Source organism: Hippopotamus amphibius, chromosome 12, assembly GCF_030028045.1.
Source record: "Hippopotamus amphibius kiboko isolate mHipAmp2 chromosome 12, mHipAmp2.hap2, whole genome shotgun sequence".
In the NCBI taxonomy this organism is placed as follows: domain Eukaryota; kingdom Metazoa; phylum Chordata; class Mammalia; order Artiodactyla; family Hippopotamidae; genus Hippopotamus; species Hippopotamus amphibius.
The window spans coordinates 84,636,719-84,697,666 of NC_080197.1; the positions used below are offsets into that span (position 1 = coordinate 84,636,719).

The 60,948-nt window shown below is 52.6% G+C and overlaps 3 protein-coding genes across 8 annotated transcripts in view; all 3 read left to right on the plus strand.

Moving 5' to 3' along the window:
- Positions 1 to 2,690, plus strand: part of KRT8 (keratin 8) — a 7,148-nt gene extending 4,458 nt beyond the window's left edge. The window contains exons 5-9 of the mRNA XM_057701694.1: positions 452 to 616; positions 894 to 1,019; positions 1,586 to 1,806; positions 1,945 to 2,003; positions 2,300 to 2,690. Of these exons, the coding sequence (XP_057557677.1) occupies positions 452 to 616; positions 894 to 1,019; positions 1,586 to 1,806; positions 1,945 to 2,003; positions 2,300 to 2,487 (759 nt within the window). The 3' untranslated portion in view covers positions 2,488 to 2,690. The remainder of the gene's footprint in view (positions 1 to 451; positions 617 to 893; positions 1,020 to 1,585; positions 1,807 to 1,944; positions 2,004 to 2,299) is intronic.
- Positions 2,691 to 35,831: 33,141 nt separating this feature from the next.
- Positions 35,832 to 44,269, plus strand: KRT78 (keratin 78). Of its 4 annotated transcripts, XM_057703357.1 has the most exons (10): positions 35,832 to 36,767; positions 37,125 to 37,339; positions 38,387 to 38,447; positions 38,940 to 39,035; positions 39,888 to 40,052; positions 40,412 to 40,537; positions 42,889 to 43,109; positions 43,371 to 43,405; positions 43,485 to 43,776; positions 44,062 to 44,269. In XM_057703357.1, the coding sequence occupies exons 1-9, from the start codon at positions 36,402 to 36,404 to the stop codon at positions 43,763 to 43,765; spliced, it is 1,566 nt and encodes a 521-aa protein (XP_057559340.1). In that variant the 5' UTR covers positions 35,832 to 36,401; the 3' UTR covers positions 43,766 to 43,776; positions 44,062 to 44,269. The 4 variants fall into 4 exon arrangements, with proteins under 4 accessions (XP_057559340.1, XP_057559339.1, XP_057559341.1 ...); XM_057703356.1 differs by having other exon boundaries at positions 43,485 to 44,269; XM_057703358.1 differs by lacking the exon at positions 43,485 to 43,776.
- A 4,489-nt stretch (positions 44,270 to 48,758) lies between these two features.
- Positions 48,759 to 58,708, plus strand: KRT79 (keratin 79). Of its 3 annotated transcripts, none has more exons than XM_057702803.1 (9): positions 48,759 to 49,355; positions 51,660 to 51,880; positions 52,945 to 53,005; positions 53,130 to 53,225; positions 55,697 to 55,861; positions 56,073 to 56,198; positions 56,840 to 57,060; positions 57,763 to 57,797; positions 57,956 to 58,708. In XM_057702803.1, exons 1-9 carry the CDS (start codon positions 48,879 to 48,881, stop codon positions 58,144 to 58,146), a joined length of 1,593 nt encoding a protein of 530 aa, XP_057558786.1. In that variant the 5' UTR covers positions 48,759 to 48,878; the 3' UTR covers positions 58,147 to 58,708. The 3 variants fall into 3 exon arrangements, with proteins under 3 accessions (XP_057558786.1, XP_057558785.1, XP_057558784.1); XM_057702802.1 differs by having other exon boundaries at positions 58,029 to 58,708; XM_057702801.1 differs by having other exon boundaries at positions 48,761 to 49,355; positions 58,026 to 58,708.
- The last annotated feature ends 2,240 nt before the right edge of the window (positions 58,709 to 60,948 follow it).

Consider the following 60,948-nt stretch of genomic DNA (forward strand, 5'->3'; position numbering starts at 1 on the left):
TTCTATGTGTTCTGTCCCCCTGCATGAGGGAGGGTTCATTACCCCATTTCACAGATGAGAAAATGGGCTCGGGGAACTGAAATAGCCTGTCCAAGATCATCATACACAAAGTGCCCCAGCTGCAGTTCAGGCCTGCTCTGCCCCCAGGGCCTTGGTTAGACTCTTTGGGCCATAGGGGAGCCCTCTGTGGGCACCATACTGTAGCTGAGAGCTTGGAAGGGCTCTGCCCCTCTGGTTCCTCACTCAAAGCCAGATTTCCTTTTATCCTGGCCTCGGTACGTCTTTATTTCTCTCCAAGTTCCAGATCTTTGACCCATTTTCCTTCTTTAGGAAATCTGCCTTCTCGCCAGCCCTAATTCCCGCTGTCTTATCCCCCATGGAAAGCCCTTCTGCAAAAGGGGACCCCTTGTGTGCAGGGCCAGGTCCTCACCACCTCTCCTTCCCATCACAGGAGATCCGCGAGATGCAGTCGCAGATTTCGGACACCTCCGTGGTCCTGTCCATGGACAACAGCCGCTCTCTGGACCTGGATGGCATCATCGCTGAGGTCAAGGCCCAGTATGAGGAGATTGCCAACCGCAGCCGGGCTGAGGCTGAGACCATGTACCAGATCAAGGTGAAGAGCAGGGTCACTAGGCTGGTGCCCCCTTGCTGGCCAGCTCTGTGCCCTAGTCCTTGAGGAGGGAGCAGGATTTCAAACTCAACTGCCTGTTGTGAGCTGGGCTGCCAAGTAGTGCTGGGGGACAGGGATGTCCCTGCGCCCAGGGGTATGTGTGGGAGGTGGAGGGGGGGCGAGATAACCTGGGTTCTGGTGACTTGGCTGAGAGGGCACTTTCCCTGGGAGGGACCAGGGGGGTCTCCTCTCAGCCTCACTCCTTGTCTCACATCTGCAGTACGACGAGCTGCAGACATTGGCTGGGAAGCACGGGGATGACCTCCGTCGCACGAAGACCGAGATTTCTGAGATGAACCGGAACATCAGCCGACTCCAGGCTGAGATCGAGGGCCTCAAAGGCCAGGTGTGGGCTGGGCTGAGTGTGGGAGAGGGTCTTGGGACACTTCCGGGTGAGAGGAGGTATTGCAGAAGGAGTGAGGGGTCTGGGGGTTGGGGAAGGAATCCTAGACCAGAGTCAGGAGTTGGAGGGGCAGACTGCTCCTGGGAGGCTGAGGGTGCTGAGGAGGCCCCCAGGGGGTGGCTGGGCAGGTCGGTTGGGGGCCCAGGATGGGCCCCCCAAGCCTGCTTTATTATATCTGTCTCATATATCAGGGTAAGGTTGGGCTCTGATGCTTTAAGGAAGTTTAGAAAGCAGAGATCTAGTCCAGTTGGGGGTGGGGATAATACCGTACAGCATCCCAGGTGAGAAGTTTGTGTGGGGAGGTGCCTGGAAGCTGCTCATACTTCCCCATTCCGCTTCCCGAGTCTCACCCTCCTGTAGCATTTTCTTGGATCGAGCTGGGTGAAGTCGGTTAGTCCAGGTCAGGGAGAGAGGGGTTCCCTAAAGGAGGGGAAAGGGAGAGAGTGGGTGCAGGGGGAGGAGGTAACCAGATTCTGCTCTCACTGCTTACCGGTCCCCTCACTCCGCAGAGGGCTTCCCTGGAGGCCGCCATCGCCGATGCTGAGCAGCGTGGGGAGCTGGCCGTCAAGGATGCTCAGGCCAAGCTGGCCGAGCTGGAGGCCGCCCTGAGAACCGCCAAGCAGGACATGGCGCGGCAGCTGCGTGAGTACCAGGAGCTGATGAACGTCAAGCTGGCCCTGGATGTGGAGATCGCCACCTACCGCAAGCTGCTGGAGGGCGAGGAGAGCAGGTGGGTGTGGGGGTTCTCTGATCAGCACTGGTGCCCCGTCCTTGGGACCTGGGGTGAGGAGGGGTGGGACTTGGGTCCACTTGTCCAGGGATAGGGCCAGGGGTTGGTCCTGACATTCCATGTGTCCTCTGGGTGCAGGCTGGAGTCTGGGTTGCAGAACATGAGTATCCACACCAAGACCACCAGCGGGTACTCAGGTGAGTGTCCTGGTCCTGGGCGGCAGGGCAGGAGGAGGGCGGCTCCTATACAGTTCCCTCTGGAACAGCTGAAGAAGCTGGGGCCCATGTAAACGTCTTGTCCAGGGTCACACAGCTGACAGCAAAGTTCTGTCCTGCCCTGCTCTTGGTTTTCCTCAGTCGTCTTGGAGGAGTGAACCAGGGCAGCTCCCCAGCCATGGGGACCACGTCCAGAGTGGCAGGGAGAGGGGGGCATGGCACTTGATCTGTGCACGGGCTCCTGTGCTCACGTGGCTTCTGCCTCTATTCCCAACCAGGTGGGCTGACCTCAGCCTATGGGACCCCTGGCTTCAACTACGGCCTGAGCTCCTACCAGTCCAGCTTGGGCTCTGGCGGGAGCCCTGGCTCCTTCAGCCGCACCAGTTCCAAGGCTGTGGTTGTGAAGAAGATTGAGACCCGTGATGGGAAGCTGGTGTCTGAGTCCTCTGACATCCTGCCCAAGTGAAAGGCTCCCGCGATCCCTCCCAGCCTCCCCGCTCCTGCAGAAGGAGGAAGAATCTGAGGCTCAGCCCCACCCTTCGCCCACCGCTGGGGGGCAGTCAACTGCCTGCCTTGCCCATGCCCCCAACTAAAAGCCAATTCAAGTGTCTTTTTCAGAATAAATGCAATTGTGTTTTTTTCAGAATAAAGTTTCAGCTGGCTCTGCCAACCCACTTTGCTGTGTGCAGCCCTTGTCTGTCGATGGGGTGGGCGAGAGGTCAGGAGGCCTTTCTCTGGGATCAAAAGCTGGGGTGGTGGTGGGGAGCATGTGGAGGAAAGTCTGGCCTCCTCCAGGCCGTTCCCGGAGAGGTTTCTTTGCTGAAAAAGCCCTGGTCTCAAATACCCCGTTTCATTTTATCTGTGCAACAAATCCTGTTGGAGAGCAGAGCAGATTTCAGAAGGGAATGTCAGGAGGTTTCCTTTCCTGGAGACCTCATAGGAGGTTGGCATCAGGACCAGGTCCAGAGAGACCAAGTCAGTAGTCTACCTAAAAAGTGGCTGATCCGGGATTCGAACCCAGGACCATCCAATTCCCAAGCCTGTCCTCCTCAGCGAGGCACAGATAGATGTCTTTATACCATCTTCATTCCTTAGCAGCTGGGGACAGGAATCCTGGATTTCCCATCTCTTCTGAGGCCCAGAGTCCATTCTCAGCAGCTGGGTGTGTCATATCCACAGTTTCTAAAAGTCAAGATAGCATAGGATTTGGCATTGACACAGGGCCCCCTCGTGCTCTCCTCACAGCCTCGCCCACCCCGCATGGCTCTTCACAATGCCTTTCCACCCATCCACCCATTTACATGCAGTGTTTATATCATATACAGCTGGGTATGTAAAGGGTGTGTGTTTGCACATGGAGGGTGTGCTGTGTGTGTATACAGGTGTGGCTGGGTTCTGTGAACCGTGTAAAGGGATTTTGCTTATCTTGTTGGAACACTGGTCTCCAGGGTTTAGGGCAGGAGCAGGGCTGGGTGGAGCAGTGCATCCCTGGCACTCAGCTCCGCTGCCACCACCCATGGAGTTCCAGGCAGACACACTGGCCCTTACTGCTGGACTAAGCGTGGACGTGCGCTTACTTAGCACGGCTGAGATGGGGGCATTTTCAGACTTTCCCAAACACCAAAGGAGAATGAATAAACCTTTGCAGAGGGTCCACGAGTGGGGACAGCCTGGCGCAGGAAGCTCAGGTTCTGGTCCTGCTCGGAGGTCTCCCAGGGCTCCTGTCCCTGGGCACTAGGCTTCCCAGCCCCTGCGTTCCCACGCGGGGGCCTGTCTCACTACCTCCCTAGCTGCCCACCTCAATGGAGCTGCTTCCAGACCGGGCCCAGGCATTCTACCTCCTCTGCCCCCTCCACTCAGTCCTGGGACCAAGGCCAGGCTTCTGAACTCTGTCACAATAAAGGACTTCGCTCTTTGATGATAAAACTTAATGGCATCATTATCTAGAGCAATGACTAACTTTTGTGACAGCAGCTCTCAGGACGAAATTCGTTTTCATCGCGATCTGCAAACGTTTATATCTATATAACCGAAAAATTTCATAAAATAATACCAACCTTCTGCCTTCGGTTCACATGTGACTGGCCATCTTATTGTGTCCCTGGAGCCCGGAGGGTGATGTTAGAGTTCAGAGCAGGTAGAGCACCCAATGAGAGAGATCTTTTGCCCACTGAGGCCCCGAGTCAATATTTTCGACTGTGCCCCACTCGATCCTCCTGGAAGCCAGCCACCTGTCTTATTGGGCCCTGTCCCTGGGAGGTGGGCACACGTTGGAGGGGGGCGGGTAGGCAGCCACAGCCTCCACCACTGTTCTCCCCGAGTTTCCACACCCCCTGCTCGCCGTTTGCTTAGGCAAAGGCAGGAAAGCTCCAGGGAGAGTTCCCTCTCCGCTCCACTCACTTCCTCTCCTGGTTTTTGTATATCTGCCATGTGATCAAGGACACTCTTAGGAGACCCATCTCATCTACCTTTCAGTATTTACTCACATAAAGGAGCTGGACCTCCAGTTCTCATTTAGATGAGACACTGAGGAAGGATGAACGCTCACATTTCTTTAATACGTCTTTGGTGATAGGTCTTGTGCTTCAGTACATTTTAACCCTCCAAGGATCCTGTGAGGCAGGTATTAAAATTCCCCTTCTTCCAGGAGCTGTTTTTCCAGCTCCAGTCCCATGGTTCTGGTAGGCCCGCCCCTCACAGCATCTCTTCTCTGAGGCCACAAGGGTGGAGGGGAGTCAGGCTTGGCTAGTCACAGGCCCCTTTGTTATTTTTTACTAAATGCAATAAAGTGCAGAAACTGCTTAATGGATTTCTATGTACATTCACACTGTAATATAGAACATTTCCTGTGTCACAGAAGATTCCCTTGGGCCCCTTGCGAGGGTGCACTTTTTTTTCTTTTTTTAAAATGGAAGTATAGTTGACTTACAATGCTGTGTTAGTTTCTGGTGTACTGCAAAGTGATTCAGATAATATTATATATGTATATTATATATTTCCTTCTCTAGATTCTTTTCCGTTATAGGTTACTGCAAGATATTAAATATGGTAGACTGTGCTATACAGGTGGAACCTATTGTTTATCTATTTTATATATAGTAGTGTATATTTGTTAATCCCAAGCTCCTAATTTATCCCTGCTCCACACCCCCCCTTTCCCCTTTGGTTACCATAAATTTGTTTTCTATGTCTGCAGGGTGCACTTTTATTTTTTTTAAATTTTTTTATTTTTCCATTTTATTTATTTATTAATTATTTTTTTTGAGGTACACCAAGTTCAATCATCTGTATTTATACACATATCCCCGTATTCCCTCCCTCCCTCGACTCCCCCCCACCCTCCCTGTCCCAGTCCTCTAAGGCATCATCCATCCTCGAGTTGAACTCCCTTTGTTATACAGCAACTTCCCACTGGCTATCTGTTTCACAGTTGGTAGTATATATATGTCTATGCTACTCTCTCAGCTTCTCCTTCACCCCCCGCCCCCCCAAACCTCGAGTTCCCCAGCCCATTCTCTGCATCTGCGTCCTGCACTTTTAAAAATGCAAATAAAAATAAAATGCAGATCGGATTCAGTTACTTGCCTACTTACCGCCCCCCCCCAAAACATTGAAGCCCAGGAAAAAGCCCCTAGCCCTGCCTTGGCCCACAGCCTGGGCCTGCTCAGTGCCCCGCCCCCTCCCGTGCTCTCTCTCACTGAGTGGTGTGGCTTTGCAGCGCTCACACCACGTTCCTTCCACTCACGGCTGTTGCACATACTGTTTTCTCCTTGGAACACGATGGCTTTTCCCGGCGGGCTTAGGAGCTCCCCAGGCATTCTGCAGAGGGCCGCTCAAACGCAGCTTCTGCAGGAAAGCCTCTGGACTCCACAGGCAGGGGCGGGTATTTCTAGAATAAGTTCTCACAGCATTTCTCTTTGTAGATTGCAGTCATTTATTCATCTGCAGTGGTATTTTACTAATGTCAGCCTTACCTGATAGACTGTAAGCACCATGGGGGCAAGGACCGCTTCATCTATGCCTGGCTCTCTGCTGATTCTGTTTTTTTTTTTCAATTGAAGTATGGTTAATTTATGTTTCATTAATTTCTGCTATACAGCAAAGCGACTCAGTTATATATATATATGTATATATATATAAAGAATATATGTATATATTCTTTTCAAACATCCTTTTCCATTATGGTTAGTCACAGGATATTGAATATAGTTCCCTGTGCTCTACAGTAGGTCCTTGTTGTTTATCTATCCACTGATTTTTGAGTACCTAGCAGAGAATCGGGTGCCTAGTAGGTGATCAATAAAAAATTATTAAATAAAAGACTGAAGGAACTGGGAATTCGCTGGTGGTCCTGTGGTTAGGACTCCACACTTTTGTTGCTGAGGGCCCAGGTTTGATCCTTGGTTGGGGAACTAAAAATCCCACAAGCCATGCTGTGCAGCCAGGGATTAGGACACAGGTGTATCTTTAGTCCACTACACAACCCCAAATCCATCAACTAGTGAACGGAAAAACAAATTATGATACATCCATACAGTGCAATATCACACGGCCATAAGAAAGAACCAACTACAGATAAATGCAACAACATGCATGCATTTCAAAAGCACTTTGCTAAGTGAAAGAAGTCAAATTCAAAAGGCTACAAACTGCACGTTTCCATGTGTATGATATATCCAAAAAGGTAACACTGTAGAGAGGGAAACCTTAACAGTGGTGTCCAAGGACTGGAGGTAGAAGAAGGGGTTTGACTTCAAAGGGACATAAGGGAATTGTAGGGGTTAAGGAAATGTTACATCCATTGATTATGGTGTTGGTTACATGACTATACACATTTCAAAACTCATCAAGCTGCACATTTAAAATTGGTGAATTTTATTTTATATAAAGTATACCTCAATAAACCCACTTTAAAACAAACAAAACAACCAAACAAAAAAAACGAAGGGACCCATTTCCAGATTGACAGTCATCTATTATTTATTTATTTTATGCCATTTAAATCTGTTTAAACTCCTTCCTCTTGGGGAAGATAGATCCATTTGCTCAGGCCTAGTTGAGGAACAGATGATGTGTATTGGTCTTTTAAAGCATCTCCCTGCCAAGCGGACTTAGCCCCATTTTAGCAATAGACAGCCCTCTGTAAGGGCCTGGGAGGGAGTGGAAAGAGCACAGTTAGGGCCGGGCTTGGCCTAAATGTGCCTAGCAGTGTGCCTGGTACCTGGAGCGTGGGAAGGAGGATGGCAGGGGTGAATGCAAAAGAGCTAAGATAGGGTCCTCGATCTCAAACTACTTCCAGCTTACCTGGGAAAACAATACACATCCCAGAAACATCCAAGCAGTCTGTTCAGTCATGCGGACATTCATTGGTCATCTGGGCTGAACCGGACACTGGAAAAAGGTCTAGATGCGCAGCACATGGCAAGGTGAGGAGCTGATGTGCATGGTGGACTCAGCAGTGATTTAGCGTGGCATTGACTGCTGGTTGTCTACCAATCCCTGTTCCCCTTCTTTTCCTCAGTAGGTAGAACCTGCTTTTTAGTTGGGCATGTGGCTATCTGGAAAAAAGATAACATTTTTCTGCCTTCTTTGCAGTTAGTTGTGGCCACATGAGAAAGGGATAGATGTGGAAGTGGAGGGTGCAACTTATGGGAAGTGTTCTTAAAGGGAGAGAACGTGAGCTGTTTCTTTCAGCTCACCTTTCTGCTGGTGGGAATGCATATGTGATGGCTGCAGTTCAGCAGCTATCTTGGACCATGAGGTGACCTGGGGGTGGAAGCTACCCTCAGCAGAGCAAAGGAGGGATGGGACCTGGATCCATGGCACTGTGAAATGCCATACTAGCCTTGGACAAATTATTTCTATATGTCTGGAAGATTGAGAGAGAAATAAGCTTCTGTCTGGATTGAGCCACCGTTTTTTTGGGTTTTTCTGTTACTCCCAGCTGAGCTAATTCTTTTTTTTTTTTTTTTTAGTAAATTTATCTATTGGCTGCATTGGGTCTTCATTGCTGCACACAGGCTTTCTCTAGTTGCAGAGAGTGGGGGCTTCTCTTGTTGCAGAGCATGGGCTCTAGGTGCATGGGCTTCAGTAGTTGTGGCACACAGGCTCAATAGTTGTGGCTCACGGGCTTAGTTGCTCTGCAGCATGTGGGATCTTCCTGGAGCAGGGCTCGAACCTGTGTCCCCTGCATTGGCAAGTGAATTCTTAACCACTGCGCCACCTAGCAAGTCCCTGAGCTAATTCTAATATAGTGAGCATATCAATCTGTCTCAGGGGTATAGCCGCCAAGAGGAGCCCAGAGGATGAGCACTGACTGGGGTAAGAAAACTGGCTTCCCACCCCGGCCTGCATCCTGCCCTTGAGTTGCTCTGGGATGTTTGGGAAACCACTCCCCTCTTTGGGCCTCAGTCCCCTCTTCTTGGACAAAGAGGGCTGGACTCCAGGGTCGCTATGATATCTTCTACCTCTGCCATTTTATCTTCTGGACATTATGGTGAGTCACGGAGGCCTGGAATGCCGAGCTGTGAAATTTGTACTTGATCTCAGAAGTGGTGGTATCACTGAAGATTTTTTTTGATGGTGGGCAAGGAAATGAATTGATGGAGGCAGTGCTGTAGGAAGATGAACCTGGTAGCTCCTGACAGGGACACGTGACTGAAGTGGGGCAGGCACCGGGTGAGGGTCAGGAGACCTGGATGGACAATCACAGCATCTGTGATGTTAAGCATGCTGCTTCCCCTCTCTGAATCTCAGTTTGTTTGCTGCCAGTGACTTGGGGGCAATCAACACTGCCCAGGGTGGTTGTGAGACTGGAACCGGTTCGCATGTGAAGGTGTCCTGCGAAATGTGAATGGAGACGCTTGCTCTTTCCCTCAGATGCCTCTCAGGATGAATACTCTCCGCCTTCCCTTCTGTGTCTCTCACACACCCTGCTGTGCCACACTCACTCCCCAGAAGACCAGGGAGCCTCAAGAAGCAGCCTGCGGCTGGGAAGAAGGCAGAGAGGCCTGAAGGCTTCTGCCTGCTCCCTGTCCCCCTCCCCACCTCTCTTAGTTTTTTCTCCTTGCTTCTGTGTGTATTGGGCTTTGCAATTTTCAAAGTGCTTACAAAGCTTCCCTGCGTTTGGTTCTCTCTCTCTTTTCTGTGAGGAAGGTTCACGTCTCATTTTATTTTTAATTTTTTTTAAACTACAAATCAAATTTTTTGATTACAAAAAGTAATTACAAAAAGTTACATGAAGTAATACCTTCAACTCACTGTAATAGAGCTGCATTGTGAAGGATGCTTCTTTTATTTAGTACAATAGTAAGTCTGTAAACTCAGTCTCCTCCTACCTTGGAATGTTGTCAAGTCTCATTTTATAGGTGAAGGACAAGGCCAAGACCAGGGAGGGGAAGTCTCTTGCTCAGGGTTGCCTAGCTATTTGGTGGCAGAGCTTGGATCAGAACAAGGGCCTCAACCTGAGCTTTTTCCAGATTATTTTACTTGCCCAGACTGTTTTAACCTAGGAGAAAGTTACTGGATTACAGGAGAGGACCAAGGAGTGGACCGCACTGCTGGGCGAACCTGGGGTGGGGGAGAGGAGGGCAGTCCTTCACATTGGTGCCCGTGGGTCACTTTACTCAGGCTTCTGGCGCTCTCTGGAGGGCGATTTGGGAAGTGCAGCCAAACACCTTCCCCACTGTAGCTTGCTCCTGGCTTCCGCATGTTCCCTCCACACCCCCTTTCCTTATGGCTATTGGTCTGTTTGCCGGGCTTATTGGAACAGAGAATGTAAGTGACTTGGAGATTTTTCTTTTGCTTTAGGAGGTCAAAATACAAATGCCCAGAAGGATCAGAGTACTAATGTAAAAGAGGAAAGTGGGTCTGGGGTAAGAAATTGTGGATAGACACATGCTGTTTGCACATGAAAAATGCTGGAATATTCTTCTGCTATCAAAGAATTGCGTTTTCCATTGTCTTTTTTGAAACTTGCTGGCCTTTCATTCTCTCACTGTAGATTGAAAGATGGGCACAGGGATAGTTTAATTTTCTGTCATAAGACGGTCCAAGTGTAGAAAAGGCATCTGACATGCAGCTTCATTGTTGGGACAGTAAAAGAGAACGGTGAGGACTATGGCCAACTAGAATTACTGATAATCCTGGGGCCAGAGGCACCCCTGCCTTGAGGCTCTTGTTTTAGCAGGCCCTGCTCTGTTACCCTCTGGCTATGACTCTCGACCCTTGGTGAGGAGTTCAAGAGGCCAAGGAGGTGTCCACCTAGACAGAGCTGTGTCTCCCTGTCCTTGTCCAGATTGTCCTGAGCTCACTTCTGGGAACTGCTGGGCCTTTTCCCTGGGCCCTTCTCCTGAGAAGATCTAGTTCTGACAGTGGCTGCAGGATGGCTGATTTGGGGGTGGAGGGGTATCCAGAGCTGGCCCATCCCATCAGGCAGCCACCTGCCACATGTGACGATGGAGGACTTGAACTGTGGCCAGGATGAACTGGGATGTGCTGTAAGTATAAAATACCAGCACATCTTGAAGACAGTGAGAAAAAAATAAATATAAAATATTAATAATTTGAAATATTGGTTACATGTTGAAATAATATTTTGGATATATTGGGTTAACTATATGTACTATTAAAATGAATTCCGCCTATTCCTTTTTAGTTTATGAATGTAGCTACTAGAAAATTTCATATTCCATTTGTGGCTGGCATTTGTAGCTCCCATTGTATTTCTGTTGGGCTGGTACAGAGGGTCTTTGGAAGAGTTGTTAGGGTGTCCATTGGCCTATGCATGAGGGCCCTTCAAATGTGGGATGAGATTCAGGATGGGTCAGAAGAGCAAGGGGTTGTTGGCCTCCCTCTACATCCCACCCTGGCTCCCCAAATGCGGGGGTCAGGCCCAGGGCCGTCTCTTTCCTCAGCCCCTGCCTGCTGTAGACACGCAGGAATTTCAGAACTTTCAACTCTGCAATGGAAATTGGAAATCTGGATTTTTACAGGAAATCTCTTGATTTAGAAATGTTGGCAACTCATTCAAATATTTGGAAAAAACATTGTCCTGGCCAAGATCACGCAAGCCACAGAAAACATATTTTTGGGCTCTGGTTCAAAGCAGGGAGACTGAGGTCAGAGAGACAAAGCTTAACTTGGTTCTCATATCATAGGAGCCCGAACCACCATAGAAGGACTATGGGGAGAGGAAGCAGATGAAAGGGGCTGCAAAATCTCCATCAACAGCTCCTGTCTCAGTCCAACATCGGTATTAGGGGGAAGTGAAGTGGTGGGGACCCAAGGGACACAGAGAGACTTGGATTTTTCTCTTTCCCTGCAGCCTGCTGGTCAGCTGGTCTGGACCTCTGAAGGATGGGCAGTAAGACTGGGCTGCGCTCAGAGGGAAGGAGGTTGGATTTGCGCAAATGGGAGGTTCATCAGGTGTCCACTGGGGGGCAGCAGAGGAGCAGGGAAGAAGCAGCTCTACAGGCGCCTTAGAACAGAGCTGGCCGGCCTGTTTGCCTCCTCCCCATTCCAGGAGACAGGCCTGGGAGGTGGGTTGCAGGCCACCACAAGTCCACAGGGAGCTTTCATGCAACTCAAAGGCAGCTCCCATCCTCCGGGGGGTTGCAGCCCTGGGTCAGGGTCTGGCTTGATACGTGGAGCTTGGGGTAAATTTTAGTCCCCATTCACGTATGCCCTCACGCCTGACAACCCAAGGGCCATTGTGGTGGTTGTGGTGGTGGAGGATCTGGGGGCTGAGGGCACTGAGGTCTGGAGTGGGGAAGCCCCGTTCCTGCAGGTGCATGCGGTTTGCTGCTTGGGAGCTTTGAGTTCCAGGTGAGAGGTGGCAGGGGTTCCCCAGAGGGCGCCACACTGCCAGGTGCCAGTTGCTGGCTCCCGCCTTTCCAGCAGATGGCAGGCTCCAGGCTCCACTGGCAGAGCCGGATGAGGCTGGGGTGGGAGGGCTTTGCTGTGGAATGGCCCGGGGCTGGCAGATGAAGCTGGGGAGAGGGTGAGGTTGGCAGGAACCAGGAGGACGGGCAGCTGGCACCTAGGTCAGCAGCACAGAGGCTGGCGCCCTGTTCTGGAGGCTCAGAGAGGCAAGTCACTGTGCGTCTGGGCAGAGCCAGGGCCCTTGCTCCCAGTCCGTGCTCCTGCCCCCAAAGCACTCCTTTGGGCCGGTTCTGATCATGTCACACCCCAGCCCAAATCCCTTCTTTGGAGTCACCCAAGCCCCAGAGCTTGGGCCTCCAGGCCCTGCCTGCCCTGGCTGAAGACTGCCTCTGCAGCCACAGCCCCACCATCTCCCCCATCAAAAGCACCCCCCCCCCCCCCCCCCCCCCCGCAGCAGCTCAGCTCCTTGTAGCTTCCTGGAGGAAGCCACACGCCCTCACACGCCTCACTCTTTGTGTGTGCTTCCCCTGCCTGCAATGCCTGTTCCCTCTGCCTCATCTTAAGTCCTCCTGACCCTTCTGAATCCTGATCCTTCTGAGGCTGGGCCCCCGGCTCCCCTGTACTCCAACCCATGGCTCTTTTCTCTGCCTTGCGTTCCCCCATTCCCTGCTCCCACCGCCCACCCCCCGCAACCTTACTCCAGCAGATAGTAAGCTTGGTGAGTCTGCCTGGAATGCAGCCTATATCTCTGTGCCTGGAGGGAAGGCCTGACTACATCCCGCCCCCCCCCCCACCCCTCCCCAGCTACAGCCTTGCCATCACAGAAGACCGGCGGGGAGCCGGGTGTGTGCACGCATGTGTGTGCATGTGTGTGCATGTGTACTCATAGGTATCGTGGTAAGTGCACCTACAGAGGGCCTCAGGCAGCAGAGACGGCTAATTCACGTGGGAGGTAATGTGTGCGCAGGTGCAGACAGGCGCAGAGAGAACGTTCACAGCAACCTGGAAAGACAACTCCGTATGCAGTGTGGGAGAAAAAAAAACAACTTTCATTGAAGGGCATGTAACATACAGAGAAGGATTCACCTCAAAAGTATGCAGCTTGAGGAGTTTTCACAAACTGAACACATCACGCTACCCGCGCTCAGATCAAGAAAGCATAGGGCCAGACCCACAGCCCACAGCAGGGGCTTTTTAAAGGCCTGTTCCTTGACTCTGAAGCTGGAGGGTGATGAGAGGGGTGCGGGGTGAAAGAGTCTGGGGGGCTTCAGACCTCCGCCTGTCTCCCCTCCAGGGTCTGGGCTGCTCTAGGGGATATACTGCGTTTGAACCCAGGCGCTCTCCCTGATGTGTCCATTTTGCCATGCTCCTCCTCCTCCAGCACCCTGGCTGCCAGGCCCTGGCATGGCCCCCTCCTTGGACAGCAGGCTCAGGGCCTGCTCCTTTTCCCAGTCCACCTCAGGGCCGTAGCGCCACTCTGGCCCTGTGCTCAAATCAGCTGACGGCCAATGTGTGCTTTTCCCCCACGCCCAAGGGGCCAGACTGTAGGAGTGCATGCCTTCTGGGGTGATATCTGCCCAGCCAGGCTTGCCATAGCTCCAGAATACGGACAGAACAGGGATAAATGAAGCCCACCCCAATGTCCTAGAACTGCAAACACAAGGAGGGTACAGAGATCTGCCCCCTAAAACCAGCACTCCCAGGATGGAGCGGGCTTGGCTGTGTCTGGGACGATTATAAACTCCCAGTGATACTGTGCAGGTCTGAGTGACTGAACACACACAGGCACACTGGTTTTGACTAGTTTTGACTGTGCGCATTTTACGGAGGCTGCACGGAACCCCGTGTGTGGCGGGGGTCTGGCGTGTCTGCTGGTGCCGGGAGTGGATGACTGGGTGGTAGTGTGTGCGGGGCTGCGTGTGTGGGCTGTGAGAAGGGCTGGTTGTGTCTGCGTCCTTGGCAGCTCGTGTGTGTGCACAGCTGTCTGCGGGTGAGGGTACAGTGCGGGGAGAGTGGTAGCTCTGGGCGTGTTTGCTCACTGCCATCAGGAGGTCACCTGTTCCTGTGGGGACCCAATGCTGGTGAGGAGTGGTCAATCTGGAGAAGGAGAAGGAGCAAGAGGGTGGTGGTGGGAGGCTGTGGATAGGCTGTCCCTTCCTCTGAGGGTCTTGCCAGTGGCCCCCGCCTCTTGGGTCTCAGCTCTGGGGCTCAGTAACCCTGCCCAGCACCTGCAGGAGTGGGCTAGGTGGGGACTTCCCTGGTGGCCCAGTGGGTAAGACTCTGTGCTCCCAGTGCAGGGGGCCCGGGCACGGTCCCTGGTTGGGGAACTAGATCCTGCATGCATGCCACCACTAAGAAGTCTGCATGCTGCAACTAAGAGCTCCCATGCCACAACTAAAAAAAAAAAAAAAAGATCCCACATGCCACGCAACTAAAGATCCCACATGCTGCAACTAAGACCCGGCACGGCCAAAATAAATAAATAAATAAATATTAAAAAAAAACCCCAAACTCTTAAACAAGAAAGAAAGAAAGAAAGAAAGAAAGAAAGAAAGAAAGAAAGAAAGAAAGAAAGAAAGAAAGAAAGAAAGAAAGAAAAGAAGAAAGACAGAAATGGGCTGGGTGGAGCCCAGGCTGAGGCCCAGATGCTGAGGTGGCAGGCAGGCCTGCGAGGAGGGGGTGGGGCCGGCGACAAGCCGGAGCGGCGGGCAGCCGCATGGGGCACCCTGCCCTGTGCTGAGCTGGCAGCTGGCGCTGGGAGCGGGCAGAGCCCCACCCAAGCAGGCCAGGGCAGGCAGGGCAGGGTCTGTCTTGGACCAGGGAGGGGATGGAGTTGACGGGGCCAGCCTGGGCCTTGTCTGGCCAAGGTGGACGGTTGAGGGGCAGCTGGGGGGATTCCTTTGGTGACGGGGGCGGTGTGTCTGTGCCGCTGACTCTTAGGACTGCATGTGGGACGCGTCTGCTTGTGCATCTGTATGTCTCTCTTGTTGTAAACATGGATCCATGGGCCTGCGTGAGGGCCACGGTGGTTCTGTGTGTGTGAGACTGGCACCCAGGCGTGTTTGTGTGAGCGTCTTGCACGATGTGTTTGTGGGAAGGCTGTGTGCTCGCGTGACGGCTGTGTGTGCACCTCGTCGGAAAGACCCACGTGACATCCGTATGTCACGTTTGTGGCAGACATCTATGTGAGTCAGTGCAGCCTTTCTCCAAGGCCTGTGTGTGTGTGTGTGTGTGTGTGTGTGTGTAATGAGCCACAAACCGTTGTGACCCCTCATGTAACCATTCCACTGATGCCTTACAATGTGTTTGTGTTTATAGCAATCCTAAAGACCACGTGTGCACTGTGTGAAACATGCATGTGTAAGTGTGACACACACTCCTGTATGTGTGTCTGTGTTTCTGTGTGTGATGACCCCACAGGCCTCTGGGTATGTGCCTTGGTGTGTAGGTCCCACAATCACTGTGCACGTATGTGCATTGAGCTGACCTTGTCCCTCCTCAGCCCTGGGGACCTGGCACATACATCCTGCTGCCTCCTCCAAAGCCCACATGTGCTGACACTCAGCTTCTTTCTGCTCCCCACCCCACCCCTTCTCACAGCCCTCAGGGATCCTCCCAGGAGATGGGAAACCCTGGGCGGTGAAGTTGAGAACTGGGCCTCCTGCAGAGTCGGCGTTTCCCTGCCCAGTCTGCCAGGCGGAGGCCGCACCAGCTAGGGGTTCAGGGGGCGGCCATAGACAGTAGAAAGAGCACGTGTTGAGAGCCAGGCAGAACTGGCTTCAAATTCAGACTCTCACATACCACATCTGCATGACCTTGGACAGGTCACACCCTGTGCCTCAGTTTCTCCTGTTTATTTCTGGAGTTGCTATGAGAAGCAACTGGTGAACGTAATGCTCCCAGCAGCAGGTGAATAGGTGCAGCCATCTCTGGACACATGGAGGGTCCTTTTCTGTCTAAGGGGTCACTTTGAGAACACTTAATGAACACTGTGAGATCTTGCAGGAAAGGGCCACAGGGGTTGGAGGGGGCGTCTGAAGCCTGATCTCAGGGGAGCATCTGGTCTCTGACCTGCAGGGGCCCTGCAGTGTAGAGCTGCGCAAAGCCAGAGCTGCAGAGCTCTCCAAATGTGTAGCACCTGCCAGGCCCGACCTGGCCTCGCGCTGGCCCAGAGAGCCTCAGGCCTTGCGCCCCTCTGGGAGAGAGGCATAGAGGGGGGCACCCAGGCTGTGCGTGTGTGTGTGGGGGCTACAGAGGTGATATTGAAATGGTGGTCATGGAGTGACACCCCAAAAAAGTCAACATGCAGACTCCAAAAGGCCACGGTCCATCAGCTGAACACACAAAGATCCAGAAGAGGAAGACATAGAGCCACCCTCAAAAAGGCACACAGCCTCCCATTTCAGAGGGACAGAAGTCCCCACCACCCCAAGGACGACCCCGAAAAACAGACACCAGATGCCTCTCCCCTCCAGAGGGCCCGATTATCCCAGAGGGATGGACACGCATCCCTCCCCACCCTCGCCCCTGGGGAGGACGCGCAGAGGGCGGCAGGCAGGCCCCCGCACCCCCTGCTGAGTCAGGCTGTCCCGGCTTAGCCAGCGGGTGCTGGGTGGAAGCGGCTGGGCGCCGGTCCAGCTCCAGGGGTGGAGCGGAGGGTGAGTCACCGAGCTGCGGGCGGGAGCCACCCCGGGCCCCCCCGGAGGCCGTGGGAGCGGGAGGGCCCAGCCAATCGGCGGCCGCCAGCCGGCCGAGCTCTCTGGCCCCGCCCCCGCAGCGCGCCGCCAGCTTCTCGGTTCCCAGGGCCCCCCTCGCAGGCAGCCCGATCCACACCTGCTGTGGCACTGGGCCAGATGGAGCCCGTGGTCGCTGCCTGGGGAGGGAGGTGCAGGAGACGGAGCACGGGGCTCCCAGGGAACAGAGCTCCTAGGAACTGTCACCTCCTCCCCCGGGATCCCCCTGTCTGCCACTCCCACCTGCTGGTTAGGGGCAGAGGCGACCTTGCCGGTGACAGTGATGGGGTGTGGGGTGTGGGAATTGCCTCCTTCTTGCTGCCCTTTGAGCTTTTCCTAGATTGTCCCCTCCTGGAAGGGGACAGACTGCCTTGATTTTCAGGCTCCAGGACTGCACTGGCTTCACACTGGCGTTTCCTGCACGGTCTCGATGGCAAAATAGCTTTGCCCAGAGTCAGCCACCCCACAAGCTCTGTTTTCTGCTTCAGACAATACAGTCACTGTTCTTGGAAGGGTCATTGCTCCTAAGACTCTGGTGATCCCGGCTACTGAGCCGGGCCTGGCCATGGCCTGGGCCTTGATACAGACACACAGGCTCACCTGAGCAGGCAGAGGTTCTGCAGACACACAGGCACGCAGAGACAGACCTGCAGATTTTCTGCCGGGATTCTCATATACATGGAACATAGAGACATTTTCAGCACGATAGGGAAGCGTCCCAGCTCTGTCCCTTACTACTTGTCTGACTTTGAGTCTGTCAACTGATCTGTCCAACTGTTTATCTGTAAAATGGGGATGGCTAGAATCTCTTCCTTACAGGGTTCTGGTGAGACTTAAAGGAAACAACAACAACAACAAACACCTGCAGAATGCCTGGTACATTGTAATAACTCAATAAATGGTAGCTACAGTGATCTCCCAGACCCACAAGAATATATCCACACAAACACACGCATGAACACACACCGATGCACGCACACACACCCCAAACTTCAGACATTACTACATATGCAAGCACCAGGTATGTCTGCACATAGAAACACAGACACACGGTACTGCCCCCCACGCGCCCCCCTCCCCCCAAAAGACCCCCAGCAACCCCTGCAACAGCCATTAAAGTAAGTTTTACTGCCCAGGGTGCGATGGGAACAGCCAGCCCAGCTGGGCGGGGGGCGGAGGCCTCGGCGTCGGGCGGTGCCCGCCCTGCCCAGGCTCCCACTCAGCCCCAGGGAGAGGACGCTTTCATTCTTCTAACACACCCTTCTGTGTCCCCTGAGAGCAGTCACCCCATCCTCTCTCCGCTGCCATCTGAAATCAGGCTCCACCCTCTCCCAGCAGCCTGAGCCCCAGGGTGGGGACCCCCCAAGGATTTGTGCTCTGTGTGGTTGAGGGGGGGCAAGTCGTGATGGCCTGGCTCTCTGGGGAGGGCTTGCCAGTTGGCAGGGTGGTCCTGTCCCCACCACTACTCTGGGCTGGTGGGTTTTGGAGGGTAGTGGTTAGGAGGATTTGGCCGCTGGGCCCTGCAGCTGGGGATACCCCTCTGGGCTTATAGTCCCCTGGGCTCTGGACAGGTTTCGGGCAGCTTCGCTCTACTTTTCATTTTATTTTTATTGTGGTAAGAATGCTTAATATGAGATCTACCCTCTTAAATTTTACATGTGCAGTATAGTATAGTTAACTACAGGCACCATGTTGGCAGCATCTAGAACTTACTCATCTGGAAACTGGACCACCCTCTACTTTGTCTTGTGCTTCCCATCCCCAGGTCTTGCCAAACCCTCAGCCCTCCCCAGGGCTGGGGGCTTTTGCAAGTGCTTCTCTAGTCTCAGGGGAAGATAGAAGGAATGCTGCCCCCAGCTCTGGAGGGAGAGTCTCCTTCCAAGAAGCCACGGCCACAGCAAACTGGTCTTCTACTCAAGCGGATTCTCATTGCCCTCAGGTCCCTTCCCTCTATTAACACACGAGGATACTGGATACTCCTGGCAGCTTAGGCTGTCAGAGCTGGAAGGGACCCCCAAGGTTACTGAATCAAGACCCGAGATGGAGGGCACCATGTCTGAGGTCACACAATGATTCTGTAGAAGCAGCAGCGGGATTGAACCTGGGGCTCCTGTCTCATGCAGAAAAGCCCGTCTCAGTGTTGGCTGTACCTCCCCCCCCACCGCCGGTCCCCATGTCTATTTTCACAGGTCTGTGCTCCTCCTGTGTGCCCTCTGATCCTAGGAGCTGGAGAGGGGACTCAGGCCCTGTCCTCAGGGACTCCAACATGATGGGGAGGAGGGTGTCAGATCCATGGAACAGAGAAGCTCATGCCATACATGGGACCTGAATACACCAGAAGAGAAGGTCTTACAGATGCGGGGAGGTTATCAGGCAGTTGCCTGGAGGAGGGTTTTGAGGGAGAAGAGGAACATGAGCAAGTCTAGGGGGGTGGCCTCTGAACTGTGGGGATGGGGTCTTGAGGGAAGTTGGACGAGTCTTGCTTTGTCTCCTGCATGGAGTAAACTTCTGCTTCCCACTGCGGGGAATGGATTCTGGGGGTTGCCATGAGATACCAAGTGACTCTGCTTTAAATATTGCAAATGGCTAGAGGGAGGCCAGAATGTTTTTCCAGGACTGGACGTGGATGTAATGGCCTGTAATGTAACTTCCAGGGCTGGGACACTGGTCACTTTCAGGGGCTGGTCTCCCTCAGGGGGCTGGGGGGAAAGGTAATGACTTCACCAATGCCTTGCCTGCCTCCCTTGCCCACATCCCAGTTCAAGCTTCCTGGAGACCAGTTAGCCCTTGAGTGTGGCCATGTCCTGCCAATGCATCCCCAGAGGACTAGGAAGACTTCTCAAATGCCCTGGCCTTCAGCAGACCCCTGCATTTCCTGCTGTCAGAGTTCCTGCCCCATTTTGCCCCCGGGGCATGGATGAGCCAGAAGGGTTGGGCTTCCACCTGGCAAGACCTAATTTTGCTGGCTGGGAGGTTTTCAGGTGCTAATTAAAAGGAGCCACCCAGAGAGAATGACTTCACTTGTTCACACACACACCCTTCTGCCCTGCCCTCTCTTCTGCCCCCATTCACACGCCCAGTCAAGACAGGGGCGGGCCCAGGGAGCCCCACGGGGAAAGCAGGCTTGTGAGCCTCTGTGGCTGTCAACAAGCAAATTGCAGGCTCAGAGCATTTTTGACATTTTTTTCCGCTAGTCAAATGTTGCAGGAGCTGCATTTCCCCTGTTCCCCTCCCAGCTGAACTGGATGGGCAGAACTGATCTGGATGGGGAGGGACCTAGGTGTCTCCCAGAGGCCCCCAAAGAGCCCTACTGTGGGGAAATTGTCCCCTGGCCTGGCCTCAATCCAGCTAGCTGCAGTCCTGTGAGGTGAGCCCCTTGGTAGGTCCACTTTCATTACACGTGGTGTGAATTTCTCCTCACTTCTTCACAGTTCTCCCTGTTCCCTAAATTCTTCCAAAAGTAAAACCACGATTCCTTCCATCCCGGGCTGCAGGATGGGAGTGTGATGCCCGAGGTGGGCACTGGAGCAGATCCAGTGGTATCTGGAGGGCTGCTGCTGACGGCCCAGAAGTCCCAAAGATTCCTATTTGGTGCTTGCTACAACCCCCTTTGACCCCTTGGTCTTGGCTAGTTGCGGGGAGGGATGTGGGTTTATGGATTCTGTCAGGACGGGGGCATGGCTGGGGGGGGATCTGCCCCCCAGACCCCTGGTGCCCGGGAGCAGCGCAGCAGAGCGGCTGGGCGGCGGCGCCCCACGTGGAGCAGGAGGAGTCCGCGCCGGCCCGTTCCTTCCCGTCTGTTCTGGGGACGCCCTGCAGGGGTCGCCCTAAGCCAGGCTGCGGGCCGCCGGCGGCCTTCCAGGCCCTCTCCAGAAGCCGCTCCCGTCTCAAGACCCCAAGTCCCTGACTCAGGCTCTCTTCTCCTTCCGGGGTCCTCCAGCCCTCAGGAGGCTGGGAAGGGCCACGAGGGAGGGACAGAGACAACGTGGGGCACAGTGGCTCTGAAGCAGCGGCAGTGACAAGTGTCGGTGGCCAGACGGCACATGCAAATGACATGCAAATGAGCCCAGCTAACCTGCACTGGCCCGAGCAGGTGGGTGTTCTGGCCGCCGCCCTGGGGCCCCCGAGAGACCTTGTCGCCTGTTTTCTACCTGTCTCTGAGCGTAAGGATCCCATCGTTGCTGCTCCCTCCTTGCAAGTAACTGTGCCAGGCCTGTGCTACATGCTTTAGCTACCCGGCTTCATTGTCACCATCAGCTGGCGGCAGGAACCATTACCCACGTTTATTTAGGACTCCCATGCTGTTGGATCAGTTTCCCAGTTTCTCCCTTTATCCCTCACAAATCACCAGGTATCAAATGGGCTAGAATAGAATGTAACAGGACGCCCCCCCCACCCCTCGCAACCCCCAGCCTCTGGAGAGCAGGGTCCTCCTGAGAAGTCTCTGAGAGTGGGGATTCTGGTCTGTGGTTTGGCACAAAAGGGCTCCTGGGCGTCAGGAGAGGACTCTAAAGAAGTCATCTGGTGGGCTTCCCTGGTGGCGCAGTGGTTGGGAATCTGCCTGCCAATGCAGGGGACACGGGTTCGAGCCCTGGGCCGGGAAGATCCCATGTGCCTCGGAGCGGCTAAGCCCGTGTGCCACAACTACTGAGCCTGTGCTCTGGAGCCCGTGAGTCACAACTATTGAGCCCATGTGCCGCAACTACTGAAGCCCATGTGCCTAGAGCCTGTGCTCCCCAACAAGAGAAGCCACTGCAATGAGAAGCCCACACACTGCAAAGAAGAGTAGCCCCTGCTCTCTGCCACTATAGAAAGCCTGCGTGCAGCAACGAGGACCCAATGCAGCTAAATTAAAAAAAAAAAAAAAAAAAAGGCATCTGGGGCATTCCCCTGCCTCTGCGGGGTAGTCTCTCCTGCCGCACCTGGGTCCCCTTGACCCAGGCCCACTGCTCCTGTTCACTGTCTTTTCTTTAATGGTGTCAGAGGTGTGACTTCAATCCCCTTTGCTGCAGCACTGGCCCATTCCTCTGGTGGTGGGATATGCTTCCCAAGGACCTTTTTTTTCTACATCAAACCTATCAAATTTTTTAAAAATTTTGTATTTTTTGGCTGTATTGGGTCTTCATTGCTGTGTGTGGGTTTTTCTCTAGTTGTGGACAGCGGGGGGCTACTCTTTCTTGCAGTGCACGGGCTTCCCGGCACGGGCTTCTCGGTGCGTTGGCTTCTCTTGTTGTGGAACATGGGCTCTAGACTGTGCAGGCTTCAGTAGTAGCACTTGGGCTTAGTAGTTGTGGCATGTGGGATTAGTTGCTCTGCGGCATGTGGGATCTTCCCAGAGCAGGTATTGAACCTGTGAAGGACCTTTTTTTTTTTTTTTAATTTATTTGGTTACACTGGGTCTTAGTTGCGGCAGGTGCACTCCTTGGTTGTAGCATGTGTGCTCTTTAGTTGTGGCATGTGAACTCTTAGTTGCGGCACGCGTGTGGGATCTAGTTCCCTGACCAGGGATCGAACCCAGGCCCCCTGCATTGGGAGCTTGGGAGCTTGGAGTCTTAACCACTGTGCCACCAGAGAAGTCTCCTCCTCAAGGAACTTTTAAAGGGGGTTTTCATGCAGTTTCTGTACTCCCCTCTTGCAAAAGGCTTTCATGAAGCTGAGGGGCTGCTGGGTGACACACACTTGGCTGGGCCTGGGGAAGCTGGGAGGGGGCTGGGGCTGGGGCCAGGGGAGGTTTGCCTTGCCTCCCCCTCCAAGTGCTCTGCTGAAGCCTGGTCTCAGGACAGAATCTCCCCTCTCCATACCTACCTTAATCCAATTCCTCCCCTCACTTCTCCTGCGTTTACCCTGCCCTGATATCTCTCCCACCTCCTGCTCCCTCCCTGGCCCCTGCCCACCTTCTCTCTCCTGGGTCTTCAGCCAGGCGCCTCCTTCTCTGTCCCTGCCCCTCCAGGAACCTTGGCTGATCACTCTGGAGACCCACTGGGTTTCTCTTTCCTACAGGCCCGGGGCCTCGAGTGCTCCTCCCTGTTGCTGGGGATGAGGTGGCTCGAGGAATGAAGCTCCGGCACATTCCAGAGCTCGGAGGCACTCAGATGCCCAGCACCTGGGCTCTTTGCGGTCTGAGAGCCCTGACCCAGCAGGAGCCATGAGGCAGAGGGCCCAGGCCTCCTTGGGGTAGTGATGGCACACGGGGACAGGGACTTTGGGGGCTCAGCCACTAGGCCTCAATTTCCACCTCAGTTTCCACTCCCCACTCTGCCACGCTGCGTGCAGTCATGTGCCGCCCTCCCCGGCCGGGTGTCACAGAGGTCTGGGTCCCCCTTCTTATCCCTTCCACTCAACAATCTTTCCCCCTTTCTTCCTGAGGTCCCTCTACGCTCCCCTCCTCTGCAAGGTGCTGCCACCTGCCCCAGCCCACCGTTCCCTGGGTTCTTCCACCTGGTCTAAGCAGGTTTCCGTCTTTCTTCGGATTCCCCTGACCCCCTGGTAGAGGGGGAAGAACAGAGGTGCCCATGCAGGCTGAGAACAGACAGGCAGATGCAAGCAGGGTCCAGGTTTTACAGACAGACCTGGTTCAGATCCTGACTCTGGCACCCCTGGTTGTGTGAGCTAGGACAAATAATTTCAGGTGACTGAACCTCAGTTTCCCCATCTCTAAAATGGTGTTAATCAGAAGAACAGTATGGAAAACACCTGGCATGTAGTAGTTGTGCATTAAGTGATAATCCTTCTTCTTCTTTTTTGGCCACGCTGTGTGGCTTGTGGGATCTCAGTTCCCTGACCAGGGATTGAACCTGGGCCACAGAAAGCCCAGAATCCTAACCAGCAGGCCACCAGGGAACTCCTTAATTCTTCTAATTCTTCTTTTTTTTTTTTTTTTAAAAAGTATTTATTTTTATTTATTGGCTGTGTTGGGTCTTTTTTTTTTTTTTTTTTTTTGGGGGGTACACCAGGTTCAATCAACTGTTTTTATACACATATCCCCATATTCCCTCCCTTCCTTGACGCCCCCCCCTCGAGTCCCCCCCACCCTCCCTGCCCCAGTCCTCTAAGGCATCTTCCATCTGTGTTGGGTCTTCGTTGCTGTGCACAGGCTTTCTCTAGCTGTGGTGAGCGGGGCTACTCTTCCTTGCGGCACTCAGGCTTTTCATTGTGGTGGCTTCTCTTGTTGCAGAACATGGGCTCTAGGTGTGTGGGCTTCAGTAATTGTGGCACTTGGGCTCCGTAGTTGTGGCTTGCGGGCTTAGTTGCTCCGTGGCATGTGGGATCTTCCCAGACTAGGGATTGAATCCACGTCCCCTGCACGGGCAGGCGGATTCTTAACCACTGTGCTACCAGGGGAGCCCTCCTTAATTATTCTTGATACATACAATAGTATTAAAAACTGAGACAGAAAGGTCTTCTCTGGAACCCCTACATGTAAGGAAGGACCCTTCTTGATGTCCAACCACGACCTCCAAGTGGCCTTTCTCTCTGAGACACCCTCCCCACCCGGTGCTTTATTGGGATTTTGCCTTCTGGGAAAAGGCAGGGTGGGTTGGAGTGCTTGCCTCCTGGGAGGGGGTTGGTCGTGGGCTTTGAGGCTGGTCCCCCTGCCCCCCAGCCCCAGTTCCCCTCTGTGTGGAGCTGCCAGCTGCCCTTGTTTGGGCCTGCCTGGGCAGGTAGGCAGAGTGCTCTCAGAGCCAGCGGAGGGGTTTAAGCGTTCTCATCAGTAGCTGGGAGCTGCCCCAGGCACCCTTGGGGGGGCTGGGGAGAGCAGGGAGAGGGTGTGGACCCGAGCAGCCAGCGGGAGGTGGGGGTGGTGGTGAGGTGCGGGTCCCGCTGGAGCACTCCTGGGCCAGGGTGGGGGTGCAAGGTGGGGACGGCCGGCCCTGCTTTCCTTCCTGAGTTTCGATCAGTGGGGCGGGTTTAAGGTTGGGCTCTGTTGAGCTAGCAGCTTTTCTCTAGGAAATGCGAGAGCTTTGAAGAGAGAAAAACAAGTCTGTTCCACCTCAAGTCAGGGCACTGGGAATTTCTGTCTCCGATGAAGCGCTGTCTCCAAGAGCTGTTTGCCTGGGGTGGGACCGGGGACTGTGGACACTCACACACAGCCCTCGTACACACACATCGCAACACACAACCTCACAACCTATTCACACCCCTTTACCCCCTTTCACACACACCCTTACACGCTGACGTACACAAGTGTCTTCTACCATACACATTCCCAGAAGCTACGTATTCACTCTCCCACCCTTACACACACTGCTAGCTCACACATTCATACCCAAACTCTGCTTGCACAGCCCCTACACTTTTACTTGTACGCACACCTATGTAGGCCTGCATGATCACGTCACGGTCACGCTCACTCCCTCACATTCTTTACAAGCTCCTGGCGCTACACTCCGTGCATGTATGCACACGCGTCTCTACTCTCTCTCTCTCTTCTACCCCAGGTCAGTGAAAATACACAGTGAGAGCAGGAGGAGTCCCAGGAAAGTCAGCCTTTAGTAGTAGGCCAGGTCTGGTTGGTGAGTGGAGGCTCAGAAGATGATAACAAAATAAAATAAAAAAATAAAATAAAAAAATAAAATAAAGCTAATAGGTGGTGAGTACCAGCCTGAACTAAGTGCTGTTGCGAGCATTCTACGTGTATCATCTTGTTTGACACACACAGCAACCCTATGAAATAGGAATGATTATGCCTTTATTATAGTCAGGAATGCAGAGGCACAGAGAGGGTAAGTCACTTGCCTGAGTCCACACAGTTAGTCACGAGTGGAGACAGCATCTGAACCCAGGCAGTCTGGGCCAGCTGGGGCTTTTTTTTTTCCTTCCTTTTTTTTTTTTTTTTTTTTTTTTTGCCGCACTGCGTGGCACATGGAATCTTAGGTCCCTGACCAGGGGTGGAACCTGCACCCCCTGCATTAGAAATGAGGAGTCTTAACCACTGGACCACCAGGGAAATCCCCAGCTGGGACTTCTTAAAGTCCAGAAAAATGCACAGAAATCACCAGGGCTTCAGGTTCCTATTAGGGGGCCTGTCTGGGGCCTGTGGCCTTACACTCACAGCAGCCATCAGGGAGGCGGTGGCAGAGAAGGGACTTCAGGGAGCTCAGGATCAGCCCCTCTGTTGCACCTATTGCTGCAGGGCTGCCTCCTGCCGGGCTCCCAGACCCCGTTCCAGTTGCCAGAGCCCGGACGGCCTGCAGGGGGAGTCAAGACTGGGAGAAGCCGGGCTCCTGCTCCTGCCTGGATGGGAATGCCGGGAATGGATCTGTGCCCTGGAGAATCCTGGAAACAAGGCTGGGACCAGGACAAGATTAGACTGCTCTGCACAGCCAGCTGACAGCTGGCTCCCGCGTCTGCCGTACACGTGCCTACGCGCATGCGCATGTGCAGACTGGGCTTCCCGAGCAAGGTTCAGGTCTCCTTCAGGGAAGACATCAGGCAGTGGACTTGGTGGAAAACCCTGAGAATCCATACAAGGGCGTACTCTGAGCCATTCACGGTAACCTAATCACACTAGATTGGGGGAAAACTGGCTAGAAATCTGTGTGTATAGTATGATCCCACTTCTGGGAAGTACATATTTACAGGAATAAATGGTGCTTATGCTACGGTAGAATACAGCACTATATTAGGCATGTGAATATACGTATGTACACACACGTATACACCTTCATGAGATGCAAACTCCTTAAGGGCATGAGTTTTTATCTGTTTTGTTTCCTACTTTAGCCTTAGAGCTGGAGCAATATCTGGCATATAGAAAGTATCCAATAAATATATGCTGAATGAATAATGAAAGATATTTACATATGGAAAAGTCTGGGAGATTATGCACCAAAATGTTAATAGTGACTGCTTCTAGGTGGTAGTATTTTGGAAGAGTTTTATTTTTTTCTAATCTTGTTATCTGTTGCTTTAAATTTTTCAACAATGAATTTGTATTATTCGTATGAAGGAAGTGCCACCAGCTTTAGACCCTTCTTTCTCCACATCTTTAAAACTGGAGCCTAGACTTTAAGAAGCCAAACAGTGGGTGGGATCTGGCTTTTCTTCCCCCTCCACTTGCCCACCTGACATCTTCCTGCCTGTCCTCTCCTCCTTCTGCCCCTTCTCTGCCCACAAGCTTCTGCTGGCACAGCTCCCAGGGCTGTTGTGCCGTCTTAGCACAAAAAGGTTTAGGTAAAGTCATCGGAACAATAGACGGGCTGACTCAGGAGCCAGGAGAAGGTCCTGGGCAACATCGGCATCCTGCCCCACTGCCCAGCCAGGCTAGCAAGCAGGGGCCTCTGGGGCCAAAAGGAACTGGGCTGACGTTGCAGCAGGAAGGAGTGAGGTTAGACCTGACAAATTCCTGACAGTTACAAGAGTCTGGAGCAGGTCAGGGAGGTCAGAGAGCCAATCTCCTTTTCTGGAGGGCAGGAGGGGCACTCCCTTCTTACCTCAAGGGGATTATTCAGTGTATCTCCGCATACCAAGCACAGCACTTGGTGCTGAGAAGTGCCAGGAAATATTATGGGTAGATGATGGCGTGCACGAGCTTGCTGGGATGGTGGGGGTGCGTGGGTGGCGGCTCGGGGTCCTCTTCTATGGTCTCTGTCCTAGTCTCATGGCTCTCTGTAGTGCAGGATGAAATGAGTCCTGGCTTGGTGGGTTCTAGTCCTACCCTTGCTGTGTGCCCTGGGCAGGTTGCTTGCCCTCTCTGGGCCTCATTTTCTTCTGCTATGACACAAGGGTGTTGGATAAGATGACCTCTCCGGTCTCTCTGCTCTGACAGTCTACAACAACTGGAAGGTATTATGCGTGTGTGGGGTGTTTTTGCTGTCGGGTCGTTCTCCAGTTTTGGAGTATTGTGATCTTAATTAGAGTCTACAGTCCCCAAGATCTGGTCTGTGTCACCACGGAGGCTGGCCCGCCTTGCCTCGCCTTGCCGGCACTCAGCAGGCTGCTGTCTGCACTCCCTGGCTCGCCTGACCTTCCGTCCCCTGGACCCAAATTGTGACTGTGATTCTGTTATGTGGAGCAGGGGGCCACGATTCCTTCTTTTGGGAAGTGGGTGGGCTGCGGGGCAGAGCACGCATCAGTGGGCTTAGGGATTAGATTCGATATTAGGAGAATTTCCTAACTTTCAGGATAGATTGAGAGAGGGCCTCACTCTCCAAGTTCCCCCTCCCAACCCTTCATTACTTTTCTCTTCTGGAAAATCTTCCCAGACTAAATGTCTACTTTTCCCATCCCCAAGTCCTGACAACTAATGCTACTCCTATTTCTGGTCTTATTTCTTGGGTTTGTATGTGTCTGGGGGTGGGACCACCTCCCCTGTCAGAGGGGTTCTCAGCCTTTTTGGACAATGATCCCTAGTAAGAAATGCATCGTACATCACCGTTCCGTACACACTTACACAGACGTATGCACACATGGAACAGAGTTTCACGGTGTTACACTCTGATGTGCTGGTTGAGGTCCATTAAATTGATTTCACAACCCACTAGTGAGTTGTAACTTGCAGTTTTGCAAGTACTATTCTCTCAGGCTGAAGTTCGTTGGGGATGGGGGCAGAAGACTCAAGCCCCTTCCCATGCCCCATGCCTTGGGGCTCAGAGCTTCAGATGGCCATGGGAGGGATGCTGGTGAGAGGGGCTGAGGAGGGGCAGGGAGCTGGTCCAGGTAAACCCCCTACCCCATCTCCCAGTCCAGGAGTTCCTGCTGGGGCCTTGACCTTATTTTCCCAAGGTTGTAGGAATCCTGGCAACTTTGCCCTAGAAGTTGCCCCATGGACCTTTCACACTCTGGGGTGTTGGGAGGCTGTCCTTAGTAACATGCCACCTAAATATTTGCCAGATCAGGAGCGGTTGCTAGCAGCAGGGCACCAACTGGCTGAACCTGATTGGTTCAGGGCGGCAGTGGCTATGTGCTGGGCCCTGATGGGCAAGTCTGGACTCTTGACTTGGATTTTCTGATCTGAACACCAGACCAGACCAAACCAGACCAGACCTTCCCCCGTCCCTCTCAGCCCAGCCCTCTGCCCTCTCCCAGTTACCATCAGTTTGCTCCTAAAGGTGTGTTCCTGGCTCCCACAGTCTGGGACAGGTCCCACTACACAGAAAGACCTCTACCTTCCTCACCCTTGGGTAGCAGTGTGCTGCAGCCAATTTGTGCAAACTCTCGAGAACTAACTGTATTCACACCTTTCCAACTCTGCGGTCAGTGACATCATGCTGGTAGCTTGAAATCAGCCATAGTGGGAGCATTTATACCCTAGAAAATGGCAAACACTACAAAACAGAGATGTGTTCTCCCAACCCCGCAGACAGCCAGCTGTTACACAGCAGCACCCACTGCCCAGTAAAGGTCAACGAGTCCCCTCCCCGGCCTCTCTCCCCAGCACTCAGCAGAGGGGAAGCTTTTGGTCCTGGTTTTTTTTTTTTTTTTAAGTATTTATTTATTTATTTTATTTTTTTGGTTGCATCGGGTCTTAGTTGCGGTTAGTGGCATCTTTGTTGTGGCACATGGGATCCTCTGCTGCGGCACACGGGCTTCTCTCTAGTTGTGGCACATGGGCTCTCTAGTTGTGCCCCGCGTGCTCAGTAGTTGCAGCGTGCAGGCTTAGTTGCCCCATGGCATGTGGGATCTTATTCTGCAACCAGGGATTGAACCCATATCCTCTGCATCAGAGGGCGGATTCTTAACCACTGGACCGCTAGGGAAGTCCCTAGTTCTCTGTTGCATAGGGAAATATGTACACAGGCCTATTGCAAGAAGGAGTCTCGGAGGAGGCTGTGGCTTCCCAAGAAGACTGCAGGATACTTAGAAGATCTGGGTTCTCGTCCTGGTTGGGCCTCTTCCTATCTTTGAGATCTTTACCAGTTGCTTTTGTTTCTGTGTTTGTAGCATGAACAAGAATAAAACCCACTTCTCAGGTTGTGGTTAGGATTACAGAACATAAAGCATCTATAGGGCCTAGCTCAGTGATTGGCACTCAGAGGGTCTGCAATAGAATTTTTTAAGAAATTGAGGTATAGTTGATTTACAATGTTATGTTCGTTTCAGATGTACAGCACAGTGATTCAGTTATATATATACATATATCTATACATTTTTTCTTTTCAGATTGTTTTCCCTTATAGTTTATTACAAAATATTGAGTACAGTTCCCTGTGCTGTACAGTAGATTCTTGCTGGTTATCTGTTTCATTTTATTTTATTTTGGCTGCGCCGCCACTCGGCTTGCAGGATCTTGGTTCCCTGACCAGGGATTGAACCCAGGCCCTCAGCAGTGAAAGTGTGGAGTCCTAACCACTGGCCTGCCAGGGAATTCCCTGGTTGCCTATTTTACATATAGTAGTGTGTATATGTTAATCACAAACTCTTAGTTTATCCCTCCCTCGCTTTCCCCTTTGGTAACCATAAGTTTGTTTTCTATGCCTGTGGGTCTATTTCTGTTGTGTAAATAAGTTCATTTGTATCTTTTATTTTTTGATTCCACATATAAGCGACATCATATGATATTTGTTTTTCTCTGTCTGGCTTACTTCACTTAGTATGATAATCTCTAGGTCTATCCATGTTGCTGCAAATGGCATTATTTCATTCTTTTTTATGGCTGAGTAATATTCCATTGTGTGTGTGTGTGTGTGTGTATACACCACATATTTACCCATTCATCTGTTGATGGACATTTGGCTTGCTTCCATGTCTTGGCTATTGTAAATAGTGCTGCAATGAACACTGGGTGGCTCAACAGAGTTTTAAAAAGTGCTTTGTAAAACACGAGCAGGCTATACATGGAAAATGGTTATTACTCCAAAGGTCGAGTTTGGCATTGTCCCTGCTAACTCCCATCCCCAACCTGGAACTTGGAGACAAACATTTAAATTCTGAGCTCCCAGGCAAAGCTTTGCAAACCCTCCTTCTCCAAGGCCTCTGTCTTGGGAATGTGCACCTCTGGGTTTTGGGGGTCATTACCTGGGCATGGCGGGCCTGCAGAGGCAGCAGCTAGGCTCACCTGTGGGGCACCGCTTCCCTGTGGCCATAAGCCCATTCTCTGGATGGGCATCACCTTCCTTCATCGCCAGTGCACTGAGGAGGGCAGGGGCTACCCTCCCCCTGCAGCCCAGCAGGCAGGAGGGTGCCAGGGCAGAGCAGGCTGGCCTGAGTGTGCTCTGTCTGGCCTGGGGCAGAGTGAAGGGCAGGCCTTTCATCTCCTCCCTCCCCTCCTGCCCTGACAGGCCAAGGGAGCTGTAATCACAGGCGAGACAGAAAGCAGCCCCATCTGATGGGTGCTTCTCCACCCTTGCCCTCACTGGCTTCAGGGAACTTCGAAGACGGTCAAGGTGGACCTGTGTTCTGTGGAAGCCATCAGCACACGGGGGAATGTTTTACATTTTAATAGTTATGTGTATTTGAATATGAATTAGAAAAAATTAGAACTAGCACACAGAAGCTACACTTTCAAGGGTATGATGGCTTAGGGTCAGGATAAGAAAAGTGAATTGATTTAGATTTGATTTAAAGAAGATATTAAGTACATACTAGTACGTCTGGCATTACAAAATGGAATGAGGGTGGAGGTTGAATGTGAGTGGCTGATGTTCGGGAGATTCAGGAGATTCTGGGTCAGAATTCGGCATGTATTTCTCTGCAAAAGCAGAGCTGAGGGAAGGTTCCGTGGTGCCTAGATCGGGGAAGTCATGGGCTGTCTGCAGTGGGGGAGGGGAGGCTGGCTAAAAGCAGGCACGAGATGCTTGAGCCTTTTCTGTCCAGTTCCCCTCAAACAGGACAGGACAGCAGCCAACCCCTTCATTGCCCTGGGAAAGCCAGGAAGACCCGAATGGGTGTGGGTAGCCCCGCCTCACCTTGACCCCAGGAGATGACTTCCGTTCTTCTGGGATGTGCCCAAAATAAGTACGGCTGCTGCTGCTGCTTCAAGAAGATGCCAAGAAGCACAAGACCTGTACGTGCATCTACAGTGGAGCCCCCAACACTCTACTGAACTTACTCGTTTTCAAATAGATTCCCCACTCCCCCCCGCCCCCCTTCCAGACTGCAAATACCTCGAAGGCAGGGACTTCCATTAAATTTTGTTTAACCTGGGCTGGCATGGTGTCTGGTACCTGGTAGTGCTTAATTAATGTTGATCATGGATGAATGTTGAGGAAAGAGTTTCACTTTTGAACCTGCTGTGTGACCTCGGGGCAGGTCACCCTACCTCTCTGGGCTTCACTTGGTTAAGGTGTCCTTCAACACTGACATTCCCAGGTCTCTGAGAGGAGCACAGTGAAGTGGTTAAGTACAAAGACTCTGGAGTCCAACTATCTCTGTTCAAATCCTGGCTCTGCTGTGTGGCCTTGGGAAAATTGTTTGTTCCCTCTGTGCCTCCCTCTGTAAGGTGGTGATAATCAAAACACCTACTTCATAGGGCTGTTAGGATCACATCCTTACCATATGTAAAGTTCTTAGAGAAAAGTACAGCTGGGTAGAGTCCCAAACAGCTGAGCATAGCCTCCAAAGAACATATTCTGGGAGGATGTGAAACTGCAGAGGAAGGGTTTCGAGTGGCATGCCGCAAGCCTCTGTCCTTGCTTTCCTCCAAGACAATGGGTCAAGGTAAAAAGAGGAATCCCCCACTATTATACCAACTTGCTTTCTTGCAACCCAGGGCAGTCTCTCTCAGATCTTTCCTCCCATTCTATGTTCATATGTGTATTCTCCTTGGGACTATATATTCTTTCAGGATGGGGATGGGGCCTTATCCATCTTATGTCTCCTGTGTCATTTAGCTCAGTGCTTAGCCCACAGCAGAAGCTCAATAACACACACACACACACACACACACACACACTACCATGTTTGCTTAATTTCAACCTTGGGGTGGGAATGAGATGGGAAGCGATCAGTGTTTTGGAGAACGGAATTGAGAGTTACAAGGTTATCCAGAGATTATAGATGGAAGGAAATCAATAAGATGAAACTGAATTAATTTAACATGTATTTACTGAGCACCTACTCTATGTCAGGCAGTGTTCTAAGTGCAGAGGATACAGAAGTGAGCAAAGAGACCAAATCCCCACCTTTGTGGAAATGATATTCTAGTGCAGGAAGGTTGACGAACAAAATGAGTAAGTAAAATATATGGTATGTTAGGAAGTGCTAAGTGCTATGTGGAAGAAGATGAACCTGGGAAGGGGATAAGAAGTGCCAGAGGACGGATGGCCTCAGTGTTGTAATTTTAGTTTAGGGCGGCCCAAGAAGGTGACTTGTAGCTATGTGGGGATCTGGGAAGGAGCATTCCAGGAAGAAGGAGCAGCGAGTGCAAAGGCCCTGAGGTAGGAGTGTTCCTGACATGTTCGAGAATAAATTAGGGGATAAAGTAGGTTAGGCCTCTTTCATGCCTTATACTTTTTTTCTCCTTATCACAATCGCAATTAAATACTTGTCTAATTACCTGTTTGGTGTCTGTTTCTCTACTAGACTCTAAGCTTTCTTGGTGCAGGGGCTGGGCCTTGTTCTCTGCTAAATTCCCAACTCTCAGCATAGGCCCAGGCACACAGAAGGTGCTCAATCATATTTTATTGAGTCAATAAATAAATGTGATTAACTGGCTTTTGGGTCGAAAAATCCACCGCACAAGCAAAACTGGCTTGAGAGCAATTAGAGGGAAAGAGGCTGAGGAGTTGCAGCTGTGGGCAGGGGTGAACTCAGGGTGGAGCAGTGAGAGAAGGGGCCGCTGGGGAGCTACAAGAAGCTGCACTTCAAGCATTCTTGAAGGCAGGACTGGGGTGGGCAGGGATCACAGGCCATGAGGTGTGGTTGAGGATGGTTGACTTGGAGAAGGGGATTTAACCCAATAGATAAAACCCACTAGAACCTTCACATCCTGGGTTTATAATTAAGTCCATGATTCCAGAGCCATTTGTACTTTTGCTGTTGCGTGATTGGGATCCCTTTGTGTATCTTCATGTATATCGCTCAGCCTCTGAGGGGCCTAGCATTCAAATCTCCAAACCAGTTTTTCATTCTCTCCATCACAACACGATTTATTTAATTTAATTAATTAATTGATTTGTTACTTTTTATTTTTTTGGCTGCATTGGGTCTTTGTTGCTGTGCGTGGGCTTTCAAATCTCCAAACCACTTTTTCATTCTCTCCATCTTGACACGATTTATTTAAATTTAATTTAATTTAACTTTTAAATTTTATTTATTTTTTGGCTGCTGTTGGGTCATCGTTGCTGTGCACAGGCTTTCTCTAGATGCAGTGAGCACGGGCTACTCTTTGTTGCAGTGCTCTGGCTTCTCATTGCAGTGGCTTCTCTTGTTGCGGAGCGCCGGCTCCAGGCGCATGGCCTTCAGTAGTTGCGGCACATAGGCTCAGTAGTTGTGGCTCATGGGCTTAGTTGCTCCGTGGCATGTGGGATCTTCCCAGACCAGGGATGGAACCTGTGTCCCCTGCATTGGCAGGCGGATTCTTAACCACTGCGCCACCAGGGAAGTCCCCGATTTTTCTTTAAATAGGGGAAAACGTGTTACAGCAGTGTTTGAGAACTCAAGGGTTCTCAAAGGTCCCTGGGTATAACTATCTTGGATAAGAATTCATCCCTTAAGCAAGTACTTCGGGTGCCTAGCGTAAGCCGGACTCTGAGCTGGATGGAGAGGTGGATAAGGCAGGCATTGTGGAGTCACGATCAAAGGTTTGTTTAGCAGTCTGCTCCATGGGGCAGTGGTCTGAGCTAGCTGGGAGCCCTGGTTCCAGCTGGATCAGCTGCATGGGTGGCCTTGAGCAAGTCGCTCAAACCACAGAGTGTCGGGTCAAAGTAGGCTTAGAGGTCATCTGGTGCAATCTCTTAGGTTACTCAAGGCTACACAGTCTCTGCACCCCACCTTATACCCTATGGGGCCTCAGAGTCCTTAAGTGTAAAATGAGGGCATTGGACCAGAGGATCTGGAAGCTCTCTGGCTCTAATATTCTATAACATCACAAATATGGGGACGTTCCAGGGAGGTACATTAGGCCTGTTCCAAGTGTGACCTCTGCCCTTCACCCTCAGTACCAGTGGGGAGGGGTGGTAGAGTCCAGCCCACGGAGATCTTTCTTAAGAACGTTTGTGGGAGGAAGGCACCTGGCCCTCCTTGCCTCTGCAATGTGGTCCCCAGGGGGTAGGGTTTGGAGGTGGGTCCTCAGTGGGCTTCAACCCATTTCCCAGATTCTCTTTCTAGACTCTGAGGCTGCTCCATACTGCCTCCCGTCTGCTCGGTGTACCTGAATCTCTGCTTGGATCGTTTTTCCCCTTTTCTCTTCATTACCTGAGCCCTCAGTCCCTTGATCTCTTTTGTTTTCCCCGTAGAAGGCCTGGCCTCTGCTTCCTCTTGAGGTCATCTGTCATTCAGTTTCCTTCCGGGGTGCTGTCTGCCAGATGGGGCTGGGGAAGAGGCTTCTAACCCTCTGGAGGGAGGGGAGACACGCTCACCATTGTCTGCTTCTGGGGACGGAGCGCCTACGGGAGTGTTGGCATTGCTAGGACTGACTTCCTCGTGGCGCAGCTCTTGGGTGTTTACTCTGCTGAGTCTCTGTTCGTCCTGGCTTTGAGTTGTATTATCAAAGGCCCCAGTATCCCAGGTGTAGGGTGCATCAGGCTCTAAGAAAGCGGGGGAGGGACAGGGAGAAATAGCCCTCCTACCATGTAAAGACGACATTTTGGAAATTTCTAAAAATCAGAGCTGCCAGCCCTCCTTGACAGCGGTGGGAGGGCCATCAGTGGAGGCGGCTGGATGCCTCCCACCATGAGTCCTCCACCAGGCGGGAGGCTCACTGAATGATGAACACGGGGGCTCCTCCAATTAGCAGACTCTCAGGACGGAGATGGAATCTATCCTGCAGGGAGCCCCCAAACTCCTGTTTTTGCTCCTGGTCCCCGGGGGAGTATGTCTCAATGTAAATTTTATTTCAGTGCCTGGGATCCTCTGATATGTAACTTGACGAACACAGTGCTGGACCCAAGTGGATGGGCCTGGTGCTGTGTGTTTGTGGAAGGGACACCGGCTGGGCTTAGAAATGCTCCACTCGCTGCCGTCCTGGGTGGAGATGCCTGGTTTGAGTGGGGTGGTGCCTCATGGATGATCGCAGGGTTGGGCAAGAGGAGGGACTTGGATACCTTGTTTTTCTGTTTCATTTCCAAATCCTGCAGTGTCTTTTAGCCAACGATGACAACCACACCTCTATTAACCTCCTGGCTTCTGTGCTGCAAAGCACCTTCCTTCGCCTACTCTTGTATGTAGATCCTCCCTCAAGAAGCTGCACTCCTCTGTCCGGCATCTGCAGGGCACTCAAGGGTTCCATCTGAACCCCTCCCATCTTCTTCTCCCCTTGAATGTGCCTCCCTTCTTCCCCATCTCCTCTTCCAGGAAGCCTTCCTTGAATAGCCCTCAGTGACTTTGCTCGGGGCTATCTCTCCCCATCCCCCAGCACTGAAGTCCAGGTCTCTGGCTACTTCCTGGTTTTCAGAATGTGCCCATTCCTCCCATAGCTTAGGAGCTCTGAGGACAGGCTCTAGGTTTCTTCTGTGGGCTTTGCACATGCCGGGCACCTATTCCCCAGATGTGTCAGAAGAAGTCAACTGGAGCCAGTCACAGACACAGTCAGGCCAAGAGCATCTTGCCCTCCAAGTCCCAGCCCAGGCACGGGAGGGGATAAAAGTCTCGTGCCGGGGCCTCGGGGCAGGAACTCACACACCTTGATGATCCTCTGTCTGCAGCTGTGAGACCTTCAGCCTCTGCCATGTCTCTCTTTCCCTGCCGGGCCCAGAGGGGCTTCAGTGCTCGCTCAGCCTGTTCTGCTCGCTCAAGGGGCCGAGGCAGGGTCAGCTTCAGCAGCAGGAGCCTCAGTTCCTTCAGGGGATCCCGAGGAGGCTCTCGTGGGAGGGCCTGGGGTTCGGGGAGAAGCCTAGGAGTGCGGTTTGGGGAGGGGAGCGGTGGGCCTGGGCTTCCCCTGTGCCCTCCTGGAGGCATCCAGGAAGTGGCCATCAACCAGAGTCTGCTGACCCCGCTGAAGATTGAGATCGACCCCCAGTTCCAGGTGGTTTGGACTCAGGAGACCCAACAGATCAGAACCCTCAACAACCAGTTTGCTTCTTTCATTGACAAGGTGAGGGTCAACTCAGCTAAGCCCCTGTCTCTTTGCCTCCCTTGGAGGAACTGTTCTCAGTGGTCTTGGGAATGGGGAAGTCTGGTCTCCTACTACTTTTCTAATCACTTCTGCAGCAGGGAAGTCCCTCTTGTGGTCTAACTGGAGTCTCTCTATGTATGCTGAGTCTTTGTCTGATTGGTGTTTTGAAATTCCTTTTATGAAAATGTCATTATAATCCATTCAGTGTGTTGGCAAATATTTATCAAAGGCCTAAAAGGCTCCAGATTGGCTAGAGGGTTACTCAGGCTTTACTTCCCAGAGGCTGTGCACAGGGAGTCTGGCAGGAGCCTCAGGGACCCTTTGCTTGTGCTCTAGGTGCGGTTCCTGGAGCAGCAGAACAAGGTTCTGGAGACCAAGTGGCACTTGCTGCAGCAGCAGGGATTGAGTGACAGTCCCCAGGGCCTGGAGTCTTTCTTCGAGGCCTATCTGGTCCAGCTTAGGAATCAGCTGGAGAAGCTGCAGAGAGAACGAGGGTCTCTGGACGCGGAGCTCAAGTCCTCCCAGGACCAGGAGGAGGAGTATAAAGCCAAGTGAGCAAACCGCAGCATCCCCATGGGGCCTGGGTGGGGGCTGGGAAGGCTCGAATCAGGCTGTCAGCCAGAGGGTGTCCCACTGCTAAGCTCTCAGAGTCACATGACCGGCCTCCCCTCTAGCTGCTCTGCATCCTCATTCCCTCTGATTCTCAAGGGGCCCTACCTGCTGCAGGTAAGAGGTCCCACAGCCCCTGAGACCCAGGACCGGAGAGCCTCGATTCTAGCAGGCCTCAACTATGAAGGCCATGTTTCTGGTCAAGGCTGGGAGGGGCTTATTTAAACAGTGCCTATGTGGGTTTCTTCTTGAGAAATTCTTGTTGAGCAGACTGTGGGCTAAAGTGACTCAGATATTCTCTGGTCTCAGAGGTGGAAGGGAATTCATTTAGTGGGACCGTCCCCAAGGCTGTGGCATGACTCACAGCTGGGCTGCGGTTCTGGGTTCCCCACAAGGTCACCTGGTGGTATGGAGAGAGCCCTGAACCAACAGAGGGCCTGGGTTTGGCAACTGTGAGCCAGGAATAGCTGTATGGCCTTGGGCAAAGCACCTTACCTTTCCCAGCCTCAGTTTCCATATCTGTAGACTGGGAAGATGCCACCTGCCTTTCTTACCTTCCAGAGCCATTGGGAGGATGGCTCCAGGACCCAGGTGGAGATCCTGGATAGATCGGGGACAGGGTTTTAGATCTGCTTGGACCACCTAATTATCTATGGCTTGGGCACATCGTGTAATCTCTCTGACAAAATCCAAAATGCCTGCTTCAGATGATGATTGCAGGTGGTAAGTGAGAAGAAGTGTTTGAATATGCTTTATAAACATGAAGCAGAGTGGCCTGATGTCAGTAAGTGGACCTGGGCTGAACGAGTGAAGAGGGACATGGGACATGAGAAAACTTCCTGATGGAAGAGGAGACAAGCAGGCTGGTGGCATGTCCTGCTTTGGAGCATCTAAAGCAGAGTGAGCTTTTCAGGGAGGTTGTGCTTGGAGAGGGGCCTGGGCTCTGATGCTGGCAGCCCAGGCAGAGTCTTTCTGTGCTTACTTGGCAGGTATGAGCAGGAGGCGCACAAGCACGCCCTGCTGGAGAAGGACTTCGCGGTCCTCAAAAAGGTGAGGATGGGGTCAGCTGCTCTACCCGAACCCCAAGCATCCACTATGCACAGAACCCAGTCGTGGGCTGGGAGGGCAGGGGGTGGGAGATCCTCACGCACCGCAGGTTGTCACACTGCCTGTATGGACCCTCTGAGGAAACGGGACATCTGCATAGATACAAGGACCCCAGGACAAGATCCCATTGAGGGACTATGTGATGAGCTCTGGGCGTCACTACGGGAGAAGGTGGGGAGGGAGTGAAAGAAGCAGAACTGGTTGGGATGAATCAGGGAAGGCTTCCTGAAGGTGGTGTAGGTCAGTGTCAGGCAAAAGAGAGAGCAGGGCAGGGCGGGGCTGAACGAGGAAGGAACGGGAGCCAGAGATGGCCATGAAGCGGGGGTGGGGGTCGGGGGAGGCAGTGTTGGGCAGTGTGTGAACACAACTCCTGGGTCAGAGTGGGACTCCCAAAGAGGGAGTGGGGGTACATGGTCTTTGTTTTCCTGTCCCCAGGATGCGGATGGGGCTTTCCTGAGCAAGATGGAGTTGGAAGGCAAGGTGGAGGTTCTGAGGGAGTACATCTGCTTCTTGAGGCGTCTCTATGAAGAAGTGAGGATTCACAAGGGCAGAAGTGATGGTCGGCTGAGGGCAGGCGGGAGGGAGGGAAGGGGACAGGGCGGGCAGGCTCCCTGTGGTGACAGTGGGAGTTACGGTGGTTAGGGTGACTTAGATCCTGGTCATTGTCCTTTGACAAACAATTACTAAGAATTCACCATGTGAATTGCTAGGTATTGGGGATACACCAGTGAATAACCAGACAAAAATCATGACGCTTTCTTTCTATTGGGAGACAAACAATGAACACTAGACCTAGTAAATAAATTAAATAGTGTGTTAGAAAGTGATAAATGGTATGGGAAAAAGGAATATTAGAGCAGGGAAAGGAGGATTGGGAATGTGGGGGCCAGTAGGGCAGGTGGCAATTTCAAATAGGGTGGTCAGGGTGGCCTTATTTAGGAGATAAAATTTGAGCAAAGATCTGAAGGCGGTGAGGAAGATAGATACACTGTGGGGAATTGGGGAATCCGGGATTCCAGGCAGAGGCTGCTGGTGTCTTTGAGGAAATGCAAGGCAGCCTCTGTGGCTGGAGCAATGGAGGTGGGGATGTGAAGAGAGAGAGAGAGAGAGGATGTGATAGGAAGTCAGGGGAGTGATGGGGACCAGGTGATTTCAGACCCTGCGGGACATGTTCCTTTAATGTCCAGGAGTCATTGGACAGCCCTCAATTCCAGGTAAAGACACAGCGCTACAGAGAGCAGGGCGTGCTCAGCGACACTGGGTGAAGGAGGGCTGCCTCTGGAGGAGGGGAGCAGAAAGTCAGGCACTCTGCCCACCTGCCCGAGGCTCCAAGGGGAAAGGGAGCCTGGGGGCCATTGGACACTGAATCAGTCTACCCCACAGGAGCTGGGCCAGCTGCAGACCCAGGCCAGTGACGTGTCTGTGGTGTTGTCCATGGACAACAACCGCTGCCTGGACTTCAGAGACCTCATCGCCGAGGTCCGCGCCCGGTACGAGGAGATCGCCCAGACCAGCAAAGCCGAGGCTGAGATGCTGTACCAGACCAAGGTGGCGGGGCCGGGCGGGCAAGCACCGAGCTGAAAAAGGCTGGGTCTCCCTGCCTGCCCCTCAGGGTGGTTGTCCACCTTGGTCCCATTGGGGCAGTTCTGATAGCCTCTCTGAAGCACCAGGGCTGGGTGGGCACCAGGTTTCCCCTCTCCAGGAGGGCGGCAATGCAGGGAAACCGTGGGAGATGAGCCCAGACTTCTGCAACCACATCCCACTGTGTTCTGGTTTCCCAAATACTTAAGCCAGAACCCAAATGAGGGTGTGAGGAGGCAGAGAACTGGGGCCATGGTGCTTCTCATGGTCTTGGGGTCAAAGATGAGGGTCCTCTCCACTAACAGTGTCACCCCATCCCCCGTCAGTACCGGGAGCTGCAGGTGTCTGCCCAGCTTCACAGTGACCAAATGAAGGGGACCAAAGTCCAGATCACTCAGCTGCAGCAGGCCATTCAGAAGCTGCAGAGTCAGACTGAGAACCTCAAGAAGCAGGTAAGGGTCCCAGAGCCCCCCAGGCCTTCCTCCGTCTCACCACCTTTGTGCCCGTGTCACTCCTGGGTTTATGTGAAACTTTGATAACTGGCTGGAGCTGTGGCTAATTTGGGGTGGAGAGAACTTCCAGCCCAATTTCAGAGGTGTTCAGTTCTCCTGGGAATTCTAGCTTCCTGGGTTCCACACTGCCAACCCCGGCCCCAACCCTCACGCTGCATTCTGTGCCCACACGCACATCTTGCTTTCAGCTCCTTGGGGAGAGGTTTAGTTCATTTCTTTTCCTATCTCTTCTTTTGACAAGCCCAGCAGGGACTCTAAGGCCACATGCTGAATTTCCTGGTCCTCTGTTAGGGAGGGAGAGAACCAGGATCTCAAGGGGCTGGGGACATGGGCAGGATGGAGGGGTGTCGAGGCCCCCTTAGGGTCAGGTGATGCTGTTGGTGGGAGGATCAGGGAGAAGTGGATGGAGAGGATGGCAAGGGCAGGGAGGTGGTTTCCTGCTCCTCCTGGAGACCTCACTTCTAGATGTGAGGATTACAAATTCTTAAGTTTTCAAGTGTTTTTGCCCCCAGTTTCCCCAAGACCAAAGAATTGTTTTTTTGGGATCAACAGAGGGTTGAGAGCTGAGACCACAGAGTCAGGGGGTTTCCTCAAGCTCTTCAGCCTGACTCCCAAGTCACGTGTGGCCTGTCCACATGCAAGCAGGGCTCTCTGGGGAAAGTTCTTTGAGCACAGATGATTCAAAGGCTAGACTCAGTCTCCAGCCATCCTGACCTGCTCTCCGTTGGAGTGTGAGGCAAGACCTGAGATGAGGGTGACCAGGTCCTATTACTCAATTTGCTGCCACAGTGTTTTGCTCATAAATTTGGACTTTTTGCTTTATAAGCTTTGGGATTCTCTGGGGTTTCTGATAAGAAGCAGATTCCTGGGCCTCCCACCAGCGAGAGGGAATCTGATTCTCTAAGGTGGAGCCCAGAAAACTGCTTTCTCAACTAAGTTCACCCAGACGACAATGAAGTACCTGGAGTCTCAGAGCCCAGTGGCCAGCACTTAGGAGAGTCACCAGGTCCCCACATCTGGGGATCATAGACCGCTCCCCCCCCCCGCCCCCGCATAGCAGAATCCCTCTTGGGGACACAGTCCCCTCTTACTCCTCCTCTTCCTGCACAAGCCTGATGAACTGAGGCTACAGTAGAGCAGTGGTCTGGACCTCAGCTGTCCTGGATCTCAGCTGTCCTGGATTAGGGTCCCAGCTCCACCACTCACCTCCTTTCTGAGCCTCAGTTTCTTCATCTGTAGAATGGAGACGATGTTCCCCATCCATGGGGTGCTTTGTGGGAAGAGAGAGAGCCTTTAGGGGATGCCTTCTTTCCTGAACCGAATGTGAGGGTAAATCAACTAGATGGCTGATTAGACAGGGATGCTGTCCTTCCTCTAGGAGTTTTCTATCGGATTGGAGAAGTGAGCACAGAGAATGTTTTTCAAACCCCAAATTGAGGCCCTTGAGACTCTGACAACATCGGGACAAAGTATTTGAAATGGGGCTGTTCCAAAAACCTCAAGGACCATGGTGGCCCTTGAGATGAGACTTGTAGGTAACGGCCCACACAGGATAGGAAGAGCTTTAAGTACCCTGGGAGAGAGAAAGTACTGCAGGGAAGGTGCTGAGGGTTGGGGTGTGGGAAGAAATAGGGGAAGATCACTGGACAAAGTAGAAAAGGAGATGGATTCATTTCTTGCGGCTGCTGTACAAAGTAGCACAAACTTGCTGGCTTGAGAGAACAGAAATCTTTTCTGTCAGTTCCGGAGGTTAGAGATCTGAACTCAGGTGTTGGGAGCCACGCTCACTCTGAAGGAGCTGGGGAATCCTTCCTCACCTCTTTCTGGCTTCTGGTGGCTCCAGAAATTCCTTGGCATGCCTTGTCTGGCGGCTGCATCCCTCCCATCTCTGCCTCCATCTTCACGTGGTGTCATCTCAGTGTCTGTCTCTGTGTCTTCTCATCTTTTTCTTGGACACCAGTCACTGGATTTAGAGTTCACCCTAAATACAGGATGATAGCATCTTGATATCCTTAACTAATTACATCTGCAAAGACCCTATTTCCGTATAAGGTCATGTTCTTGATGGACATGACATTTTTGAGGACACTACTTAACCCACTCTGGGAGTTAAAGAAGCAGAAGAGGCAATACTCTGTTTTAGAATGAGAAGAGCTGGGTGTGGCCAGGAGTAATTTTGGGCTCATGAGGTTATGGTCCATCTCAGCCTCTAAGTTATAACTACAGTAGGTGCTTTGGGAGCCTGTGCCACGCTTACAGCCACTTTCTGCCTTATTTCTATGCCCCTCCAGAATGCCAGCCTGGAGGCCGCCATTGCCGGTGCTGAGCAGCGTGGGGAGCTGGCCGTCAAGGATGCTCAGGCCAAGCTGGCTGAGCTGGAGGCCGCTCTGAGAACCGCCAAGCAGGACATGGCGCGGCTGCTGCGCGAGTACCAGGAGCTGATGAGCTCCAAGCTGTCCTTGGATGTGGAGATCGCCACCTACCGCAGGCTGCTGGAGGGCGAGGAGAGCAGGTGGGGGCCGGTCAGAGGGCCCTGGGGATGTGTGACTGAGGTGGGGGTGGGGGATGCAAGGCCAACACAGGATGCTGAGAGGTTTCTTGACACTCTGGGCCACTGAGGGCCACCCGTTCTGCCGGGAAGGATTTAAAATTGGGGACTGGGGATTTTATTTGCTCAGAGGGTGGTGAGCTGCTCCAAGAGGCTTAAAAGCACCGGGGACATATGCTCTGCAGCCCTTCTTAGCGTTTCTTCCTCTTGTCCTTTTCCCCCTAGGATGTTTGGAGAATGTGCCAGTCAGGTCACTATCTGTGAGTATCAGGGGACTTTGGGAGAGGGGTCCCTGGGGAATCGAGGACTCTGCTGTGACCCTGGTGCCTTTCTTGGCAGCTGTTGGGGGAGGCAGCACCATCGTGTCTGGAGGAGCACATGGGGGCCTGGTGGGCACTTGTGAACTCGGAGGCGGGAAAGGCAGCGTTGGGTCCAACTGCTCCAGTGTTGTGACCGGAGGCTCCAGCACTGTGACCGGTGACTCCAAGGTCATCCTGGGCTCTGGGCAGGGCCCTGTTTTGGGCTCTTGCTCTGTGTCTGGCTCTGGCTCCAACTCCACCTGCCGCACCATCCTGAAGAAGACCGTTGAGTCAAGTCTGAAGACGTCCATCACATACTGAGTGATCCAGAGGTCATTTGCTTCCCCTCCCCCCCCTTGAGCCCTCTCAGCTCTTCTCCCACCCTCATCACCCCCATCCCTGCATGGCCGGCTCTGTGTCCACTGCCCACAGCCCGAGCCAGCCCACAGGGGCCTCTGCAGAAGTCAGTCAGGTCCTGCCTGCTGTTCTGAATGCTTGCTCAGGCTGGCCTTCTTCCGCATGCTGATTTGCATCTCATTTGTCTACTGCCCGCCCCATCCAAGGAGCACAGTGCCCAGCCTCCAGCCAGTCAGTCTCGACCTCTCCTTTCTCCACAGTCTTTGACTGAGCTGGGAGAACTCCTGCTTGGGCTTGGCCAGACTGCATCCCCAACCCCAGGGAGAGGCCTGAGACCCACTGACCAGAGCCTGAGGGCTGGAACCAAGGGGCATCACCCTTGCCCTTTCACCTGCCTCTGGGCCTCCATTTCTGTATTTCTGTCCACTTATTTCCTGTGAAATAAAGCAGCACCCAGTTCTCCCTGCAGTGGTTCTTCCTTTCTCTCTCCCTCCCCCTCCCCTACTCCCTCCCTCCCATACATTTTATTGAGTACCAGGACTAGGGCTATGCTGGCAAACGAGATCAGACCCATCGTGCCCTCCTAATGTGTCTCTCCGTCATAATCCGTCCCATTCATGAGAGCCAGGCCTTCCTTCTTGGAGCCCTTGGTTTCCAGGGCCAGAGGCTGGCCTTTGACAGCTAATTCAGACACCCTGGGTTGGGAGATGGGGATGTGTGCTGAGGTCCCCTCCCAGTGATGCACTGGTTCTGGCTCTACCCAGGGTGGAAAGCCTGGGTCTTGTCGCCTGACCCCCATCTCTCACCTCTGGCCCTTCTCCTGGGCAGGTTAATAATTCAGCACTGATGCTAAGCCATAGCCTCAAATATGTGTTCCAAGTGCATTTAGAGGACAGGCTGCAGGGCACAGGCGAAGGTTACTTTTGGCAGATGTGAAGCTTCACTGCCCCTCCGTCCAGCAATTCAGCTCTGCCCCAGGCTTGCACAGCTCACCCCACAAAACAAAAGCTATGCAGCTACCCAGCTCACTCTCTCAGGAAGCAATGTATGGAATATCTACGGTTGTTTGGGTAGGTCCTGTGGGCATCTCACTCCTCACCCCAATCAGCTCGTCAAGGGATTTCTGACCCTCCACTATGTTCCTCCATCCCCACTGATGTTTTAGTACCTCTTGTATCTTTCTTGCTTCCTGGCTAACTGCCTACAATAGGCTCTACTCCTGACCCAGGACAGCCCCATCCATCCCTGTTCCTCCTTCTTCCCAAGTCTGCACCAGTTTTTCTCCTCCCTGGAAACCTTCCCCAGTTCTCCATGTCAGAATGCACCAGACCCTTCCTGTCCCTGGCACAGTCTGGCTGCACCCATTGCTGTTCTTGGCTCTGTTTTTGCCTGGTTCTGGTCTGGAATGCAGCTTTCCTGTTAGTCCGGGACCTCTGGGCAGCCTCTTCTCCTGCACCCTGGATGGGGATCAGGAGCTCAGCTTGTGCCTGGGGGCTTGATGGAGACTTGGGAGGGGAGCTGTGTCCCATCCTCCCCGCCCCATGGAGCTTATCCTATCTCTAGGCCTGTGTGAACATGGCACTGGGAAATTCTCCTCCTTCCCTCTTCTGCAGGACGCTCTGCAGGAAGCCAGGGGTGTGGGCATCAGGGCCAGGTGCTAGGAGGGCGGGAGGCTTACCTTCTCATCCTGCAGCAGCCCATCAGCTCCTGCACTGCTCCTTCCCTCTTCCCCCTCTCCACCTGGTCCACTCCCAACTCCATGGCCTGAGCTCCACGCCACTGCCCCCTGTTTTATGCAGAGCCCAGCACTTTTCTCAGACCCACAGATCTCTCCTTCAAAAGTATCTAAGAAGGAGCTTTTCAGCCTTTGCCCTCTGTGAGGGAGACAGGAGTGGGTGAGCACAAGGCCCTGGAGCTAGAATTCCTGGGCTTGAATCCTGGCTCTGTCATTTACTGGTGGAGTGACCTTGACCAAGTCCTTGACCTCTCCGTGCCTCAGTTTCCTCACCTGTGAAAAGAAATTAGTAAGAATAATATCTACCTCACAGGGCTGTGTGGGGATGGGACCATTCAGGGTCCCAGAAGGAAACCAATTTACCCAAGAGAGTTTAACTAAATAGACTTCAATGAAAGGGTTCCTTACAGAGGCATGGACGTGGCTGAGGGCACAAACACAGCATGCAGAGGCCAGAGGCGGGCAGCGGCGGGAAGCCGTGGCCACCCTCATCCCCTCACTCCCCCCGAGCAGGGGCGGCCAACATCTGGTGTGTTCAGGGCCCAGGGATTTTCCTGGGTGTGGGACTTTCAGTGCTAAAGCAGGACAGTCCCAGGAAAATCAGGACGAGACGGTGGCTCTGCATAGAGCTGAAGAGATGAGAGGGGGCGTGGATAACCGACTGGGTGATGGAGGTGTGGGGGCGGGAAGAAGCTGTAATCATGGAGGAAGGCAGCCACCCCTGGAGCAGGGAGGGGGCCGGGAGGAAATACCCCTCTCGCTCTCAGAATGTCCCTTCCTTGGCCAACCCCTCCCCTCTCTGGACACCAGAGACCTGGGGAGCAGCCCGCAGGGGTCGAGGAAGTCAGGGAATCTGTCTGGGGCAAACCGAGCACGCCCAACACGGGCACTGGTTGTGTTATTGCATGGAACGCATCTGCCCTGGAGTAAGTGCTCAGCGAATGCTATTGGAGTAGTCATTCCTATCAGCTGAGAAAGCCCTGCTCTGGACGGGGTCCCTCAAGGCCAGTGGCTGTTTTCTTCACCCCTGCCTGGGCCGTCTCACCTCATCCCTTCCAGAGCAGCAGCAGCAACACGCTGTCCCCTCTGCCCTGTATCCTGTGCAGGGAGGGTCCCTGGACAGGTGAAGTTCTCAGAGATGGAGGCCCTTGGTCCAAGCAGCAGAGGTGGGCAGGGAACCACGCCTTCTCGGCTACAGAAAGAAGGTCTGAGTTTGGTGTCCTACGTAAAGATGAGTAGAGAGTCGGACCGGAGGGGGCACAGCGACTCCCGTGCTGTCTGGGCTGGGCCTGGTGAGACCGTCTCCAAGCAGTAACTGCGAGAGTGGGCCCTGGGCTGCCTGAGCAGCTGTCACCAGCTCCCAGCACAAAGCCTGGCACGGAGCGCCAGGGAAATACAGGAGGGGGTCGGTCTCTGGGGACAGGGGAGGGTGTGTCTGCCGCTGACTCTACTGCCACCACCCTGGCTAGGCCTGGCTCAGACGGCTGACAACACTCCCTTCCCCGCTCGCCACTGTCTCCCCTCCCATGCTCCGTGGGGAGAGATACAGGAGCTGAGAAAGTGATTACAGCCTCAGGGGCAGGAGACAAAGGTCAGCGGAAGTGATGGCTCCGTTCTGGGATGGTGGGCCAGCCCTTTTTGAAAGGACGTCCCTGGCGGGCCTTGCTTATAGGCAGAGGTGAAAGGGCCAGAGAGGTTGAATGGTGCCCGAGGACACACACCTCCGTGGGGATTCACCTCCCAGCCCAGCTCCCCCAAATGCCTGATGTCCCAACTCCAGGCAGGGAGGAAAATCCTTCTTGGGCATTCAGGGACTGGTCCGGTGAGCGCCTTCACCCCCATGCTCCATGAGAGGCTGGGTTCAACTCCTTCAGGCAACTGGGCGCCACGCACAGCCTCCCAGGGGACCTAGAAAGGATCCCGCAGCCTCCTGTGGGCCTGGAGCGGGCCGCTCTCTGCCTGCCTTCCTCGGGCTGTGGGGTGGGGGAGGGGTCCTCGTCCTCTCCTTTGGGATCCTGGGGACACAGTCGCGGGGAGTCCCGGCGCTAGCCCTGGCAGCGGTGTGAGGACCACAGCGCGGGCTGTCTCTGCGCCTTCCCTCAGGCAAGTGTTTCCTTGCTGAAAGCTGAGGTGGGTGAGGAGGTTGAATGTCGGACTCAGGTCCTCCATGCCCCCTTGTCCTAACACTTGACTACCATCGTCTGGATGGAGCACCGGGCCTCCGTGGGCTGGGAAGACAGGAATGTTGGGGGTGTCCATAGGCCTCTTGAGGCTTTTGTGGGACACACTTCTTCTTCTTGTTCTTCTTCTTCTTCCTTTTTTTTTTTCCACACTGTGTGACATGAAGGATCTTACCTGGGCCTCCTGCAGTGGAAGCGTGGAGTCTTATCCACTGGACCACCAGCGAAGTCCCGACACTTACTTCTTGAATCTGTACCTACGTCTAGCCAGGGTGGGGTGTGTCCTCCACCCACTTCCAGCTCGCTCCAAAGTGGCTGGGCCCTTTTGGGGAGGCCCTGCCACGGGGACTGAGGTGACATTCGAAGCCCCCGTCTCGGCTATGCCCCCCTTACCTCCTGGCTTCAGGACACTGCCTGAGGCGCCCAGGCCCCTCTACCTCCTCATCAAGCACCCAGGGCCCTGGTTGGACAGGGACCATCTTCTGCCCTTGTATGCCCTTTGCCCAGCACAGGATCACCACCGAGCAGACAGTCTGTCAGCATCTGACAAAAGATCAAGCTGTCCGCTGCCGCCCCAGGCTGTCACCTCTGGCTCCCACTCTGGACCTGCCAGGAGGCACTGAGGCTGTGGGCCCGGACGGTGGGACTGGAGTAGACCTAGGCACCCTCTGCACAGCCCATTGCCCAATGCCTCCGCCCTCACTCCCCGCACAGCCGGGGCCCTGGGGCCTTGGCTAACCACAGGGGCCTGGGGCCAACCCCAGAACAGAGCCCCATGGATGGCAGCCGCCAGGGCTGCGTGGGAGGAGACTGGCCAGCCACTGGGTGGCGGGCGTGGCCGTGGGAGCCCAAATCATCCTGTTCCAAGTCCGGAGTGCCCTGGGGGAAGAAGGAGGTGGCATCCTGCCCCAGACAGTCCAGGCTGAGCCCCAGCTCTGGAGCTCAGGTGATAACTGGAAGGAGCCCCTCCCTCCCGCCTTGGGGGAGGAGACTCCCCTGGCCCGCAGGGCCCCTCCCTCTCTTCCCGGGGCGATGGGGCAGGAGTGTCTGTAGAGCCTAGGAGCCAGACCCCTTGGGAAAAGATAAAAAGGCCATTCGCGGCCCAGCTGCTCGCTGCACTCTCTCCCAGCTCTCCAGCCTGCGCTCCAGCCCCGCCGCAGCCATGAGGTCCTCTGTGTCTCGGCAGGCGCCCTCCACCAAAGGGGCCTTCAGCTCTAACTCTGCCAGTGGAGGGGGCGGCTCCCGGGCCTGCACCGGCTTCAGCTCGGTGACCATGTCCCGGAGCGGTGGCAGCGGTGGGGGGACCCGCTGTGGCCCCAGCACGAGCGGCTTTGGCAGTCGGAGCCTCTATAACCTGGGGGGCAGCAAGAGCATCTCGGTTAGTGTGGCTGGAGGGGCCTCATCTCGGCGGGCTCTGGGCGGCTTTGGCCTTGGCGGCGGGGCCTGTGTGGGCCTGGGGGCTGTCAGGCAGACGTCTGGGCCCTCCTGTCCTCCCGGCGGCATCCAGCAGGTCACCGTCAACCAGAGCCTGCTGACCTCCCTCAATGTAGAGATCGACCCGGAGATCCAGCGGGTGCGCACCCAGGAGCGGGAGCAGATCAAGACCCTCAACAACAAGTTCGCCTCCTTCATCGACAAGGTGAGCCAAGGTGGAAGGAGGCAGGGAGGGGCCGTGGAGTGCAAGCTGGGCCCCTAAGAGAGGGGGGCCAGGGCGGAGGCAGTCGCAGCCCATGTGCACTGGGGCAGAGGTTGATGGGATGACCTTTGGAGCCCTTCTGGCCTGAGCCTGGGACGCCTGGACCCGAATGGCTGGACAATCTTTACTGCAGTTGATGGTGAATCTCGAGTCCGCTCATGAGGCCTGTTGGCCCAGCCTAGCTTGACTGTGTTGCAACCTTCCTTACAGTCATCATTAATGGAGCTACACAGCAGCCTTATCCCACAATTAAATAGTGGGTTGTCCTCATTGCTCCTCTTAGTGGGGTGGCCCTTACTGCCTCTTGTCATTTTGCAGCTGGGAAAACTGGCTCAAGTGTCAAGTCTCCAAGGAACCCCATCTGTTGCCTGTTCTCTTAGTTTTGGAGGACGTCTAAGGACAAAGATGTGATCAGGACACAATGGTGGGGGTGTCCTGGGGAAAATATGCTTTTCACTTCTCCAATCCTTCCTTGCTGTTCCAACCAAGAAGCTCAGGTTGGGGTGGACAATGAGCGTGGTGGTCACCAGGCCACCATGACCCATGGACAAGCAGTTAGATCTGTCCCAGATCGGGAGTGTCCTGACTCCTTCTCTGGCCCTCAGGCCGACTAGGAAAGCTCTTTTAGTAATCTCTGGCATTTCCAGGTCCATTTTGCTGCACTGCCTACCTCTACCCTGGGCCCCACCCACGCAGTGAGACCATGGTGAGGAAAATCCTGGTGGATGACCAACCCTTGGTTCAGTGACCTATGGGTTCCCGAAGGACACTCATGTCCCCTTTCTCATATGATACCCACAGTGTCTCATGAGAAATCGGTCTAGGTGACTTTGTGTCCATTTCTAAGAAGAGAAAATTGAGGTCTGGAGAGGTTGAGTGATTTGCTTAGGATCATACAGGTACTTGGAGGCAGCAGTGGGCCTGGGACCCAAGTTCATGGCATTAACAGGTCTTGTCACTACTCATGGCAGGTGCACCTGCTGCATGGTGCCCTGGGGCCGTGTGACCATGGGCCCCGGGGTGCTGTGGAGGTGGCATCTGGAGACACCTGATGGCACAGGGTGAGGCAAGCTGTTCCACCCACCTGCTCACCTTCTCCCCTAGTGACTTTTGTTTCTTTTGTGGGACTGTCCCAGAGGTCAAACAAACAAAACTCCTCTCAGCCTCTCAGAATCATGGCTTGGGAGCCAGGGGCCTGACAGGTTGTCCGTGACTGGAGTCTTGGAGTCCTGGCTGGGCGGAGACCCCCACTGGGGATCCATTAAACTCTCGCCATGAGCACCCTCCTGAGGCTATAGAGATGGGGCTGAACATTCATATTTTAAATACTAAAAAAATGTCATATTTCAGGAAAGTCCCAAATAATAGTACAACATATTCCTGTATTTCCTTTCACCCAGGTTCACCCATTTTTAGCATTTTGGCACATGTGCTTTCTCTCCCTCTCTGTATGTGTATTTGTACATATCCATGAGTACATATATATACACATATACTGTATATGCATCTGCCTCTAGAAAATTTGATATTGATGCAGAATTAGGGTTCAGAAACATTGATCTAGTCCAAGTGTACCCAGGACAAGTGAGGAAGGGAGACCCAGGAAGAAGTGACTTGACTGTCACCAACCAGTACATGACTGTTTATTAACTCTTCAGAATCCTTGTCATTGGGTTGGTCTTTTCCCTTAGGAGCTCCTCCCTGCAGCAAAGCATAGGCCCGGCACGGCACACGGGTGATGATGGGCCAGGTCCTTGGTCCCTCCTGGGGCTGGGGATGGCGCCAGCCCATCCTTCCTTTTTTTTTAAATATTAAATTGCTGGCGTACTAATTCCATTTATGTATATATGTATATATGTATGTATGTATTTTTTGGCTTTGTTGGGTCTTTGTTGCTGTACGCGGGCTTTATCTAGTTGTGGTGAGCGGGGGATACTCTTCTTTGCAGCGCGAGGGCTTCTCATTGTGGTGGGTTCTCTTGTTGCAGAGCACAGGCTCTAGGTGCATGAGCTTCAGTAGTTGTGGCACGTGGGCTCAGTAGTTGTGGCTCGAGGACTCTAGAGTGCAGGCTCAGTAGTTTTGGTACACGGGCTCAGTTGCTCCGCGACATGTGGAATCTTCCTGGACCAGAGATTGAACCTGTGTCCCCTGCATTGGCAGGCGGATTCTTAACCATTGTGGTAGGCGGATTCTCGACCGCTGCTCCGCCAGGGAAGTCCCCAGCCTACCCTTCTTGCTCTGGCTCAGGTGAGGTTCCTGGAGCAGCAGAACAAGGTGCTGGAGACCAAGTGGGCGCTGCTGCAGGAGCAGGGCCAGAAATCGGGCATCATCAGGAACAATCTGGAGCCCCTCCTTGAGTACTTCATCAGCAACCTACGGGGGAAGCTGGACAAGCTCCACAGCGAGCGAGGGAGGCTGGACTCCGAGCTGAAGAACGTGCAGGATCTCGCTGAGGATTTCAAGAACAAGTGAGGAGGGCGGGACAGGCTGGGGCCATGTGGGATGGGGAGGGGGCAGCGTGGGAAATCTCCCCAGAGAGGGCGATCCCATTCGTGGGTCCTGGGACCCAGCTGGGGACGTGCCCAGACAGAGCTGCTCCTCTCATGGGCTCAGGCCCTGGACCCATTGCCCCCTGGAGGATTGTCACACTGTGTGATGCTGTAATTTGAAAAACTATTATAAGGTAGGGAAAAAAGTGTAATGAACCTTTGTGTTCTCACGACCCAGCTTTAATAATTGTCAACTCATAGCCCATCTTGTTTTGTCTACACCCCTGCTCACTCACTTTCCCTCTTCCCTTATGGTCTTGAAGCAAATCTCAGCCATCATGTCATTTCATTCATAAATATTTTTACTGGATGTATTCATACAGTTCATCTGCATTACTTGACTCACTAACACACAAACACCACGCCATAAGAACACCTGGCTCTTTTGAAACAATAATCCTCAGTCTCCTCAACTGTCCAATCAACAACTGAATCTCCAATTGCTCCATAAATGTCCTAAATTTTAAAAATACAGTTTGTTTGAATCAAGATGCAAATAAGGTTCACATATTATGATTGGTTGATCTGTGTATCTATGAGTTTAAGAGATAAACTTTCATAACTTTTCCCATTGCTTGACACTGGCAATTTCTAAACCTTAAAGTCTCTACAAAAGCAGTTGGAGAGAGGTTGATGTTTTCAGCGACATCCTGTTGCAGAAAGTAAATGCAAAGGTTAACCACTGTTGACACATCTTCACCTCTTCCCATAAAGCCTCCCAAGGGCTCTGATCCAAAGAGATGGCTGCTCTCAATTGCCATATTATTGCACAAATACTGCGCTCATTTCCTCAAAGAGGGTGGGAGGAATAGTTAAAGACTGTATCCCAGTTTCTTCATTGGTTGACCGCATTACAGAACTGCTCCCCAAAGGTGTTCTTGGCCATCGTGGGAGCCATCAGGGCTTCCTTAAAGCCAACTGGGTTCAATGTCTTAAAAGGCAGAACTGGGCTGAGCCTGGGCTGAGTCTTCCCTGTGTAACAGGTATGAGGAAGAAATCAACAAGCGCACTGCTGCAGAGAACGAGTTTGTGGTCCTCAAGAAGGTGAGCAAGGTGGCAGGGAGTGGGGGGCAGGTGGTCTTTGGCCGCCAGGGTGCTGGGCTGACTCGGGGAGAGGAGAGCGTCCCGGGAGCTGAGCCAACTACCCTGCTCTCTCTCTCGCCCCCAGGATGTGGATGCCGCATACATGGGCCAAGTGGATCTGCATGGCACGGTGGACAACCTGACAGAGGAGGTCGAGTTCCTGAGGCATCTCTATGAAGAGGTGAGACAGCCAGTGGACAAGGATACGCACATTCACACACAGCTCTGGGGATTCCCCCAGGAAGTCCGCTCGGAATTCACTAGTGCAACTTAATCGATAGAACATAGCACCTGGACCTTTAATAACCAATACTAGCTTCCATGTATTATGTGCTTATGATGGGTCAGGAATTGGGCTAAGCTTTTTACATAATCCCCTCAACAACTCCATAATATAGCTTCTATTATTGTCTCCATTCTATAGTCAGGGACACTGAGGCTCTGAGTAATTTGCTCATGGTCGCACAGCTAGTTAGAGGCAGTTCTGGAATTAAAACCTGGTCCTTGGACTGTTATACTGCTCCCCTTCTTGCCCAGTTTGTTTGTTTGTTTGTTTGTTTTTGGGCACACGGGCTTAGTTGCTCCGTGGCATGTGGGATCTTCCTGGAGCAGGGATCGAACCTGTGTCCCCTGCATTGGCAGGTGGATTCTTAACCACTGCGCCACCTAGGAAGCCCTCTTGCCCAGTTTGTAATGGAGCAAAGGATGGAGGAGCAGAGATGGGCAGAGTGTGGGGACTGAAATTCCATGTTAGAGCAGGAGGTGAGGTGTGGGTAGCAGGTAGATCACAGAATCTAGGAGGGCTCCCAGGAAACATTGGGGCTTTGAAGACTAAGGTAAGAGGTTTGAACTTGACCTGAGTTGATGATACACTCTTAGATTCAGTAAGGACCGCACGGCCAAAATTCTGCTCAGTGTAAGAGCCCTTTCTCTAATATCCCTGACAGGGGGGCATATAGCCTCTACTTGAATACTTCTAGAGTCAGGGAGCTCACTCTTTTTTAGGGTAGGCAGTTCCACTTGTGAACAATTGTATGGGAAAGCTGACTTGAATCTTCTTCGCATGATTTCTGCTCTTGATTGGCCCTGATTCTGCCCTCTGGGCTGCATGTATCCAATTGTGTTCCACATGACCCATGTCTGTCATATGACAACACTTGAGTGTTCAGGATGCTTAGGGAACTGACATTTGTGGCAGGTGAGAGAGCTGGGGAAACAGTGTCCTTAATCCAAAATTCAGAAAACAGAGAGGTGGAGGGGGAGAAGCTTACAGATACAGACTTCTCTTCATGCAGCCTAATATTGTACTAGTTTATGTGTTATTTTTAGAAGTCACTTCACAATGTTTGTCCTTTAAAAGCCCCCTGGGTTTTTTTCACATGAATGCTTTTAAGTGAGACATGGATCCCCTGTCTTCCAAATTCCTGTATTTGGGCAGCTGAATTTTTGAAACTGAATGAGAGTTAATGATTCCCCGTTTTCCTGTGAGATGTTATTGTGGTTTCATCCCATCATTTTAGGTCACTGTGGGTGTTCTGAAACTTGATTCTCCTGTCCATATATTGGAGGTGTCCAATTGGATAAGTGGACATATTATGAAGGCCCCAGCTTTGGGTTATCTGCAGACTTGATAAACTTTCAGTTTAGTTATTTGATAACATTTCAGTGTAAATCACATGTAGCCAAGAAAAGAGTCCTCGTCCAAGAACTAGATCTTCATTGGTGCCTTCCCACCAGGCTGATCTTATCACCCCACTAATAGATAATTTGTGTTCTAAGCGGCTCAGCTGGGGTTTGGGGCAGTTTGTCTGCAGCCCAGGGCAGGAAGGACCACGGTAGAGACAGAGGCAGAACCCAACTGGGAATCAACGCAATCATGACCTAGTGATAGAGCTGGTCTCAAAGCCAGAATATGGAAACCCAACCTGCTGTTCTTGGCATCTTTAAATGCCTGTTTAGGAGTGAAAGCTGATGGTCCTGAAAACACCAGGAGGGTCCAGAACATCACCATGGTCTATAAATATCAGTGTATTCTAAGAGGAAAACACTTGGGTTTGGGGCACTCAGCTGACTGGTTCCGGTCTGGGCTCCACTGAGTCAGACTGGATGAACTTGGATCTGGTGACTTTGGGTGTGTCATTTCTTTTCTCCAAGCCTTGTTTCTCATCTGCCTATGTTAGGACCACTGTGAATGGTGGTACAGGTTGTTAACTGGCTGAGCAGAGAGTGGGGTTTGAATCAGGCCCATACTTGGTTCCCTAGGCCCTACCACCTGCCTCTGCCCAGAGGAGAGACGTTTCCCAGAAATTTGCACAGAAGCACTGTGTGGGCCATCTGTGGCCGCCTGCCCCATAGGCTGTTCTGAGGATTAAAGGTGAACGTGCTGGCTCAGGGCCTGGCACCAGCTGGAGTGCAGTGAGGACGTATTTCCTTTCCCCTTTTTTAAGCTCTTGGAAGCCTGCAAATCCACACAAAGAAAGATGTCTATAAAACTGGGAGCCCCATTTCCAGCTGGAGAGACTGAGGCCTTTCCTGACAGTTGTAGCCTCCTTCTAGGGTGGAGGCTGGGGGCAAGCACAGGCCTCCTGATGCCACCTGGGGACCCCCGGCCTGGAGCAGGGGTGCTGGTGACAGCTACTTCTGTTTCTGCAGGAGCTGAGCCAAGTGCAGACGCATGTGTCTGACACCAGTGTCATCCTCTCCATGGACAACAACCGCAACCTTGATCTGGACAGCATCATCGCCGAGGTTAAGGCCCAGTATGAGCAGATTGCCCAGAGGAGCAGGGCTGAGGCCGAGTCCTGGTACCAGACCAAGGTGAGAGAATGGCCATTTCAGGGATGTGGGCTGGGCCTGGACCTTGACCTTCCCCCATTGTGAGAGGTCTGGGCCACTGGGCTCCTCGGAGGCCCGGGACCAGACACATCCAGGCTACACATCCATTTGTGAGGGTGGGCCCAGGGGCCAGTGGTTACCCATGTGGGCCTGGAACAATCTGACAGTTCACTGCCATTTCTTTGGCCTCCAGTATGAGGAGCTGCAGGTGACAGCTGGGAAGCATGGGGACAACCTGAGGGACACCAAGAATGAGATCGCTGAGCTCACCCGCACGGTCCAGAGGCTGCAGGGGGAGGTGGATGCAGTAAAGAAGCAGGTGAGCCTTTGGTTGGGGCCCCGAGGGTCAGGCCTGGGTGTTGGCAGAGGCGTGCTGAGGGGTGAGACCTGTTCTTCTCCTCCTGGATAGGACATGCGCAAATGCTGGACCAACAAGATCAATAGGCTCCTTTTACAGGAGAGGAAACTGAGGCCCAGAGAGGGGCGGGGATTTGCCCAAGGTCACACAGCATATTAATGATAGAGCAGGTGGGGCAACCCCCGCCAAGGAGATTGATCCTGTCTCCAGGAGGTCAGAGCAGGAGGCTGATGGTTCAAGATCACAGTTGCTGACTCCATCTAAGACATGGCTAAAAAGCCTAGGTTCCTTCCCAGATCAGAGTGAAGAATTTGGTTAATGGTGAGATTGTATTATCTATTTTATCTCTTTGGGGCACTGGGCTGAGCTGCAACATGAGGGTCTTAAGATTAGACTTCAGTAAGGACTTTTCCAGTGGTGCTACATGATCTTGTTTGTGTAGTATCACGTCCTCTCTCGGAGGAATATTTCTCTTTTCCTTCATTCTCGGTTGGTTGGGGCAGCGGTGGGGGGAGCTGGGGATGATGATGCTTGGCTTAAGGGCAGAGAGATGGATGCAGTGACCCTGGAGGGAGTTCCCACTGCCTCTCTTCCCTGGGCAGTGCCAGCATCTGCAGACTGCCATCGCAGAAGGAGAGCAGCGTGGGGAGCTGGCATTAAAAGATGCTCAGAAGAAGCTTGGGGACCTGGACACGGCTTTGCTTCAGGCCAAGGAGGACCTGGCCCGGCTGCTGCGTGACTACCAGGAGCTGATGAATGTCAAGCTGGCCCTGGACGTGGAGATTGCCACCTACCGCAAGCTGCTGGAGAGCGAGGAGAGCAGGTGGGCGCCCTCCTGCCCTGATTCCAAGGGCTCTGCAGCCCTGCCCTGTGGGAGATCCCATGTAGTTGGCTCTGGTGCTGGTCACAGGGGGATAAGGGAGGAATCAGGGAGTTGGGCTCCTAACTCATCACCCGAGGGAGACTCTCCTGGCTTGTGTTCACCACCTCTGCTGCATGTCTCCTTGGCTGGCACAACCATCAGTAATCCTGATGGTGTCTGGCAGGCCAATAGGGGCAAGGCTTTCTCTTCCAATACTGGATTCCATCACTAGCAGAAGCTGTGGAAAATAATTCATCATCTCTGTCCTTGGGGAAGGCATGGGATATAGAGGAAGTCATCTGAGCCAGAAAACGGGCAGCTCTGTTTTGGCATGGGTTTTGTTTCCTATCCCATCGGAGCAGGGATGCTGTCTATGGCCTGAGTGTGGAGGGAGAGGAGGGCAGGGAGGATGGGGCTGCACAGCCTGCTGCAGCTCTGCTTTCTCTGCCGCACTGGCTTTAGGGCCTGGTGGAAGGGCTCCTGGCCCAGGGTGGTCACATGCCAAACTTTGGGTCTCCTGGTTTTGTCATGTGGGCCCTGGCTCCTGAGAGTCTCAAGGCCCACTGAATTGATCTACTGTAAGGGCAGAGAGAGGGAGGGAGAGTGTGTTCACTTGGGCTCCTGGGACCACTGACCCTACTCCTGGCCTGTTGTTTTCCCCAGGATGTCTGGAGAGTATCCCAGTGCCATCAGCATCTGTGAGTATTTTGCTACCCTGGGCCCAGCCCCAGTCCTCTGCTCAGTCCACGCAATCTGTCCTTGAGCCCTGGAGACAGGTTCAGGGGGTCCCAGAGAATGAGCTCCCTGCCCCCAGTTTCCCAGGGCCCCACCGTCTGATTTTGTTCCCATTCCTCAGTGATTTCTAGAAGCCCCTGGCCTTCTCGTGGCACGGCTGCCCTGCCTCACCCAGACACTTTGCCTTGCAGCAGTGACGGGCAGCTCCACCACTGTGTACGGAGGCAGCACGGCCAGCTTCGGGGGTGGCATCTCTCTGGGTGGGGGCGGGGGGCCCAGCAAGGATGGATTCAGCACCAATGTGGGCTATAGCACTGTCAGGCGGGCGCCTGTCTTCGGGGGCACCTCCATCCTGAGGAAGACCACCACAGTCAAGAAGTCCAGCCAGAAGTATTAGCTGTTGTCTTGCAAGCTGGGGCCCCTGCAACCCTCTCCCCACCCCCTTACCCTACTCTGCTGTCCTCCCCACCCACCTCCTCAGGAGCAGGAACAGCCCCAGGACCACAGACCCAGTGTGTTTGCATGCCAGACTCTTTGCATGTGATCTACATTTTGGGAAGGGCTCAAATCTACTCAGGTTTTCTCCTTGGTTCTGCAATGGGATGGAAGGGGAGGTTAGGGCCACCAGCTTGAATGATGTGTTTGGGTGATTTGTGGGTGATTTTTTGACCACTGAGAGGAGGCAAGATTTCCCAGGCCTACTCAGATTCTCTCACCTCTTCTGCTTACCTGCTGTGAGCTTGGCTGACGGAGGATGAAGGAAAATCAGAAGTGGTCCCAGTGTCCCACCAGACCACCCCCTCCCTGAATCTACCTACATTCCCCTCCCCTGTCTGTGCCTATGATGTGTCTCAATAAACGGTAACTACAGCTAGCTGTCTGTGGCTTCAGTGTGTCTTGCCCTGGGAACCAAAACTGTCAACTGATTAACTGGGTGATGGTTGAGGCAAAAACAACCACATGCTCACTATGCCTCAATCATGCTAAAAGCACTTAGCTCAATACCACCACCACTCTAGGCCTTGGCTCTTACTCTTCCCCTTACAGGGTTCATAGGAGAAGACTGGAGGGAGTATGTAAGTAACTCACAGCAGGACCCAGCTACCAAGCAGTTGCCTATTACCCAGCTGCTCCCTTAATGCTATTGAGCCCTCTGCCAACTCTGTGGGGCAGGCAATGTGAGTATTCAGTGGAGAGATCTTGGGCTTCAGAACTAGGTAGACCTGGGTTTAAATCCCAGCTCTGCCACTTACTAGCTGTGTGACCTTGGGCAAATTACTTAACCTCTTTGAGCCTCAGTTTCCTCCTTTGTAAAAGCAAGGGGTGATCAGAATATGTGTAAAGCATCTGGCTTAGGAGGGCTTTGACAAGAACTACTTCCCTTTGCTTCCCTTTCCTCTGGCTTCTGATTTTCTAGCTCATCATCTTGGAGTCAAATGATTTCTCTCTCAGCCTTCATACCCAGTCATCAATAAAAATCCACATTTTTGTGACAATAACAGAATCCACATTCTTCTCCAGAGCACATGGAACATTTTCTGGGATAGATCTCATGTTAGGCCACAAAGCAAGTCTTGGAAGGCAGCTATGCTCACCACTATACCACCAACACCACACACAAAACAAGTCTTAGCAAATTCAAGAAGATTGAAATCATGTAAAGTACTTTGCTGACCACAATAGTATGAAACTAGAAATCTATTGATTTCTATTATTACAGGAGGAAAACTGGAAAATTCATAAATACATGGAAATTAAACAACACACTCCTGAACAACTAATAGATCAAAGAAGAAATGTAAAAAGGGAAATAAAAAAGTATCATGAGACAAATGAAAATGGAAACACAACATACCAAAACATATGGGATGCAGCAAAAGCAGTTCTAAGAGGGAAGTTGATAGCTCTAAACACATACATTGAGAAAATAGAAAGACTCCAAATAAACATCCTAACTTTACACCTCAAGGAACTAGAAAAAGAAGAACAAACTAAGTACAAATTTAGCAGAAGGAAGGAAATAATAAAGATTAGAGTGGAAATAAATTAAATAGGGAACAGTAGAAATAAATTAAATAGGGAACAGGAAAATAATAGAAAAGACAGAAAGCCCTAAGAGTTGGTTCTTTGAAAAGATAAACAAAATTGACAACTTTAGCTAGACTAACCAAGGAAAAAAGAGAGAGGGCCCAAATCAATAAAATCATAAATGAAAGAGGAGACATTACAACTGATACCACAAAAATACGTAGGATCATAAGAGGCTACTATGAACAACTATATGCCAACAAACTGGACAACCTAGAAGAAATGGGTAAATTCCTAGAAATATATCACCTACCAAGACTGAATCAGGAAGAAACTGGAAATCTGAACAGATCAATTCAGATTCTCCAAAGCTAGTAAGGAAGTTGAATCAGTAATGAAAATCTCCCACAAAGAAAATTCTAGGACCAGCTGGCTTCACTGGTAAATTTTCACTGGAAAATTTAATGCCAATCCTTCTCAAACTTCTCCAGAACCCAAAGAGGAGAAAAAATTCCCAAACTCGTTTTATGGGGTTAGCATCAAAGTCAGATAAGCACACTACAAGGAAAGAAAACTATAGGCCAATATCCCTGATGAATATAGATGCAAAAATTTCCCAGCAAAATACTAGAAAGCTGAATTCAGCAGCACATTAAAAGGACCATACACCATGATCAAGTGGGATTCATCCCTGGGATGCAAGTTTCGTTCAACATACACAAGTCAATAAATGTGATATATCACATTAATAGAATGAAAAATAAAAAAAAATCATATGATTATTTCAGTAGATGCAGAAAAAGCATTTGATGAAATTCAGCATCCATTCATGATAAAAAACTCTCAACAAACTAGGTATAGAATGAACATATCTTAACATAATAAAAGCAATGTATGACAAGTCCACAGCTAACATCACACTTAATGGTAAAAGGTCACAAGATTTTCCTCCAAAATCAGGAACAGGCAAGGGTGCCCACTCTCACAATTCCTATTCAACTAGTACTGGAAGTCCTAGCCAGAATATTCAGGCGAGAAAAAGAAATAAAAGGCATTAGAATTGGAAAGGAAGAAGTAAAATTGTCT

What these genes read in the sequence shown, in the direction of transcription:
- KRT78 (XM_057703356.1), top strand. Translation starts at nt 36,402, where the DNA reads ATGTCTCTCTTTCCCTGCCGGGCCCAGAGGGGCTTCAGTGCTCGCTCA. An exon ending in CTGGAGGGCGAGGAGAGCAG is followed by an intron (nt 43,110 to 43,370) that starts GTGGGGGCCGGT and finishes TTTTCCCCCTAG; the next exon opens with GATGTTTGGAGAATGTGCCA. An exon ending in TGCCAGTCAGGTCACTATCT is followed by an intron (nt 43,406 to 43,484) that starts GTGAGTATCAGG and finishes CTTTCTTGGCAG; the next exon opens with CTGTTGGGGGAGGCAGCACC.
- KRT79 (XM_057702801.1), top strand. Translation starts at nt 48,879, where the DNA reads ATGAGGTCCTCTGTGTCTCGGCAGGCGCCCTCCACCAAAGGGGCCTTC. An exon ending in TGAGGCATCTCTATGAAGAG is followed by an intron (nt 53,226 to 55,696) that starts GTGAGACAGCCA and finishes CTGTTTCTGCAG; the next exon opens with GAGCTGAGCCAAGTGCAGAC. An exon ending in CTGGAGAGCGAGGAGAGCAG is followed by an intron (nt 57,061 to 57,762) that starts GTGGGCGCCCTC and finishes TGTTTTCCCCAG; the next exon opens with GATGTCTGGAGAGTATCCCA.